We start from the raw sequence: 71,138 nt of genomic DNA, 5'->3' as shown, positions 1-71,138 counted from the left end.
CCCGACTGGAGACACCCAGCACACACTCCGACTGGCCCAGCAGAGCCACGCCGACTTTCTGCGCCGCCGAGTGCGGGACAATATGTCCGCAACAGCGAGCAGGATATACGACATAGGCGACAAGGCGGGGAAGCTTTTGGCGTGGTTGGAGAGGGCGCGAGGTGGCCAGCGGGCGGTATTACAACTGAGAGACCCTCAAGGTGAGATACACACCAGTCCGGCGCAAATAGTGGAACTTCTAGCTGACCATTTCCACTCCGTGTACTCCCCTGAATATGGGGTCACACGGGACATGGTAGAAAACTCCCTTGTGGGAGTGCCGACCCGCACTCTCTCCCCAGACCAACGGGACGAGCTCGACTCCGATCTGACGGAGGAGGAACTACAGGCAGCCATAGCAGCAATACACCCCGGGAAAGCACTGGGCCCCAATGGTGTGCCGATAGAATGGTACAAACTCATGTCCGAGACACTGTCCGCACCATTGCTCGATATGTTTCAGGAGTGCCGGGAACGGGGACGGCTCCCCCCTGATCAGCGCACGGCCACGATAGTCGCAATACCTAAGCCCGGCAAACCCCCAGAGGAGTGCGAATCATATCGCCCGATCTCCCTCCTTAACGCCGAGAGTAAAATCCTGGCGAAACTGTTGGCCACCAGGCTACTGCCCCATCTGGCGCACCTTATACACCCGGACCAATCGGGCTTTATGCCACACCGCAGCACGGCGCTGAACCTGCGACGGCTGCATGGAGTATTGGCCCGAGCCCCGCAGCTGGAGGAAGCGGCAGCGGTACTGTCGCTTGATGCCAAAATGGCATTTGATATGGTGGAGTGGCGCTATCTCTTTGCTGTCTTGGAACACATTGGTATCGGCCCAACGTTCATATCGTGGGTCAGACTGCTGTACACCGAACCTATGGCTAGAGTAACCGCAAACGGATACATATCGAGAGAGTTCCCGTTGGCAAGGGGTACGAGACAGGGGTGCCCACTCTCGCCACTACTGTTTGCCTTAGTGCTAGAACCCTTGGCCACGATCCTTAGGACCACCCAGCTGCTGAAAGGTATACACTGGGAAGGTGGTGGCGAGGATAGGGTTTCCCTATACGCCGACGACATGCTCGTCTACCTCACGGACCTCACGACCGGTATCCCGGTCTTGCTGGCACTATGTGAAAGCCACGGCACGGCCTCGGGTTATAAACTCAATTGGTCCAAATCAGTGATATATATGGTAAAAGGCGACCTTCCAATACTACCCACAGATTGCCAACTACTCGTAGAACGCGTCACCTTTAAATACCTGGGGATATGGATTACAAGGGAGCACTCGACCTTCCTTGACCGGAATCTTAAGCCCCAACTGGACAAATTGAAGACTGATGTGCGCCTTTGGAAAAATCTCCCCCTAACACTGCTAGGTAGAGCGGCACTCTTTAAGATGCTGGCGCTCCCTCGCTTCCTCTATGTTCTGGAAAACACGCCGGCGGTGGTTCCCGTATCGTTCTTCCGTCAAGTCTCGGCCCAACTGTCCACTCTCCTGTGGGGGGACAAACCGGCCCGGGTCGCACAGTTGAAATTGACCAGGGACTGGTATAGCGGTGGGATAGCCCTCCCCAGCCTTGAACTGTACTACTGGGCGGCTCATCTCAAGGTGATTAACCAGTGGATCCACGCACCGCAAGACGACCCAGCGTTCAGGGCGGATAGACACCAACTAGGCTTGTCCACTCTGCTGGCCCCGCTCTATAATAAAGGGATGGTGAGGAAACTAGAGGGGCCTACCAAACACACTGTGGCCCTATGGCACAGGGCTCAGAGACGGCTGGGGTGGGAGGGAGTGATCACCAGGCTCACGCCACTATGGGACGCCAAGGCCCTCGGTAACCTGCGCAGCTCCAAGGGGTTCGACCAGTGGGACACCATTGGGATCTCCACGGTGGGCGACCTATGGACCAGGGAGGGTGTGCTCTCCTTCACGACACTAAAAGAACAATACAACCTTGCAGAGACCGAAACATATAGATACATACAAATCAGGCACGCACTCCTGTCGGTGCTAGAACCTGGCACGGCGCCTCCAGAGTCGGCTCCGTTGGAGGACCGACTGCTTACAGACTACATGGAGGCCGGGGCAACCTCCCTCACTTATCGGAAACTCATGAATAACCTGCCGGACCCCCTGGGGAAACTAAAGGGGTATTGGGAGGACGAGGTGGGGGACCTAGATGAGGCAGACTGGAACGCAGCACTGGCTTCGCCCAGGGAGGCGGGTATTTCCACTCGATTCAGACTGATCCAGTTTAAAGTGCTACACAGGGTCTACTACACCCGCACGACGCTGCATAAAATACATAGAGCAGAACACCCACACTGCCTGAGAAGATGCGGGGAGGAGGGCACACTATACCACACTATATGGACGTGTCCACATATACAGGATTACTGGCGGCGAGTCACGCGCACGATTGGTCAGACACTACAGAACCCATTTACACCAGATCCCAGGATCTGTCTCCTGAATGTCTGGGGCCCTACGGACCTTTCGTTGCAGGCAAAGAGATGGGTGGTCATAGGGGTAATGCTAGCGAAACGTGACATCGCAAAGAACTGGGGGGCACAGGAAGCACCGACACTGGCGCAATGGTGCAGAAATATGGATGTGCTTATGCTAACTGAGCGGGCTGTGTATCAGCAGAGACATAATCCTCGGAAATGGAACGGGATTTGGTCACCCTGGAACAAATTTAGGGGAGACCTCTGTGAGCCCCTGCCCGAGGAAGGAGAAGGGGACAGCTCGGAGGATGACGAAGGCCTGGATTGAAGAGGGGGAGGGGGGAATGGACTGTGGGGATAATAGAGGGTACGGGACCATGGGCACTTGCCCGCAGATGACCATACTGAATTGTGTACTTGAACCGAGACCTGATAGTTGCATTTAGACATTCTACTGTTGGTATAGAACATTGCTAATTATTGACTTAACCCTGAAAGTAGCTAGTTTAAGTTGGGGGGGTAAAATATTAAAAAGTTGCTCTACTGATTATGGCAGCGGAATGTTGACGCTGCATTGAAGATCTAATGTAAGTTACTGTATACCATGAGACGGCAACAACAAAAATAAAACTTTAAAAAAAAAAAAAAAGATAATCCCTGCTCACCCCCTTGGTAGCTTGGCAGAGCAGACAGGATTATCTCCAGGGCAATGTGTAAAGTATTTGCACCAACACCTTCAGTAATTATAATGGAGACCACAAACGGACACCACACGGGTCTGATATAAAAAATAATATTTTTTATATACTGTTAGGCAGACTTAAAACAGACATAAACCACCATAATATAGGCTTCTTGAAACAAAAGTATTCTTCTTATGGAAAGTATTCTTAAAACGTAAAATGAGTCTGTTGCAAAAGATTGGGCAACTCAGAATGCACCCCGAGCTGTCTTTGGATGAAAAGGACTGCCCCGCTTTTCATGGGGACCCTGGGCGCGGGGGTGCGTAGGCATACAATGCCCCCATGAAATGTACCTCGTGACGGTTACCCTGGTGATGGTCCAAACAATGACTTCCTCTTAGCCCGGTACCGCACTTCACCCTGATGCCGGTACGGGCTTCCCAGGAGGGCTCGGCTATCGATTCCTTCAGTGCCGGCCGGCGCCAGCCATCCACGCACTACTCGTACCCCTCTCCTCCCAGGTGGACAAGCGCTCGTCCAAAGCCCGCCCTTGAGCGTTAACCTTGGGGGGGGGGGGGGGGGGGGGGGGGAAGAGCAGGCAGGTCGTCTCCCGGCATTCTGGTGACACGCAGCTCGGGCCAGACGCGCTGGGCCAATCCCAGCACGTCTCTCGGATGACGTGGCGGGCCGCCAGCCAACCGCAGCGCGGCTTTCTGATGACGCGGCGGGTCGCCAGCCAACCGCAGCGCGGCTCCAGGGAATCCCCGTGGTGAGGTCAGAGTCCGCCGTCCAATCCCAGCGCGGCGCTTTGGGCGAGCCTCCCCTCTTCTTCTCAGCTCCCGGTGCCTCGCCGATCTCGGTGCCCCGGGGGGTGCTGGGTTTTCTCAGGCAGAGTCAGGGGCCCACGGCACTCCTGTTTAGTGGCAGGAAGGCGGCCTCCTGGGCTCTGGCGATGCTTTCAGAAGTTTGAGCTTGGAGAGAGGATACAAGCCCGCGAGCTCCCGCAACACCCACTCTCAGCAATGCAAGTCACCAACAAGTCGTTCCCCCGCACACAGCAAGGAGGGGGGGGGGGAAGGCGATGACCACGGCAGAGTTTCTTTGTCCCTGGACTCTGGGGCCAGGAGGCTAGCTCTTCTTCTAGCCCTTGGAGAGTTCTTCTTAGCAGGAGGGGGACAAAGCACACAGCACAGTCCCAACGGTCCCTCTTAGGCAGGACAAGACAGCAGGTCAGCTTCCAGACACAGCAATGGCAGCACTGTTCCTGGGGTCTTCTTACGGTGTCCTCTTCAGCAGGGATTCTCCTCTTCAGTCAGAAGTAGTCTGCGTCTAATGTACACAGGTCTTTCCTTTATACAGAAAATTGTCTTTGATGCCTTTGAGGTTTTTGTGATTTAAGCACGGGTCGCCCTTGTCCAGACTCTGGCGGCAAGAGTCTCTCGGTCCTGGGGAATCTTTCTCTTTGAAGCAGGGAGGCAGGGACATCCGTCATCCAGCAGACAGGGGAGCCGGTATCGTAAAGGCAGGGCACAGCCCAGCACCACTCCTCCCCCTAACCTTCCGGGGCAGCCAGCTATCATCCCACTGCTGGAGCTTTCCCAGACCCTGTCACACTCCCTCTAACTCGCACACCCAGGCAGGCCCACAGGCAGACTGGACAAGAAATTAGCCACTTTCTAAAAGTACTATTTTCAGACACAACATTTAAAAACCACCTATGCTAAAAGATGTATTATGGATTTCTGAATCCTGAGAAACCAGGTTTGGATTTTCGATCTGGTTCCTGGGGGAAGATAGGCAGGTACCCATGGGCCCCCACCCCCCCTCATTCTGACCTATGGGCAGGGTAGCCTTGCTACAGTGAAAAACGAATTTGGCAGTAATCCACTACTGCAGCATGTCCCTTACATCTGTACAGGCCCTACTAGGCACTTGCCCGTTGGCACTGATCAGCAGTGGCAAAGTGCACAAAGCATCTAAACCAGCAAAACGTAATCCAGCATAGAGTCAAATACATAGGAGGTAGAGATCAAAAAGTCAGGGGAAACCACGCCAAGGATGCCAGGTCTAACACGTGTCCCCTCCAGCTGAAAGTGAGGGGAACTACCCAACCCCTTGGGAGTTCTCATCACTAAGGCGGAAAAATCTGGACAGACCGTCAGCATTGGCGTGTTCTGTGCCAGGGCGGTGTTCCACCGTAAAGTCCATTCCCTGTAGGGAGATTGACCACCTCAACAGTTTTGGGTTTTCTCCCCTCATCTGCATTAACCATCTGAGGGGCCTGTGGTCTGTCTGAACCCGGAAGTGAGTCCCAAATAAATAGGTTCTTCGCTTCTTCAGTGCCCAAACCACGGCAAAAGCTTCCCTTTCAATTGCACTCCACTTCTGTTCCCGGGGGAGTAGCCTCCTACTAATGAAGACTACAGGTTGGTCCCAACCCTCTTCATTCAACTGGGAGAGCACTGCTCCCACCCCATGCTCTGAAGCGTCTGTCTGCACCACAAATTCCTTGGAGAAATCAGGGGCTCTGAGCACGGCTGCGGTGCACATGGCAGCTTTCAGGGTTTCAAATGCTGTCTGACAGGCCTCAGTCCAGATCACCTTTTTGGGCTGTTTGTTGATCGTCAGCCCTGTCAAGGTGGCCACAATGGTGCCATACCCTTTGACAAACCTCCTGTAATACCCGGTGAGGCCCAAGAAGGCTCTCACCTCTGTATGGTTTTGGGGGGGCTCCCAATCCAGAATGGTATCAATCTTGGCCTGTAGGGGCGCCACCTGGCCGCTACCTACCTGGTGTCCCAAGTACACCACAGGTCCCTGCCCTATCTGGCACTTACTGGCCTTGATAGTGAGGCCTGCATTCTACAGAGCTTTCAACACTTCCCAGAGGTGTTGCAGGTGTTCCTCCCAAAGGGAACTGAACACAGCAATGTCATCCAGGTACGCGGCGCTGAATTGCTCCAATCCGGACAGTACCCGGTTGACCAGTCGCTGGAAGGTGGCAGGGGAGTTTTTCAAACCAAAGGGTATGACTCTGAACTGGAAGTGTCCCTCGGGGGTTGAAAAACGCCGACCTCTCCTTTGTCCCCTCAGTTAAGGCAATATGCCAGTACCCTGAAGTCAAATCAAACGTACTAAGATACTTGGCAGCCCCCAGCCGATCCACAAGCTCATCAGCTCGGGGGATGGGGTGTGCGTCAGTCTTGGTGACCGCATTGAGCCCGCGGTAGTCCACACAAAACCTGAGTTCTGGGGTGGCACCGTGCGCAGCCTTTGGTACTAAGCCCACCGGACTAGCCCACGGGCTGCTGGATGGCTCAATCACCCCTAGCGCCAACATCTTGGAAACCTCTTCCTTGATGCGGACCATGACTTTGTCAGCAACCCTATAACATTTTTGTTTCACAGGGGGGCTATCTCCAGTGTCCACATCATGGACGCACCAATTGGTGATTCCTGGGGTCAGGGAAAACAGGGATGCAAACTGACCCAACACATGGCGACAGTCTCTCTGCTGCTCTGGGGTCAGGGTGGGGGAGAGAACCACTCCATCCACTGACCCATCCTGTTCCTTGGCTGCCAGGAGGTCAGGAAGAGGATCACTCTCCTGCTCCATCCCATCATCTGCAGCAAGGAGCATGGTGATATCCGACCTCTCAAAGTGTGGTTTGAGGCGGTTCACATGCAGGACCCTCAAAGGGTTCCTGGGAGACTGAAAGCGAGCGAGTTTCCTGAAGCGTTGAGTCTGGTTGCGGAAGGCCAGCACATAGCTAAACACATCCTGAGGGGTCTTCCCATGGGATTTCTCCCACCCCTCCTTCACCAGACTCAGAGGTCCTCTCACAGGGTGACTGTACAGAAGCTCAAAGGGGCTGAACCCTAAAGACTTCTGGGGCACCTCTCTGTAGGCAAACAACAGGCAGGGTAGGAAGACGTCCCACTTCCGCCTCATGGGCTCTGTGAGGCCCATTATCATGCCTTTGAGGGTCCAGTTGAATCTCTCCACCAGACCATTCCCTTGAGGGTGGTAAGGGGTGGTGAACTTATAAGTCACCCCACACCAACTTCATGTACTTAGAGATGAAGTTGGTCCCCCTGTCGGATACCACCTCCCTGGGAAATCCCACCCGGGAGAAGATCCCCATCAATGCACGGCCCACCACAGGGGCTGTGATTGTCCGGAGAGGGACAGCTTCCGGGTACCGGGTGGCATGGTCCACCAAGACCAGGATGAACCTGTTGCCTAGGGCTGTCTTGGGTTCCAGAGGCCCCACAATGTCTATGCCCACCCGCTCAAAAGGGGTGCTAACCACGGGAAAGGGTTGGAGGGGTGCCTTGCACCTTCCTCCACTCTTGCCACTGGCCTGGCAAGTCTGACAAGTCCTACAAAAAGTTCCCACGTGCTTCTTCATCTGGGGCCAGTAAAAGTGGGTGACAAGCCGTTGAAAGGTCTCGTCTTGCCCCAGATGTCCTGCGAGAGGCACGTCATGAGCCAGACCCAGTAAGAAGGTCCTGAAGCGCTCGGGTACCACCAGCACCCGGGCTCAATGACCTTAGGCTCACTATACAACAACCCATCTTCCCAGTAAATGAGATGGTGTTGACTCTCCACATGCAGCCTGTTGCCGCATACCAATAAGAGAAGGGCACTCTCTGCGCCTGGCAGAACTCCTCCCTGGAGGGACCCCCTTCTTGCTGCCAATGGGTCAGCTCAGGCAAGTCTCCCAGTTCGGCTACCTGTTCCCCTGTAGGTACCAGAGCATCCCCCTCCGGGTCTGCTTCCTCCTGGACCGTGGGAACGGCCGGGGCGGGTTTCTCACGCCCCCTGCCCTTCCTCCTCTGGGCAGGTACCTGGGCCACTGTTTCAGGCTCCAGGTCTGCTTTGCCACCCTTGCTGGTGGCCATGGACCGAGTGGTCGCACAGGCCCACTCAGGCCAACCCAACATCTCCAGATGCAACTGGCGTTCCACCTCCCTCCAGGGTGAACTCTCCAGGTCATTGCCTAGCAGACAGTCTACCGGCATGGAAGGCCTCACAACTCTCAAGGGACCCGAGACCCCCCCTTCAAAGGGAACTTGCGCCACTTTGCCGTGGCGCACAGAGTTGTCAGCTGACACTACTGGGTGTAACATCTGGGATAACCTGCTCCTCAGAGACCCACTGACACCTGACAGATGTCACACTGGCTCCCGTATCTCTGAGAGCCTCCACCCTCCTCCCGTTGGTCACCCACTGCCTGTACTTTTTAGTGTTTTCAGGCAGGTAGGTTTCCTGGACCATCTCTTGGTGTCCTAAAGAGACCAGGGCCATCACTGCCAGCTCCTCCTCCCCACTAGTTACTAACTCCTCCCCCAAGGTTACACTCATCAACCTCGGTTAGGGAGCAACAGGGGGTGCTGGGGACTTCTTGGGGCACCTAAGGGCAATGTGACCATTCCCATTGCAGTTGTAACACCTAATAGGACCTTGAAAGGTACGCCCACCCTTAGGGGGTGGTGGTGCCTGCAACTGGGGGGCTGAGGACTCCTTTCCAACCAAACTGTTTTGGGGCCCCTTAGGGAACTCCTTGTTACCTGTGTCCCCCCCACTCTTCTGCTGGGGACCCTGTCAAACTTTGGCTGTGGTACTCACGATCCCCTTGTGGACCCGGGTGCTGGTCCAGCGGTCCACCTCCTTAGCAAGCTCCCTGGGATCAGTTAACTTACTATCCAAAAGATGCTGGCGCAGCTCTGAAACACAGACTGCTCAAGTGCTCCCAACTAATTAAATGGAACAACCCCTCATAATCAGTTGCCTTGCTGCCCTTTATCCAACCTTCCAATGCACGCGTATACAGGTTCACACACTCCACCCATGTACTGGACTCTAACTTTTTAAAGTTCCTAAACTTCTGTCTATACTGCATTGGGGTAAGCTCATACCTGAGGCATAGGGCCTCCTTCATATGGGGGTAGGTCATTTTTCCTGCTAATTCTAAGGGTGAGAGGGCATCCCTCCCAGAAGCCTCAAAATGTTTCCACATGCCCGCCCCCCCAATCCTCCACAGGCACCTTACCCATCTTAAGAGCAATCTCATAGGCTGTGAACCATGCATAGATATCCTCCCCCCTCTGAAAATTCTGGACTACGTCCTTGGGGAGGTATACCCTAGGCCCCTGCACTGGCTGTACGCTGCCACCATTCGAACCGGACTCGTACTGCTTAGCTTTTAGTTCCAGTTCGCTCACCTCATGGGCCAGAAGTAACTTCCTTTCTTCCATCTGGACCTTGAGCCTCAGGACTTCTAGCTCGTGTTCCCGCACTCTGGTTCTCTTGAATTTCCTCCAGGGAGAGACCCCTGCTGGAATGGTTGCTGCCCGTCTTTGCGGTTGATCTGTTCAGCGGTAGATCATTTGATCCAAAGCCATTCTTTTGTGGATTCTCAGTCTCTTCCTCACCTGTCCCCGCGGCCTCCTTGGCCTCCCACCAGACCCTTAAGGCTTCCTGCAGCTTGTCCTTTCTAGAGCCGCTTTTAATGGAGCACCCAAAGTCTCTGCAGTACTTCCTGAGAGCATCCTTGTGATAGGAAAACAGATCTCCAATGTCAAAATCAATTTCTCCCTTTGTACTGGTTTCCTTCTTACTTGGCGCCTTTTCACTGGGCGGTGACATGGTGCTTCATGGAGATTCAAAAATAGAACCATGATGATTCGGTATGTGGTTATGTAGGTCTGCACTAAACTACTGGTGCTCACCAATCACTGTAGGTTCAGGCGCTAACACGTCCTCATCCCACCGCTGCCACCAATGTTAGAATTGGGGGTCCATACTTGGTAGCGCGCCGGGCCGCCAGCCAACCGCAGCGCGGCTCCAGGGAATCCCCGTGGTGAGGTCAGAGCCCGCCGTCCAATCCCAGCGCGGCGATTTGGGCGAGCCTCCCCCTCTTCTCAGCTCCCGGTGCCTCGCCGATCTCGGTGCCCCGGGGGGTCCGGGTTTTCTCGGGCAGAGTCAGGGGCCCACGGCGCTCCTGTTTAGTGGCAGGAGGGCGGCCTCCTGGGCTCAGACGATGCTTTCAGAAGTTTGAGCTTGAGGAGAGAGGATACGAGCCCGTGAGCTCCCGCAGCACCCTCTCTCTCTCGGCAATGCAAGTCACCAACAAGTCGTTCCCCCGCACACAGCAAGGAGGGGGGGGGAAGGCGATGACCACGGCAGAGTTTCTTTGTCCCTGGACTCTGGGGCCAGGAGGCTAGCTCTTCTAGCCCTTGGAGAGTTCTTAGCAGGAGGGTGACAAAGCACACAGCACAGTCCCAACGGTCCCTCTTAGGCAGGACAAGACAAGACAGCAGGTCAGCTTCCAGACACACAGCAATGGCAGCACTGTTCCTGGGGTCTTCTTACGGTGTCCTCTTCAGCAGGGATTCTCCTCTTCAGTCAGAAGTAGTCTGCGTCTAATGTACACAGGTCTTTCCTTTATACAGAAAATGGTCTTTGATGCCTTTGAGGTTTTTGTGATTTAAGCACGGGTCGCCCTTGTCCAGACTCTGGGGGCAAGAGTCTCTCGGTCCTAGGGAATCTCTCTCTTTGAAGCAGGGAGGCAGGGACATCCGTCATCCAGGAGACAGGGGAGCCGGTATCGTAAAGGCAGGGCACAGCCCAGCACCACTCCTCCCCCTAACCTTCCGGGGCAGCCAGCTATCATCCCACTGCTGGAGCTTTCCCAGACCCTGTCACACTCCCTCTAACTCGCACACCCAGGCAGGCCCACAGGCAGACTGGACAAGAAATTAGCCACTTTCTAAAAGTACTATTTTCAGACACAACATTTAAAAACCACCTATGCTAAAAGATGTATTATGGATTTCCGAATCCTGAGAAACCAGGTTTGGATTTTCTACCTTGTTCCTGGGGGAAGATATGCAGGTACCCATGGGCCCCCACCCCCCTTCATTCTGTCCTATGGGTAGGGTAGCCTTGCTACAGTGAAAAACGAATTTGGCAGTAATCCACTACTGCAGCATGTCCCTTACATCTGTACAGGCCCTACTAGGAGCACTTGCCCTTTGGCACTGATCAGCAGTGGCAAAGTGCCCAAAGCATCTAAACCAGCAAAATGTAATCCAGCATAGAGTCAAAAACATAGGAGGTAGAGATCAAAAAGTCAGGGGAAACCACGTCAAGGATGCCAGGTCTAACACATACTCTGGATTTTTTTTTATTTATTAACCTGGGATCTAACCCACCTATAGTCTTACAGGACAGTTTGTTGCAAACAACCATCTTCCAGGCAGGTGTGGATTTCAGTCAGATTTTTTTTTCTGGTAACTAATTTTGACAAAGCCTGCCTCCTTTAGAGGGCAAGATTAGCTAAGCTTGAAGTGGTTACACTAAACAAAAACACACCAATTCCCTTCTAATGTCTTTGTCAATTTAAAAACTCATTGTCAGCCCAATAAAGCTCTAGAATATACCCCTGAAGAGGCCGGGCAGGACCAGCAGAGAGAGTGTGTGTGTGTATTATATATATATATATACATATATACACACACCTCCATACACACACCTCCATACACACACACACACACACCTCCTCCAAAGAAAGAGCAGAGGGGAAAAACCGCGGGGGGAGTCTTTATTCAAATGCAACTACATGGCGAACGCATTTCGGCTTAGTTAGCCGAAACTGTGCCCAGAGTTTTCAGGAGGTATGAACGCCAATGTGATTTTTAATGTCCTGCCACAAGCTGATAGGTTTCGGTCCGCTACGCCCTGAAGCCTTTGTCTAAGCTCACCTGCTGCAGATCACATAATGTGAGTGAACTGCAAGTCCCAGGGTGCTTTGTTTCATCCAGGTAGGTAATGCAGGAGGTGAGTAATGCATGTGCTGAATACAGGGCACCACAATGTCATATATATATATATATATATAGCGACACAAAGACTCCTAGCCAGAGTGACTGGGTTGTCTAGATTGAAGCAAGCCAGCTCTTCATTCATGCGCTTTAATGATGGGATTAACCAGCCCAAAATAACTTCAAATCAAACTTTATTTTACAGCATTTTTTACTCAAGTGACAAGTGAGTAAATAAGCCCCCTCCTTCCAGGACGGATAATGCTTCTAAAGGTACAGCATCATTGGGCTCAGGCAGGATGTCTCGATTAATCCCACCAAATGCTGCACTGAAGGGCAGGTCCTTCACTCCTCTGTGGCATCAGCTTGTTAAAAGTTAAAGATAAAAAAAAGCAATACAGTCCCCACTGCAGTCCAGATAGAAACGTTTTAAAAGCTGAACTGCAATTTCAGGTACTCAATTCATAAACAAAATATATCTTTTGTAGGGAGCAGCCCAATCGTCAGCGTTTTGGAACAAACCCTTGATTGAGCTTATACATTCTACATATTCAATATGAACAAAAATTACCACAAACAAGAATATACAATGCAAATGGTTCTTCTGCCATGTCCATTGTCCAGCATGCCACTGCACCGAAGCCAGCCCTCAGCCTTGGACGAGCACCAAGACGTGTACACGTGGCACAGCTGCTTACAAGTGATACAACTCTGATCACACACGAGCCTCAAAGGCTAGTTGACACGAAACCAAGCTGTCCTTGGTTTTTCTGCTCATGGTGTTACTCCTCAGTCAGTCCACTTTCAGATGCTCAGGATCTCTTCTGATGGTTGGAATCGCCCTCTGCTGCCCTGGCTAATCCGAGGCAGTCTCCACTTCTCTCTGCTTCTTTTTCTTCTTTTTTTTCTTGCTTTCAGTAACCTGTGGAAGACAGAGGCGTCAACTCCGCTCACCAAGAAATCACCACTTGACCAGGCTATATAGCAGTAAAGCAGGGCCAACTTAACCAACACCTTCAGCATTTTTCACTTATATTGTAATTTTGTGAAGCTTTGCGATTTTAATCACAGTAGAAATAAATTGGAGACAAAACCTGGAAAAAGCAGATCATGTGGGTCAACCTGCGTGGTGGCTTAGTGTTCCCTACTCTTAAAATCTGGACAGATCATTGTAGCTAAGAGTCAAGGACCACTGGAAGGGGGTGGAACAAGTGTTCACTTGTACTGACTAATCAAACTGTTCCAGAAATGCCATCTAAAGAAAAGCTGTGGAACTTCTAATGGAAACAAGCATTGGAAAAGCCAATAGGGCTGCCTTTGGAACCTTTTGGTGGTTATGCAGCATCAGTCAAAAGAATAAAAAGCAGTATGATGCAGCCTGGCCACTTCTTGAGCATGTATGAGAGATCACATTTATTGATTCAAGTTGGATCGTGAAAGAAAAAGATTGAGCAGTGAAGTAGCTTTAACTCCCCCCAGTCTATGGGGGTTGGTAAAGTGTGCAGCCTACACAGCCCCCTCCACACAAGGAGGACCTTGGGGTGAGGCATAGGTGTGGGTCATGGGTGCTATAAATAAGCCCGGGGGAGTAAAACCAACACAGGGGTAGGAGAAGCAGCACTCGAGGGACAGCAATGCAGAGCACAATAGTCTGAGGAAAAGCTGATCACGCTCTTCAGACCGTGCCAACCAAACAGCAGTTGCCCTTAGTGAGGCAACAAGTCAGCCAATCAGAAGGGGAGCTAGGCCTGCAGTGCAGGTGAGCAACAAACAAGGAGCAAGGCAGGTGAATTAAGCAAACCAGTGTGAAAAGCAAACAGATGGTAGGCTCCAAACCCAGTGGGAAGGACACAGCTGAGTTTAATGCCTGGTTCCTAGGCCAGTCACTGCTCTGCAGGCAAGCTCTTACCTCTTCAGCTTGCTCCCCTGGACTCTCAGCGCAGCTCTCTTCTCTCAAGCTCTTACCTCTTCAGCTCGCTCCCCTGGACTCAGCGCGGCTCTCTTCTCTCAAGCTCTTACCTCTTCAGCTTGCTCCCCTGGACTCTCAGCGCAGCTCTCTTCTCTCAAGCTCTTACCTCTTCAGCTCGCTCCCCTGGACTCAGCGCGGCTCTCTTCTCTCAAGCTCTTACCTCTTCAGCTTGCTCCCCTGGACTCTCCGCGCGGCTCTCTTCTCTCAAGCTCTTCTCTGGCGTACTCTCCTCCTCAGCTCTTCGCTCCTTTTTCTTTTTCTTCTTTTTCTTCTCCTTCTTAATGTCATGTTCAGATTTCACTTTGACTGTAGGGGGTTGTTCGGCCTCATCACTTTCACTCTCGTTCTCCCTCTTCCTCTGTTAGGAGAAGACAAGATGTCAAAACCTAGCCCACAACTGGGAGCCCAATACTGTAGCAGCCAATCCTCCCCCCTCCAGAAAGAATGCATGCATTTATTGGCCAGCTGAGCACATTCTGCACAAGCCAGGAAATAAAGCGTAGCTGGGGCAGGATACAGTTCTGCAACGAAAACAGCAACAAACGGCAAAAAAAAAAAAAAAAGAACTTAAGTAGGATTGGAAAGGCAATAAATATACAACAAACTGCTGACACCATTCTTCTCCCATGGAGAGTTGGTAAAAGCAGCAAACATTGTATTCTACCAACCACTTTTCACAAGATTGCTCTATCCCTAAAGCCTTCTGCTACAGGGCAGCTCAACTCTCCAAGAGTCCAATAGGAGCAACTTCAAATTAGAATATTAAATAAAATAAATAAATAAATCCACATTTGTAAAGCGCACAATCACCCATAAGGGTCTCTAGGCGCTGGGGGCCGTCGGGAAGATTAAGCAAGCTATTGCCCAGAGTCACATGGTGCTGGGCTAACCTGCCGCCGGGGATCGAACCGTGATCCCCAGATGCCGGAGTCAGTCACCCTGGCCGCGGCGCCACACCTCTTCCACTTGAATTTATGCGGGAAGAGCTTCCTTTAATGGTAAATAGGAGACTGCTGTCCCACCAGACTTTTGCCATTAATATTTAATTTTAAATGCATGTTGCTCATTGCTCCCTCGTGCCTGCACTCTTTACTAAGTTCTGAATGCAGCAGTCTTCCGCCTAGACTAAGGTTGGAAGACAAGAAGCTCATCTTAAAAGACTGTAAGAGAGCCTGAAGTCAGCCACAGACAACACTGCGCTAGATTGTCAGACCCCCTGTTCTTCTTGCAGACTGACTCCCTCTGAAGCCACAAAGCAGGCAGAAAGGGATAACTGTCTGCGTAGCGAGATGGAACCCACAGCTGCCCTCCAGCAGACACCAATGATGTTCAAGCACAGGGTTTCCACTAAAGTGACTGGACAGTCAGAGTGCCTGGGGTGTCTCACCTAGAAACCCAAACATACCTTGGACGTTTGAGGAGTTTCTTCAGGAACTGCTGGTTTTTTGCTGCCGCTGCAAAAGAAACCAAAGTTTTGTTCAAGCAAACACCAACCCATGCCATATGTACAGACTTGTTCAAATGTGAGAATATTAATGGGGCAATTCTCAAAATAGACCCCGTTATCAAACTAAGCAGATACATCCCACAGCAATACAAATTAAAAACATGTACTACTCAAAGACTAACACTGGACGGATGAAGGTGCCCTATGACTCGAGAACCCAACAGCTTGCATAGTACACATTTCCACTACTGCAACAAACCCACACACCTCCAAAACAGGCTGCAGCCCTGTGTGCCGATACTCAATGGTGGCTTCCGGGAGAGACACCCATGCGCCCAAAACAAGCTCAGCAGCTCACCTTGGATGTCCTGTCTAGCCTGGAGACTCCACATTTTAAGAGTCTGTGAGAAGGTCTGAAACCAACATCAGAATGAACTGTGCATCAGTATCAGACCATCTATTGCTCTTGCAGACTGACTCCCTCTAAAGCCACAACAAAGCAGGAAAGGGATAACTGTCTGCGACATTTCTGTCACAAATTCACTGCGTCACACCAGCAAACACACAAGTTCTTTGGAGTCGGTGATCCCCAAACATACACAACATTCAGGTCCTGATTCTGAACCACTGAAAACAAGAAACCTATAGAGAACCATGTGTAAGCTGTTGCAAGCAAGCCCGTCCAGACTCAGCACTACAAGTAGGGGCCCAGCTGCAATTTATGCCAACCCCAACCAGACAGTCAGTCTGTCAGCCTACTAGGCTGTACAGTTCCCTGAAGCCTGCCCTTACTTTCCACTGGTTGGCGTGATCACTGATCTGCTTGTTTCTTATTTGCTGGAGAGTCTTGCTTATTGTGTCACTTCCTCCCGTAAGCATAAATGCTCTCTTTGAGAGCTACTTATTGTATACGAGCACTTAGAATGCATGCATGTAAGCACGTGCCATCTATAGGCCATTTGAACTATAAAGAGCTCATTAGTTACCCCTTTGTGTGCTGCTTCTCTCATCGTTCACGTTTAATTTGAAACAGGTTTCTACACTTAAGTGGAGTCTGCAGTCCTGGTCCAATAATCTAAAAAGGTGCTGCCGGCTCGCGTGTCGGTGGAACGACTGCAGCGGCACTTCATTCTGAAAGCATACAGCTCCTGCCAAAAGCAACTGTAAAAGTCAATAGGTCCTAAAGAGACGTACTGTCTTGCCAAAGTAACAGACAATCCGTCACGCTTTCTATTTGAGAACAGAATATAAAGTTATTCTTTTTTAGCAACTCTGCCAATCAAGTCTGCCAGCCAACAGCCTTACAGACCGATCGCACAGGGAGGAATCGTGAGGAACATTTCAAAGTTGAGCCTGCAGAACTGCACGCGGCTGTACTGCAATGTTTGTTTTCAGGTCCTTCCTGTCGCAGTGGGTCTTCCTCTGGCTATTCTTCAGTCTACAGGATTAGTGAGGTTATCCTGGCCACAGGGGTGGACACCTCTCAAAGCCCTCTCAAACTAGGAAGAGGTCCACTCTCCTCTGGGCCCCGTCGCTCAGTGGTTTTATTTTGGCAGTAATTTGCCATATGGGAACCCTAGCGGCACTCCAACTCAACCATGCCCAGCAGACACGGGTACTTTTGAACTTCGGGTCCTGGTCCCTGCTGCTGCACAGCAGCAACCAGGCAATCTGGGCTACCAACTCGCCCCAGCAGGCTTTAAGCTGGTGTGGCCGTGTGCTGCCAACATGGTGTCATCCAACTGACACTGAGCCCACTGCTTTGCTGGGCTCTGGAGTGGCCTTCTCCATGAGCTGGTGACAGCACACAGCCCCTTCTTTGCTCGCCACCAGGCGCAGGCTGTCAGTGCGGCCTCTAGCCATGGCCCAGCACAGAAGTCTTTCGGCATATATTTTAGGAGAGGAGTTTTGGGGCCACTTTATCCCCAGAAAATGGCCTCAGGATATGACATGGTAAGTAGCCTATGGGCTTGTTACTAGGTTGCCTCGTTTTGGAGGGCCACTTACTGCGAAGTATTGTAAACAGCCATCCAAGTGTGTTCTTCTATGCCCACTTGCCAGAACCAATCTTTCAGTGTGTTGATCCCCAGCCCTAACGAGACAAGTGGCTACCTATTTGGCAACTGCTTTCTTCTATGACCCCAGTGCAGGCCTGTCTACCTAAGAAAGACCAGTACCTGTCCAAAGTGTTCACTATTTGCCCTCCAAATATGGCGGCTTCTTTGAAGCTCACCTTTTGGCCCAACATGTGTGGCTTCCTGCTAAGGATGGGCAGCATCTACCCCTTGCATGATTCTTCCCCCCGGATTAATGCAACTAGTTGTTAGATACCTTACAGTATTAACATAGCGGGCTAAAACTGCCCCGTGGCAAACTGGGAGCCCTGTTAACATTTGCAAGGTCCAATGACACAACCAGTGTTGCGACCCCTGGTATGACCCTTTAACTCGCAGCTTTCCAAATTGTGTGGCGCGACACATTACTGTCGCGCCCCAACCGTAGGTGTCGCGCAATGAGATGACCTCTGCCGGGAATCGGCAGAGTCGAGCTGCAGGGGCTCTTAGAAGGGGTGAAACAAAGCCCTATTATAGGGCTTTGTTGTTGTTTCACCCCTTCTAAGAGCCCCTGCAGCTCGATCGACTCTGCCGAGCACTTCACAGGTCTTTAAAGACATTGTGCATGTTAATAGGGCCTATTAACATGCACATGGTCTTCAAAGATCTGTGAAGTGCTCGGGTGCGGCTGTGAGCGGTCACGGGCTGCCACACGACAGGGGGGGATGAGGGGGTGCTGAAGTCCTCTGATGCCAATGGGGGTGGGGGATGAAACCCTTGGATGACTACATCAACCTCTTCTCAGCGAGTCCCCTAAATGAAGCTGTTCTAGAGTTCCTGATTTCGCCCCTTCCCATGGGCTTGGTCAGCAGTTTGTCCATATGAACCCGGGCCCAGTGCAGAGCGCGGCACATACTTTCTCCGATATTAAATCTGTGGTGGGAGACTCGCAAGGGGGGGCTTTGCGAGAGCAGGAAATGACATGCAGTTTTAATTTCTGCAAGCATTGCGGAGCCGAACACGAAAACAACCCCCCAGACTGCACCTGCAAGGCAGGCCGCACCCCAAGGCGAGCAGCCGTCCCTGGTGGCTGAAAGGCTGGGGCTTCTGGTAAAATGCGGCGCTTTCATGGACCTGAGCCAGTTTTAAAATTTTTAGTGTGAACTTGTCGCTGTTGCTAAATAAAGTCGGTGATTAAAGCGCATCTTTGCGCCTCCAGTCTCAGGTTCTGACGTTCATTTAGTTCAGTCTCCAGTTCTGTGATTGGTCAGTTCTGGAGTCCCCCACGGATCCTGTGTCTGTTTTGACTACATTATGTGTCACTTTTAGCTTCCTCGCGGTGTGACAGTCCTCTCCCAGGCCCTTCCAATGCTTGTTTGTCAAGAGTTGAAGTGCCTCACAGCTGGGGGGGGGGGGGGGGGGGGGGGGGGGGTATACGGTTGGGGTGTGTGTTTGGGGGGGTTGTGTGGGGCCTGAACCCACCATAGGTGGTTCGGGCTCGCTCGCGGCGCCTCCTCACGTTATCGTGTCCCTGAATTTTTTTTTCACAAAAAAGGTGTCACCAACATGAAGTTTGGAAAGCTGTGCTCTTATAGGCTCTGGGTGCCATATACTAGGGACTTACAAGTAGGTTGTTAGCTTATACCAATTGGGTACATACCAATGCGAGTACCCAGATGTTAGGGCCAGGGCACGGAGTACTGGGTAGCAGGACTCTGGCACTGCAGCCCAAAACAGGAGGGTGGGAGATGAGGAACCAATCAAAAAGAGGCATTTTCTGGCCCAGAACTATAACAACTGCTGTACACCACAGTAAAGCAAATATATTGATGAAACGTCAGGCGGGGCCAGAGTAAGTAGAATTTTAATGTGACCTATAGAAAGCCAAGTTGGTGACTCGCAAATTAAGCAGCAATTTGTTTTCCGCTTTTACTTGAGACATACCAGTAAAGCAATTTAAGGTGGAAAATCAAGTGGCTACAGGACATGTCTAATGCTAATCTCAAACTCCTGATGTACATCTGGGATCACAAAAATGCAATAAGCGTAAAGTAAAGTCCACATTTGTAAAGCGCACAATCACCCGTAAGGGTCTCTAGGCGCTGGGGGCCGTCGGGAAGATTAAGCGAGCTATTGCCCAGAGTCACATGGTGCTGGGCTAATCTGCCGCCGGTGCCGGGGATCGAACCGTGATCCCCAGATTCCGTAGTCAGCCGCCCTAGAGGCGGCGCCAGCTATTGCCCAGAGTCACATGGTGCTGGGCTAACCTGCTGCCGGAGCCGGGGATCGAACCGTGGTCCCCAGATTCCAGCGTCAGTCGCCCTGGCCGCGGCGCCACACCTCTAAGCGTATGCATTTATTTATTTTATTTTCAAAGTTTTATATAGCGCGAACAAGATCTTCACAGATAGAGCGCTTTACATAGAGGGGTACATATGGGAACATAGTCAAACAATAAATCAATAAATCACATAGTACAAATAGGTGGCTGCAAGCCATCACGTGAGTAATAAAACAACTCATACAAATAAGTAAATGAGTCAAGCATGCAAAACAGATCGGTGCAAGGTGTTGACAGAGTTCGAGATGATAGATCAAGTGTATTTAGCCATGAGGATAGCTTTTACTTCTTTTTTGAAGAGTGTAGTGGAGGAGATAAGCCTGGTTTCGGCATGCATGCATGAATGTTACACTCTGGACTCAACCACTAAGCGTCACAAACCTGCTACTATTTGCTACTGTCAACTTAAGCCTCATGGCTCAAAGGTTTGCTCCCGAGCCCATCAATGTTCGGCCAGTGGAGCATGTAAATACTTTACACCCAGCCGCCAATAAAAAAACATAAATCCCTCCATCTTCCCCATTGACCAAGGACACCATTTGGTGAATTCAATACAAGCATCTGACAGCACCAGCTGAGCCTTAAAATGGTGCCGCAGACCACGCTTGAACATGGTATGGATGCCATGGATATAAACCCAAGGTGCCCAGGTGAGCTGTGTACATACCCATAGTCCACGTACTCGTCCAGCCACTTCTTGGGCGTGCTCTCGTTCGGTTTGCCGCGGGCATCTAGAAGGCCCTTCGTGATCATCATTTTCTTCTGACTCGCCTGGAGGAGCAACAAAAGCAGTGTATAATGGATGCACCCTTGGGTTCCAATCACTGAAGGTAAAAAAACCCTGCCTGGCAGAAAGTCATCTTTAGCATTGCAAGTCAACAGGATAGTCAGCACACAGCTCCTTCAGAAGCCTTACCTTTGGGCCAAGGCCCCATTTCCGAGGGTAGGTATCGCGCTCCATGATAACTCGTTTGATCTTGGCCACAATGCCATGGTCGCAGGTGGACAGCACTGCAGTGGTCATGAGCGCAATGGCTGTGGACAGTGGAGAAGCAGGTTAGAGTTTAGAGCACAGGCTGAGACAGCAAGTGTGTACCCTAGCCCACCATCCTGCTAACCCCGGATGTGCCTACAGTTCAGTCTCCTCAACGGCAACGGTGTTTGCATACCACAACATAGACGCCAACAAGGATAGCCTTCATAGCAGCAAGTTCACAACCTCGCACCACCCAATGCCCGGAACTTCACCAATGTGAAAGTTCCAGGTCAAATGCACAGGATCAGAGTAGTTTATTCGTCTTTGGAAAGGTGCTCTCCATCACTGGAGACCACCCACGCCAGGCCCATGCGCTCCCACAAACAGCACCACCAGTGGCGTCTGCCTTCAGTAGGTCACTGAGGCAGACGGGCACTGGCAGGCCAAGGACACAAGGACACCTAGAACAGGAACCTGTGCTGCAGGAGGCGAGGACAGAGGCGCTCAGAGAATGGATAAACTGAATCATCATATCACAGTGCAGACCCCCTAACTGTGCACTAGGTAGGTAGGATACAGACTCCTAGCAACAGCACTACTCGCAGCAGAGGGTTCCAGCCGAGCCCTCACCCCACAGAATACAAAAGCTCCCAGCAGCAGGGGCACCCACAGTGCACAAGATACACAAGGCCCCATGCCTCACCCAGTGCACAGGATTCCCAGCAGCGCCCTCACCCACAGCAGAGGGTTCCAGCAGCGCCCTCACCCACAGGATACAGAAGTTCCCAGCAGCAGGGTCACCCTAAGTGCACAGGATACACAGGCCCCACCCCACGCCTCACCCAGTGCACAGGATACACAGGCTCCAACCCCTCGCCCTTACTCGTGCCTGGCACAGCTCCCTGCAGCTCTTACCCATGCAGATTGCTTCTCCTTTGGTGGTGATCACCACAATGTCTTGGTTCATCTCGATGCCATCCTCATACCGCAGGACTCCTGGGAGCATGATCTTGGCACCGTAGCAGATGGCGTTCACCTGGAGAAGAGGACGAGAAGTCAGACAAAAGCCAGACTCCGCCGCGCCAGAGCCCTGCAGTATGAGCTGGATAACAGCGATACCCGGCATTGCACACTATCAGGGCGTCAAACCAGTCAGTATGTATGGGGTTAGGCCCGGTATTTACTGGAAAGAGCAGTAGACTTAAAAATCTAAATTATTGGTCCCATTTACGGTTCTAAATGAAATGGTAATTTATTGCGCATGTATTAGGACTTCAATCCACTATTGAAGGCATACTTCAAGTGGAAAAATATATATAATGAGTGACTCGTTTATCACTTAAACTGGCAGTGGCAAAGCCAATAAGTTTGATTGGATGTGCCAAGGCATGATGGACAGTCGCGAGCCAATGGTTAAAGAGCCAGACTCCATATTTGGGATTAGTTAGGTCTGTTTGCATAACCTACTGTCAAATTGCAGATCTTAAACAAAATGCCAACAGAAGGCTACAATGGACACATTTAGACCACGGACGCCGCTCGCATGACGGCATCCTACTCCAGCAGTTTGGATTTTACGAGGTGTTAAGGACCCCCCTTTCGAGCACATCTTTAGGGTATGTTAATTTAAGGTTGTATTTTCAAGATTGGCAAACCTGGTTGACGCACTCGCACACAAGCCACCTATGGGGGCGGAGGACACGCAGGCAGAGCCATCAGCCATGGGTGATAGATTCACGTCATCCTCACACGAGTGTTCATGGAATCTGCTTCTCATCATGTGGCTCTGCGCGCCGCCAGCGCCCACCCCGGCCTTCGAGGCACTCACCGCACTGTCCTTCATGACCAGCCGCTTGTAGGAGACCATCAGCTTCTCCAGGGGGTAGATGACGCGGCGGAGGTAGGTCTCGTCCTTGGTATTGTCATACTGCCACTGCGCGTCCAGCACGTCATGCATGGTCACCATGTTGTCCTATGCAAAGAACAATGACTGTTACTTCCTTAGACAAGGGCACCGCTCCAAAGCTGCACTCCATCTGCCATCGACGCCCCACAAACTACCCCCAAAGTGACCAGGCATGCTTGCTATGGAACAGAAATGAGTGCCGAGATTTACAACATCCAGTAATTAGATTATAAAATTCACACCCATATTTGGTGGCGCAATCAAATAATCTGCATGTTATTTCAGATATATTTTAATTCAAACAAGGGAACAGTTATTCCTAAGTTAAGGCTAGAGCCCCACGTTTAGACTCTGTCCCAGCAGATTTATTTATGCATTACAACGAGCTCTGAGCTACTTACATTCTTTCGTTAGCAAACGACATCGCTATGGGCTCGCCCATACTGGAGTCTTGGAAGGGTGCCGAGATTATCCCGGTTTTTAAGAAGGGGGAGCACTCGGACCCAGGAAATTACAGGCCAATCAGCCTCATTGCCTGTATACAAAAGGTTGTGGCAAGGCTATTGCAGCAAATCCAGGGGTGGATTGAGGCCAATTATGGCTTATCGCCTCTTCAGGCAGGGTTTCGCAGCCACACAAGCACAGTTGACCACGTTTTTAGATTTGTTTTAATTTATTGGCAGGTGGTGTTTTTAAGGGGGGGGGGGGGGCAGGGGCACATGCTTTGAGGCTTTCATTGACTTTAAATCAGCGTTCGACTTGGTGCCACGTGCAAAAATGTGGGCTGCCATTCAAGATCAGGGCAGGCCCTCGGATATTTTGTCCCTTTTAATTAGATTGCATGAGGACAATTATGCCCAAGTCCGTTGGAATCAACAGGGGAGTGTAACTGACATATTGCCAATCGCCAGGGGGAGTTCGCCACGGGTGCGTTCGGGCACCGACCCTTTTTTCTACAACAGGGTGATCAGCTATTTTGTACATCAACCAACCAATGCTCCCAAGTTGGATGGTAAGCTGATTCCCCCCCTGTTGATGTTTGCAGATGACATGCTATTAATCTCAAAGACTCAACGGGGCCTCCAGAAGACCATTGATGTTTTTGAAGCCTTCTGCAATGACCATGGACTTGTCATTAATACAACCAAGACTAAGTTCATGGTCTTACATAAATCTAAGCATGTTAGAGGGAAGGTGGTAATGAACGGGGTACAACTTGAACACCAAAGTTTTTACTTATTTCGGTATTACCCTATCAACTATGTTAGATTGGAAACATCACTCAAACCAGCTGGTTACGAAGCACGTCCAATTGGCGGGAGCCCTCAAAGAATTTTATCGGTCACATACTAGGCCTATTACTCCGGTCCTAAAGATCTATGATGCTAAAGTCAGAGCAGCTGTCCTTTATGGTGCAGAACTGTGGGGACTTAGCGATTTAAAGAAGTTGAAGGGCGCACAAAATAAATTTTGGCGTACTATCACAGGTCTTCCAGTATCAACCCCCTTGATTCCCCTCTTATACGATTTGGGATCTCAAATCCTCGAAGATATGGCTCGTTAGAGAACAGGTGCGTACTGGAGGAGATTATGGGTTACCCCAGAACTCTCCCAGTACGCTTGGGCCTTTCGAGGTTAGAAATGCCGATAGGGCACATAAAATATTATGGTTGAGGGAGGTGAGGGCCATCTATATGGCCATGGGCCTATCCCCTCTGTGGGATGCCCCATTAGGGAACTCCTTTCCCCCTGGAAAAGCATTCAGAGATTTGTACTGGAACATGCTTGCCCTAAAAAGATTTGGCCGTTGCATCGGGCCATCACTAACGGTGGAATTCCTAGAACTTAAACACGCTCCAGTCCTTGAGGGATATTGGGATTGGATTACCATCCCAGGGGACAGGAAGAGATACCATCAGTTACGGTGGGGACATTACCTCTGAATACTCTTACTGCGAAATGGCGCGGGGGACAATGTTCCACCTGCCCCTTTTGTCCTACCCAACAGGAAGGTATTGGGCACGTACGTTTTGCCTGTACTGAATATAAAGTTCCTAGGCTAACATGGCTAAAACCTATTTGTTTGCGGTTAGGATTGAAAACAGCTTGTGAGTCCGTTAGGGTTCTTCAAGCTGATAATTCTCAGGCCATGGTTATAGCTGTGGCTAAGTTTCTCCACTGGATGTGGATTACTCTAGCTCGTAAAAGGAGCCTACAGTGATGGTCTTAAAGTTTTTTCTTAATGGGTTTACGTCAACTGGTATTAAACATCTTGCTAAATGATGATTTTAGTTTATCGGTTTGTTTGATTGCTTTTAAATGTATTTTGCACAATGAACTGAATTTGCTCATTTATGATTCTAACACTGTTAACATTCGTCCATATGTACGTAATTTATTGTTTCAACTAATTTATGGATTGATGTGGTATCTAGTAACATGTGGTACTGTGAAAATCTGACTTCCGATTAACAGTGGGTAATTTCAAATTTGTAAGTGTCCAACTGTTGCAATGTCTTATGATTCTTATATCGAAATAAAGACTTATGAATTGATTGACTAGAATCAGTACTATATTAGTAATGTCCAACAGGACAACAGATTTAATCAAAACAATTTATTAAGATCAACCGCACAGTGATAAGAGTGGGACAGTCCTGCGTCCTACAAAAACACAAATCAATTACAGGTGGACAGACACATTTCAGGTCAAACACACAAGTAGCTTATGGCCAATACAGATAAGAGCAATCTTTCAAATAAACAGTTGGTGCACTTGTTTTAACAGTTTAATGTGCACATTGTTTAACCCCTATTGCGCTGATGACGAGCTCAGCTTGTCATGTTTTACCTGCCGTGGGCTCATGACGAGCTGAGCTCGCCATGAACCGGGTTTTTTTTAAAACTTCAGCGCGCAGCGGGGAAAACCCGCCGCGCGCATGTGGTTAATCAAGTTGACGTTTCTAGGATCATCATCAGGACGGGTAATCTACAAGCCTGAAGCTCCCAGCCATTGAGCTTCCGATCATATGGACACATCTCCACGCACCCGGCTGCATGTGTGATTGACTCAGCCCACAATCGAGGCCTCTAAACAGAGGAGTAACCTCTTATCTAAGGACATCTGTAAAAGCTTTTACCCTAAGACTGCTTATTACAGCGTTTGTAGCTCCTTGTGAGCTCCCTCAGCAGTTACCGTATCCATTTTATTTATTTTTATGCTTATATAGCGCAGGAATTCGACCGCGCTTTTGTTCATACCAAAGCTATGTCCAGAAAAAAGATCATACAATACAGGGTGTCTACATGGTCAAGAACAGAGGAGTCTTTAAACATTTCCTAAAGGTAGCTAAGTTGGGATTTTGCCTAAGGGTAAGGGGCAGGGAGTTCCAAAGAGTGGGGCCTCGATACGAGAGGGCTCGGCCTCCCTGTCTTTCCTTCTTAATCCGTGGTACTTGTAACAAGGATTGGGTCTGAGAACGCAGAGAGCGACCAGGCTCATAGGGTCTGAAAATTTCTGATAAATACTTGGGGCCAGTGCCCGACAGGCATTTATGGATTATACAACATATCTTGAACTTCACCCTCTGGCGAATTGGAAGCCAGTGAAGTTTGTTCAATAAAGGGCGTAAAGGGTTCTGGATGGGACATTCAAGATTAGTCTGGCCGCTGTATTTTGGGTTACCTGTAGTCTGCTTAGTTCTTCATTGATGAGCAGCCCATTACAGTAGTCCAGTCTACTGATTAACAGTGCCTGGACTAAAGTTTTCCTTATGACAGTCTGCTAAATAGGGGAAGACCCTTCTCAAAAGTCCAATGACCCCAAAGCAGGATCCAGTCATTGGATTAACCTGGTCTTTAAGAGTCAGGGACTGGTCAAGTCGGACCCTGAGGTTTTTTACTACCACTTTGGGGATGGGGACAGGGCCTAATTCGGGGGGGGGGGGGGCACCACTCAGGTGACCATAAGAGTGGGGCCTCTCCGAAAAGCATGACCTCTGTCTTGCCTACATTGCATTGTAGGCAGTTAGAGGTCATCCAATGGGATATAGCTCTCATCCCAGCAGCAAAGGTATTTTTAACTGCTGGTGTTAGTGTCTGAAAGGGGAACAGCAGTGGATCATCATCTGCGTATGATATTGGTGTGAACCCAAATTCCCTCACAATTTCTGCCAAAGGGGCCACATACACATTGAACAATGTGGGGCTTAGGCATGAGCCTTGTGGGACCCCCTTGGTGAGCTCCATGGAGATGGAAAGATGGGAGCCAAATTGAACCCTTTGTGAGCGGCCAGTGATAAAGCTTTCTAGCCAAGCTAATGCAGTGCCTCCTATCCCTACCCTCTTCAGACGACTGATAAGAATGTCATGAGACACCGTGTCGAAGGCAGCAGACAAATCCAACAGCACCAGAATCATGGATCCTCCTCTATCCTGTGACATCCGGATGGTATCAGTCACAGAGAGGAGGGGCCGATTTGGTGCTGTGGTTTGGTCTGAACCCAGATTGAGAAGGGTCCAGACCACCTGCTGTCTCGATGTATTTAGCATGGTGAGTATTTTCATGTTTCTCAGTCATCTTACTCAGATGGGGTAGGAGGGAGATTTTTCAGGTCTGACCATGGCATTGCAGCTTTTTTACGGATGGGGTTCACTATCGCCTTTTTCCAGACACTGGGCACTCGTCCTTCCTTGAGGGAAAGAGTGATTTGTATACAAAAGCTTTGTTTAAGCTGGCTCCCTAATGTAACTATCATCTTCACGGGCAGGAAATCATCCAGTGATCCTGATTTAATATTACTATGCAGAGCTGGGACCTCAAGCAGACTGATTTCCGGAATGATTGTGAATCCACTGCTTTCTCACTCTGGATTCCTGAGGGAGGGGAAGTCAGTGTCAATTATGTGGTTTGAAGTTTGAGTGATTTTCACACTGAGCCCCTACGTGCCGCTTCTCGGCTCCAAGGTAGCGTATTACGGATGTCCTTTGATAAGGGAGGGGATACTCCTCGGTTTAGAGGGCAGGATGGCGGGCTGAGTGTCAATCACACATGCAGCCGTTTGGGTGGAGATGAGTCCATAGGATCGCGAGCTCAATGGCTGGGAGCTTCAGGCTTGTATATCACCCGTCCTGATGATGGGCCTAGTATTTAGTCGTGGGCCTAGTATTTAGTCGTGGGTCGAAATGACTTGTTTAAACAGTGCACGTTAAATGAACGTGTTAACACAAGGGCAATAACTATCTGTAAGCTTGCCCTTATCTGTATTGGCCATAAGCTACTTGTGCGTTGCCTGAAATGTCAGTCAACTGTTAAGGTTTTGTAGGACGCAGGACTGTGTCCCACTATCACGGTGCCGTTGATCTTTATAAATTGTTTGGATTCATTAAATCAGGTGTCCGGCTGGACATCACTAATATAGCACTGATTCTAGTCTATATTTACTAGTATTTAATTGTTCGTTTGAGGGACAGTTTGTTATTTCACTGAGTCAGAATGGGAGATAATTCTCCAGCGCAATAATTTAAACACTTTGGGCGGCTGGGGATCGTCACAACTACCCCACGTAAATGATCACACTTAACAGCCCAAGTCACCATTCACGGCGTGTAGGCCGCGGAGCAGCGGAACACACTGCAACCCGCCCGCTGCCCTGCAGCCGGTCACTCTGCCAAGGCTTAATTACCAGCAGAGGGGGGCAGCCCTGAGCTGAACTCAACGCCTTGGGTGGAGTCTGTGCACCCCCTAGACACCTGCATTACCCCCCCCCCTCACAAACACACCCAACAGCAGCCCCATGGTGGGGTCTGTGCACCCCCAGACACGAGCATACATACCTTCTCTCCCAGGACCCCCGAGCGGACCCGCCGCAGCTCCTGCATTTGGCCCCCCACGCCCAGCAGCAACCCCATGTGCACACACAGGGTCCGGATGTAGGTGCCGGCCTCGCAGCTCACCCAGAAGACACCTAGAAACACAAGCGTTTGCAAGATCGTTAACAAGAAACTTTGGAGGGGAGGTGCCAAGGAGGCCCACCTCAAGATGCACACGCCCCCCCATAAGCCACTCGATTACTTCACCAAGGATGAGCATTTTTTTGGCAAAATGTAAGGAACTACACCGCTCTAATCACAGAAAGCATCCTGAACTAAGCACAAAATTAAATTAGGGAAGGGTGCCGAGTTCTAAAAACGACTTTCGCAAAACACAGGGGCGCTAAAAGATGCACTTTCAAATTCTGGCATCCATCGCAGCCACGCCGGCTGCAGGGTTCCATGCAGAGGTACCCGGAAGGAGCCATCAGCCATGGGTGATAGATACAAGTCATCCTCGCACTGAGTGCTGATGAAATCTGGCTCTCATCATGTGGCTCACTTCCGGTTCCGAGGCCCCCCACAGTGCACTCACCCAGTCTCCTCTCGGGGTCGTACTCGAGCAGTTTGCTCTCATAGATGGTCCGCACTCTCAGCTGCCTCTTGACCGCAGCCACCACCGGGGGGCGCTGGAATAGAGCCCCCGTCAGGGTTTCAATCGTCTGAAGAAAGAAGAGGAACAAGATCAAGTCAAATCACCTCCGGGGCCGAGCACAGAGCTCCTGCAGCGCAGAGTGGATTTGGAACAGACAGACCCCTGGACATAAACGGTATAACATAACCCAACCCCACGTTATTCAAGACTGTAGAAGGCGCGTGCACACGTTCCAGTAGTGATCAGAGAAGTTTACTCGTCTTTGCAAGATGGCCTCCCGGTGACAGGAGCCCACCACGGGCCAGGGGCCCCACCCCAGACAGCACCGCCAGCGCCCACGGCATGCAGCAGAACACTGCACCACCAGGGGGCGCTGGCAGGCTGCAAGGCACAGACCTAGAACAGGCACGTGCAGCGGTGGGGCATGGCCACTCGGAGAATGGATAAACTGATTCATCACAGCACATGTGGGACGTGGCGCAGCGCCCAGAGGCAAAGCATGCTGACGAGCCCCCCCCTGCAAAGCACGTACCTTCGACAGCTGCATCTCACTCTCGATCGCACTGTGCAGCCGAACGATTCCCACATACTCTTTGCCTGCAAGTGACGACATAAGAGTAGTAAGGAGAGGCCACTTAACTTTACTGTGCACAGCAGCGTGCATACTAACGGGCCCCGCACCGCCCCATCCCACGAGCTGCCCCCATCCCTGCACCCCACAGGCCTCCCTCCATTCTACCCCTGCACCCCACGAGCCTCCCCGCACCCATCCCTGCACCCCACGAGCCGCCCCCAGACCCTGCACCCCACGAACCGCCCCCACCCCTGCACCCCACGAGCAGCCCCTGCACCCCACGAGCCCCCCCGCACCCCAGGGCTCCCCCAGACTCACCGGCGCTCTGCTGGGACTTGACCAGCCGGGTGGCCCTCTCGATGCAGACGATGAGGCAGCCCGTCACCTTGGGGTCCAGGGTCCCGCTGTGGCCCGTCTTCTCCACGCGGAGGATGCGCCGCACCCAGGCCACCACCTCATGGGACGAGGGGTTGGCGGGCTTGTCCAGGTTGATGAACCCGGTCCTGCGGGGAGAAAGGAAGCACAGGTCAGGGGGGGCACGGACCGGCTGAGCCACAAACCAGACAAGAGCGGCGACTCGGCCATCAGTAGCAAAAAATAAAGACACCGTCACATCCATTTTATTTTCTCGAGTTTATAGAGCGGCCTTCAAACTGTACAGCTGTCAGAGGCCCGTCTGCCGCATCCAACCAGTGGCCACGCCGCTGGCGACACCGCGAGCACCCAGGCTCGGTTTAGTTAACCTCACCGGGCCTCAACAACAAGAGTCCTGGGCACTACTTTGGCCGAACTCCTTCCATGTTTGTCTTCCTCGGCAGAGACTTACTTGTCTAACAACATTTCTACTATCAACTGTGAGGGGCTAAATGTCCGTTAACCTTTCCAGTGTTTGCTGATAATTAAATGGCTAGAGAGATAGTATATTTTGTTAAGCGCAGTGTAATACTGTTGGTATTTCCATTCCAATATCCTCAATTATCTAACGTGCTTGCTGTGGTAGTACGCCTCTTATGGATCTCATTTCAAGTGCTTTCCTGGCTCTCGGCCCCTCTGTAGGAGGCCAGACGGTGCCCCCGCACCCATGACCCCCCTGCTCACCTCACATACTCGGCGATCTCCCTCTTGAGGGGGTTGGCGCCGAAGGGCAGCGGGGTGTAATGCGAGGTCCGCACATTCAGCTTGTCAAAGTTCTGAAAAGAGAAAAGGAGGCTTCTGATTAGTAACTACACGGTGCAAATCAGCACTTACAGCATGACCGATGCATGCACCAGTGTCCTCGGTGCACATGCATGAAGCCAGGGCCTCACCTTGAGCAGCAGCGGCCACTGGGACGTGTCCAGCTGGGCCACCCGGTCCGCCGGCTTGATGAGGAAGTCCCCCGAGTGCTGGATCTCCTGGAGGGGGTAAGAGAGTGCATTAGTGCCCGGGTGGAGGGGCGTTTATTGGGGGCACTGGGTCAGCACTGGGGGCCACTCACCGCCACGTCCTCGTCGCCCAGGGCCAGGCTCTGCCGCTGCTTCTTCTTGTGCTTCTTGGACATGGAGTCTGGAACGAGACAGGACCGGTGAGCATGGGGTGAGGAGGCAGAGCCCCCCGCGGTACCAGCGCGTGCCCAGGCACGGGAGAGCCCCCCCCCCCCCGAGCTGGGCCACTGAGCGGCTCGAAGGTCCCTGAAACCCACCCAGCAGCGCATGAGCCTCAGGGGCAGGACCCTGCAGGGCCCTTCTCAGCTGCACGTGGCCCCGTGTTGAGGACCTTCAGTCCCCCGTCACTCAGCAGAACGTGGCCCCCTCCGCTGCACGTGGCAGGGTCCTGCAGGGCCCCTCCCAGCTGCACGTGGCTCTCGGTGCCGGACCCTTGCCCCCTCCTCGTGGCCGGGCCTCCGAGAGCCGGACTCGCACGTGCGCCTCTGCGCGGCCCCGCCGCCTCCATCTTGTCCTCCACGTGGCCGCGAGCAGCGCCGGGTAAGGGGGGCCTGGGGGCGAACACAGCCTCACGCATAACCCCCCACAGCGCTTCACTAGCACCCCCTCCCCCCGGGGGCCTGTGCGCCCACCCCCTCCCCCCGGGGGCCTGTGCGCCCACCCCCTCCCCCCGGGGGCCTGTGCGCCCACCCCCTGCTGGACACTGGGACCCGCCAAGAGGAGAGAAGGGGGGGGGACACGTGGCCTGTGCCGAGGATGCCCCAGCACCGCCGAACCCACGCGGCCACTCACCGTCCGCCATGGCGCAGCCTCGGTCTCTGCAGCCGCTCCTCACGGCGCCCGGGGAAGAAATGAGAGACGAGGCAGGCCCCGCCCGACCTGCTCCCAGGGTGCACCGCGCCTCAACCAGGCCCCGCCCACACGGCTCCCAGACTGCACCGCGCTAGGGGCAGGCCCCGCCCACACGGCTCCCAGACTGCGCTGCCCCCAAGCCAGAACCCGCCCGATGGGCTCCCAGAGTGCATAGCGCCGCCCACACGGCTCCCAGCCTGCACCGCGTCAGAACTAAGCCCCGCCCACACGGCTCCCAGACTGCACCGCGCTAGAGCCAGGCCCCGCTCCTAACTGCAATAGTAGCCAGTGAGGCCCCGCCCCAAGACTTCAAGAGGAGCCAATGAAGCCCCGCCCGCGCCCCTCTGCACCGTGAGGCCCCGCCCCTAGACTTCAATGGGAGACTGGGAGGCTTCTTTCCTGTAAAGTTTCAAACACCATGAGTACATGATGGAGGAGACCTTGCAGAGTTTGTTATTTTCATAATTTCAGTGCAATTATGAGTGACATTTCAAGGACTATGAGTGACACTTTCTTGTGATCAAAATCAAGCAATAAAGACAACAGAAACATATAAATATCAGAAATTACACCCACTGGAGTAACAACAAACCTCAAGAAGATCCTAACATTTTTTCAAAGCACCATAAATAGAACTGCAGTTAGATGGCAATGAGCAAGCTGTGGTGTTGTGGACTCTAGGCCCACATGCTGCTAAAGGACTGACTTAGACACGGTGGTTATGGTTAATCAACTGGCCGCAAGCACATGCACCCATGCCCTTTTATTAGCAGGCTTGTGTCACTCGTGACACCTGTGAGGGATGCATGTGGGGGTGCAAGTGTGCCCACACCCCCAGGGGAGTGGTTACCAATTCTATTACAAGACCGGAGGCTTCAGATTATGCTTCTCAATCTTTACTGCAATGAACACAGCAGCCAATGAAAATGTATATTTTCATAAATAACAGTAAAACAAACTACATTTCCCATGAGTACACATGAGTATAGGCACGCCCCCATAGTCCATAAGAACCCCTTGCGTGCTCCCATCACCCTCTTTCTTTGCTGCTCACAGCAAGAGTTAAGTGCACCTTTTTTACTGGTCCCCTCACTGTGCTGTAGCATGGGGATATTTTGTTTATATTGAAAGTTTTATTATTTATTTATTTTATTTAGGAAATTTATAGAGCGCAACTATCACCTTGCAGGTATCCTGGCGCTGAGGCTTCACAGAGTGGCAGACAATGGATGTAATAGAGAAAGAAATCCAGCAGGTTAGACCTTCGTAAACAGCCAAGTTTTAACACGTTTCCTAAAGAGGAGAAGTTCCTCCGTTTGACGGATCTCCGAGGGCAGACTATTCCAAAGTTTGGCAGCAGCAACTCCGAAAGATCTGCCCCCAGCCCTGACCCTCTTAAATCTGGGTACTTTCACCAAATAAGCAGTTCCTGAGTGTTGGACAGGCCACATGAAGGGCCGCTCTCCCCCGGCCCAACCAGGCCCGAACCAGCCACGCAAGTACCACACACCACCATTGCACGTCCACCGTCCCCGCAGGGACCCCTACACTCGAACCTGTTGACCACGTAGGCCGACCCACTACCGGCCTGCGCGCCCATCCTGGGCGCCATCTTGGACACTCCACCACGAGGCCGCCTGGCCCCCGATCGACCTCAACCCTGGGCCTGGCCAGGCCTCAGACATTCCGGCACCAACATCCACCCAGGAGGTGAGCGGGCTACTTGGTCAGTCAATGGGAGCAAGAGGTGTCGATGGCTCTCCCCCGCCAAGTACCGCTCGCCCATCGCCTCCCCGGGCGCTGGCTCCACCCCCCTGCTGGGTGTCTGAACCCCCTCATCCCGGACCTCCCGACCTCCAAGTGCGAGGGTCCGGACATCAAAGCACACCAGCCCTATAACTGGGGCAGCTCCAGAGCAGGACGGGAGTTGTATCTTGGAGTCGAGAGACGCAAAGAAGAACTCATCCTTGACGGACTACTGGCGCTGCCGTAGCTCTGTCTTGTGCACCTTCGTCTTGCCTGCTGGCGCTGCCGCGGCTTTTGGAACTACCCTATCCTTCATCGTCGTCGGGACCTGCTGGCGTGGCCGCGGACCGTTTGTAACCACCACCTTCATCGGGACCTGCTGGCTCTGCCGCGGACCGTCGTCTTCCTTCATCCATCTCGGGCCCTGCTGGCTCCGCCGCGGCCCGTTCATCTACACCACCGAGCTCGAGGATTGAGAGCTATTTCCATCTCTTTGGTAACAAGACTGTCCCGCTACCCTTTTCCCAAACAGAGACCAGAATAGAGGGGACCCCTGAGTCCAGACCTCCTTGTACCATTCTACCGTACTTGAAGAATTGCCTATAAAGTATCGTGGAACTTTATCATTGTGTGGTGTCCGTCTGTGGGGGGGGAAGTTACTTGTCTGTACGATTCACTGGAGACGGCTCTCCCCGGAGACCTCTCCCCTTATCCTCGGCCGACCCTCCCGGTCCGTCTAACATTGGTGGCCAGCGACGGGATCCGAATCACCGCATAAACCGTACAGAGAGTAGCTCACCCCACGGCGAATCACGATGTCAACTAAAGACAGCGGATCAACGGAGAAATTCCAGATGGAGAAATTGGACGAGTACAGCCATCGTGAACTTAAACAGTTCTGTATCGAATTAGGTATCGCTACCACCGGACTAAATACCAAAGATGACTTTAAGCAGGCCCTGGAATCTTGGGCAGAAACCGGGGCTGCCGGAACCCCCGATCAAGACATCGCAGCACAAACCCCCATGGCCCCTGAAGAACGAAGAACGGGTCTCTCGCCAGACGAGATCCAGGAACGAGAAAGAACCCGACTACACGAGCTGGAAATGGCCCGGCTCAAAATGGACGTTGAACTAAGGTTGGCCGAACAGAAAATCAACTTAGAGCACCTGCGTCTCCGAGAAGAAAGAGAGGAGAAACAGAGACAAAGGGAGCTCGAGGAAAAGAAACTGGCATATGAACATGAGCGGAAATTAGCTGAAATCGACCTACGCAAACAGAATAAAGAAGCAGGGGTGCCCGAGCAACCCCACACTCCAGGGGCAACAGAGAAGAAGGTACACATCCCCAAGGATGTCGTTCGAGAATACTTCCGAGAGGACGACATCCAGCAATGGTTTAAGGCCTATGAAATCGCTATGACTGCACACCGGATCGATAGGAGCGATTGGGGGGCCGGTCTGTGGGGGAGATTCCTCAATGAGGGCCGCGACGCCCTGCTGCAACTCCCGGACCACCAGATGACCTCCTATGACCATATGAAAGCTGCACTCCTCACCCGCTATGGCCTCACACCCGAGATGTACCGTCAGAGGTTCCGAGACTGCACCCGTATCCCAGGTACAACTTGGGTGGACTATGTCAATTACTTTAGCCGAGCCTTCGAGGGCTGGATCAAAGGAAGCAAGGTCACAACCTACGAACAACTGTTCAATCTTATGGTATGGGAGCATCTGTCGAACAATTGCTTCATTGAACTTCGCCAGCACCTCCTCGACAGCAAGTTAACGGATCCCCGGCAGCTCGCAGCCGAAGCAGACCGGTGGGAGATCACCAGAGTGAGTCGAAATGGGTCCTCCGAACAGAACCGGAACCACAATGGTCAGCACCGTCCCCGAGGAGGTGGAGGCCAAGGACGCGGAAGAAGCAACGCTCCGGTCACCCCCACTACCAGCCCCACCCCCCCGGCCAACCGGGGCAGCACCCCAGCGCGACCGGGACATCGAGCCAATGTTACCTGCCATCGATGCCAACGAGTCGGACACTATGCAAACGACCCAAACTGCCCCCAGTACCAGAGCCCAAGACCCCGCCAAGTAGCCGCTGCTGCTCTGGGGGAGGAACAGATCTCAGAGGAACAAGAAGAATATGAACAGGAACACCAAGAATGGGAGCCAGCCGCCATGGCTCTCGCCTGCCTAGGGGGGAGAGACATGGTCCCGCGGGTCCCCCTACCCGCTAATACCCAGAAGTACAGCCAATGGGTGGGCATCAATGGACGCCGGGCTGAAGCCCTTCGTGACACTGGGGCCAGTGTAACAGCCGTCCGCTGTCACCTGGTGACCCCCGAACAATACTTACCAAACATTCTCTGCCCTGTACGTTCAGCCGATAACTCAGAAAGTCTGTGTCGGATGGCCTGCGTCCCCTTCGACTGGGGAGGGGTCTCCGGCATGTTGAAGGTGACGGTCCGAGATGATGCCCCCGTAGACTGCCTCCTGGGTAATGACCTGGAAAGCTCTCCTTGGGCAGCAGTCGAACGAAAAGAGCACCTGGGGATGCTGGGCGTCCCGGACTGGGCGTGCGTCACCACCCGGTCCATGACCGCCCGTGCCAACACCCGCCCAGAGGAACTCGAATGGCCGGCGCCACCGCCTCCGGTCGCCCCCGCCGAAACCACCGACCGTGACGTCCCCCCCGAACCAGCTCAACCTCCAGACCTCGCTAACCTCGACCAGTGGCCTCAAGAGGGGGGGCCCACGCAAGAACAATTTCGCCAAGAACAAAAGACCTGTCCCTCCCTCGAGGGACTCCGCCAGCAAGCGCTAGCCCAAAGCGCAGGGGATACCTCCGGAACTCACTGGGTCTACTGGGACAATGATCTGCTGTACAGTGAGCAAAGAATCGCGGAGCTGGGGGCCAGCCGAGTCCTAGTGGTACCCCTCCGTTTTAGAGACTTTCTGCTAAACCTGGCCCACGATGTCCCCCTGGCAGGACACTTGGGTCAAGACAAAACCTATAGCCGCCTGGTGACCCACTTCTTCTGGCCCAAAATGAGGGACAATGTACACCAGCATTGCCGATCTTGCCCCACGTGCCAAGCCAGTGGGAAGAGCGGCCGCAAACTGAAAGCCCCCCTGCAACCTTTTCCCGTGGTCACCACCCCGTTCGAGAGGGTCGGAATCGATATCGTAGGGCCCCTGGACCCGCGCACAAAACAAGGCCATCGATTCATCCTGGTGCTAGTGGACCACGCCACCCGCTACCCGGAGGCTGTTCCCCTGCGGACTGTGACAGCCCCGGTAGTCGGCCGGGCTCTGATGGGGATCTTCTCCCGGGTAGGCTTCCCCCGGGAGGTCGTCAGTGACAGAGGCACGAACTTTATTTCGAAATATATGAAATCTCTCTGGCAACAGTGCGGGGTTACCTACCGGTTCACGACCCCCTATCACCCTCAAGGAAACGGCCTCGTTGAGCGGTTCAACCGCACGCTCAAAGGGATGATCGGGGGGTTGGAAGAGCCCCTCCGTCGCCAGTGGGATGTGCTGCTGCCGTGCCTCCTCTTCGCATATCGAGAGGTTCCCCAGAAGTCCCTGGGCTTCAGCCCATTTGAACTGCTATATGGACACCCCGTGCGCGGGCCGCTCAGCCTAGTTAAGGAAGGCTGGGAGATGCCCCCTCTAAAGAACCCACCAGATGTTTTCCGCTACCTCCTAACACTCCGCAACCAGACCCGGCGATTCCGAGAACTAGCAAAAGCCAACCTAGAGGCCAGTCAAGAGGACATGAAAAGGTGGTATGACCGGAATGCCTCCTCCATCGAATTTGAGCCTGGGCAACAGGTATGGGTGATGTCCCCCACCGAACCTTGCGCCCTACAAGACAAGTGGACAGGGCCCTTCAAAGTGGTCGAGCGCAAGGGTCCGGCTACCTATCTCATCGACTTGGAATCTTCCCGGAACCCCCTCCGGGTCCTCCACGCTAACAGACTGAAACCGCACTTTGTACGGACCGAACTCAGCCTCCTGATGGCCACAGACAATGGGGCTGAAGAGGACTCCGAGCCCCTCCCGGACCTCCTACGAACGCGGGAGAAAGACGGTTCCGTAGAGGGGGTCCGACTCTCAGAGGCCCTCACCCGAGAGCAACACCAGGAGTGCCAAGTTCTCCTGTCACAATTCGCCAGCCTGTTCTCCCTCACCCCAGGTGTCACTTCCTGGTGTACGCACGATGTGGACACGGGGGACAGCCCCCCTATCCGCCACCGGGCCTACCGCGTGCCAGATCGGGTACGGGCCTGCATCCAGGAGGAAGTAGCCAAAATGCTCACGCTCGGGGTCATCGAGCCCTCAGACAGCCCCTGGGCCAGCCCGGTAGTACTGGTCCCCAAAGCAGCCGCCCCCGGCACCACACCAGAACTCCGGTTCTGCGTCGACTACCGGGGCTTGAATGCGGTCACCAGGACAGACGCACATCCCATCCCCCGGGCAGATGAACTAATCGACCGCATGGGAGCTGCCCGCTACCTCAGTATCTTCGACCTGACGGCGGGCTACTGGCAAATCGGCCTCACACCCCGGGCACAAGAACGTTCTGCCTTTTCCACTCCCGATGGCCATTACCATTTCACAGTCATGCCCTTCGGCATGAAGAATGCCCCAGCAACCTTCCAACGGCTCGTCAATCAGGTCCTGGCGGGGCTCGAAGGATTCAGCGCCGCCTACCTAGACGACATCGCTGTATACAGCAACCAGTGGTCCGAGCACCTCCACCACCTCCGAGCAGTGCTGCACGCCCTTCAGCAAGCTGGCCTCACGATCAAGGCCAGCAAATGTCAAATCGGGCAAGGGTCTGTAACCTACCTCGGGCACCAGGTGGGAAGCGGCCTGGTGGCCCCTCTGCAGCTAAAAATTGCCGCCATCCAGTCCTGGCAGCCCCCCATTACCCAGACCGAGGTACGAGCCTTCCTGGGCCTCACGGGCTATTACCGAAGGTTCGTGAAAGACTATGGTACTATCGTGAGGCCCCTCACAGAGCTCACGTCAAAAAATCAGCCCCAGAAAGTCAACTGGACCCCAGAGTGTCAAGCTGCATTTGAACAATTGAAAGCCGCCATGTGCTCCGCCCCTGTGCTCCAGGCCCCCGACTACAGCCGGGAGTTCATCGTCCAGACGGATGCCTCCGACCATGGCATTGGGGCAGTCCTGTCTCAAGTGAACACCGAAGGCCGTGATCAGCCGGTGGCCTTCATCAGCCGGCGACTCCTACCACGGGAACAACGCTGGAGCACCATAGAGAGGGAGGCCTTCGCGGTGGTATGGGCCCTCAAGAAGCTCCGGCCCTACCTTTTTGGCACACCCTTTCGGGTACAGACCGACCACCGACCCCTGCAGTGGCTGATGCAGATGCGGGGGGAAAACCCGAAGTTACTACGCTGGTCCATCTCCCTACAAGGGATGGACTTCACAGTTGAACATCGGCCTGGGCCAGATCACGCCAACGCAGATGGCCTGTCCCGGTTCTTCCGCCTCGACGAGAAGAGTCCCCAAGAGAATGGGTAACTCTCCCCGCCTTCAGCTGGGGGGGACGCATGTTGGACAGGCCACATGAAGGGCCGCTCTCCCCCGGCCCAACCAGGCCCGAACCAGCCACGCAAGTACCACACACCACCATTGCACGTCCACCGTCCCCGCAGGGACCCCTACACTCGAACCTGTTGACCACGTAGGCCGACCCACTACCGGCCTGCGCGCCCATCCTGGGCGCCATCTTGGACACTCCACCACGAGGCCGCCTGGCCCCCGATCGACCTCAACCCTGGGCCTGGCCAGGCCTCAGACATTCCGGCACCAACATCCACCCAGGAGGTGAGCGGGCTACTTGGTCAGTCAATGGGAGCAAGAGGTGTCGATGGCTCTCCCCCGCCAAGTACCGCTCGCCCATCGCCTCCCCGGGCGCTGGCTCCACCCCCCTGCTGGGTGTCTGAACCCCCTCATCCCGGACCTCCCGACCTCCAAGTGCGAGGGTCCGGACATCAAAGCACACCAGCCCTATAACTGGGGCAGCTCCAGAGCAGGACGGGAGTTGTATCTTGGAGTCGAGAGACGCAAAGAAGAACTCATCCTTGACGGACTACTGGCGCTGCCGTAGCTCTGTCTTGTGCACCTTCGTCTTGCCTGCTGGCGCTGCCGCGGCTTTTGGAACTACCCTATCCTTCATCGTCGTCGGGACCTGCTGGCGTGGCCGCGGACCGTTTGTAACCACCACCTTCATCGGGACCTGCTGGCTCTGCCGCGGACCGTCGTCTTCCTTCATCCATCTCGGGCCCTGCTGGCTCCGCCGCGGCCCGTTCATCTACACCACCGAGCTCGAGGATTGAGAGCTATTTCCATCTCTTTGGTAACAAGACTGTCCCGCTACCCTTTTCCCAAACAGAGACCAGAATAGAGGGGACCCCTGAGTCCAGACCTCCTTGTACCATTCTACCGTACTTGAAGAATTGCCTATAAAGTATCGTGGAACTTTATCATTGTGTGGTGTCCGTCTGTGGGGGGGGAAGTTACTTGTCTGTACGATTCACTGGAGACGGCTCTCCCCGGAGACCTCTCCCCTTATCCTCGGCCGACCCTCCCGGTCCGTCTAACACTGAGCGAAGTGCTCTGTTTGGAGTGTACCAAACAAATTTGGCTTGCAGAGCGCTAGGCCCGAGTCCATGCAGGGCCTTGAAAACAAGGCAGAGGGATTTGAAGAATATTCTCTGCTTCAGCGGGAGCCAATGAAGCTCAGCCAACGCCGCCGATGCAGAGGATCTTCTAGGCCAGCCAAGAGCCAGCTTGGCGGCAGCCGACTGCATTCTTTGGAGTCTGTCTAGCAGCTGACCCGGTAACTCAAGCAGAAGGGCATTACAGTAGTCGAGTCTGCTCAATATGGTGCATCTGACTACCATAGCCCGAGCCTGTAAGGGAAGTAACGGCAGGATCTTACGAAGAGACCTGAAAAGGGCCAAACAGCTGGACACCGTTTTCGCCACCTGAGCTTCCATGCTCAACTTATTGTCCAGCATAACGCCCAGATTGCGAGCAGTAGTAACTGGTTGAGTTTTTATCAATGTTTCTGGAGGCCAGAAGTTATCCGGAAAAGGGCGGGGGATCCGACTTTCAGCTCAAAACAACACCTCAGTCTTGCTGGCGTTGAACTGCAGAGAGTTATTATGTAGCCAGCTCGCCGTATCTCGCATTCAGTCATGAAATGTCTCCAGCAAGATTGATTCCCCACCCTCCCACGACAAAATGGTGTGGGTATCATCTGTGTAATTAATAGCATTAATCCGATAAGATTTTATCAGCGTAATCAGGGGTTTCAGATAAACGTTGAATAAAATCGGACTAACTGCCGAACCCTGAGGCACCCCATAGGACACCGGGGAAAAACAGATTTAAAAGGGGGGAGGGACACCGCCTGTTTCCTATTAAGTAGGAAAGAGCGAAACCATCGCAGGGCAACACCCCCTACCCCGGCCTCGCTCAGTCTTTCCAGGAGGTTCGCATGATTTACCGTATCGAATGCGGCAGACAGGTCAAGCAGGATCAGAGCCGCTGCTTGACCTCTGTCTGCACGCATTCGAAGATCCTCCATGGTAGAGAGCAAAGCCGTTTCGGTCCCATGGGCTGGGCGAAAGCCAAATTGGATTTCATCCAAGAATTGATGTTGCTCCAGATGTTTAGAAAGGAGCGAGCTCACGCAACGTTCAGCAATTTTTGCAGGGAACGGTAGCAAAGAGATTGGTCTATAGTTTTGTAGACATTCTGGGTTAAGGGAGGTTTTTTTTTAACAGCGGGGATACAAGAGCCTGGTTCCAGGATGCCGGAACAGTATCACTAGCCAATGATTGATTGCAGATCCTACAGAGGGTGGGAAATAGTTCATCCCCATACTCTTTCCAGATTTTATGAGGAATGGGGTCCAGAGGTGATCCTGATGAAATACCCCGAGCCAGCCTGCCGAGGTCCTCCTCCGTAATGGGAGGAAAATCCAAGAGACGATCAGCAGGCTGCCAACCAGGGTTCCCGTCCCCGTCCCCTGCACCCCCATCCCCTAGACTAATAGAGCAAGTCAGAGTGGGAGAAGTGCTGAGATTGTGAATAATAGTATCAATTTTATCTTTAAAAAATAGAGCAAGGTTATCGCAGAGAGCCTGCGTGGGGGGGGGTCGACATTTTAGTGCATTCAGGATTCGTAAGACCGTTCAGAATCTGAATTGAAGGTTATAGTGCTATTTATACTGTATTTAAGTAACTGATTGCTTATATATTGGTAGCGTTTCTATTCTACCTTACCAATTCAGATTGTTAATTGGTGCATTTCGTAGGGGCTTGTAGCGCGCCTCCGAGGCGCTCAGGGACTCCGGTTTTGGCGTCACTGGCTTTCCGCCGGTTTCAGACGCTCTTCTGCCCTCGCTCTTCAAGCGCGCCTTGGTTTACAGTCTCTGACCGGCAGGGAGCCAGTCGCAATACTCAGGAGAGCCCGTTCGCCGGCAGCGCTTCAGCGCGCGTTGGGCTCCCCTAGTATGCCCTTCACGCAGAGACCGGGTGGCTCACGGTCGACGCGCGTGCCCAAAGGCGACCAGTTTTGGGCTTGTTTTTAGTTGGATTTGGTCGCGTTTGGGCTGCGCTCCTCGGCACGGTTCCCAGGCTTACGCGGGACGCATTGCTAGGCGTCCTACACACCGGCAGGCTCCCTGTTCGATCGCCTTAAGTGAAAAGTGGACATGGTTGTAAAATAAGAGGCCTTTAGAGTGAGCACACGCTCTGGGAATATTTGGGCCAGGTCACTGACCATATTGAGTACAGCTTTGCTGAGGGGGTTTGGGTAACGTTTCGTTTTGACCGTGTGCTGTGGGCTGACCCCCCCATTATCCCTCCTGTGTGTGGACAGTGGGGTACTATCCCAGTGAACCTTATTCCATACATTAGCATCATGGAAGAGTGGGCTCAGGACCCTGAAGAGTATTATGGAGGAGAGGAGGAAGTTGGAGAAGGACAGCAGGAGGCTGTGCTAGAGGACAACATTGTTGAGGCTTTAGATACCTCAGTCCAGGCTTCAGTGAACAAAGCCATGGAGACTAAGGTTCCTCAAACGGTGCAGCAGGCACTAGCTGTGGCCCTTCGCCCTATCAGGAAGCAACTAGAAGGGTTTGCTAAGCGTCATGGATATGACAAACCGAAGAAGCAGAAGAAGGAGCAGGCCCCTTCCCCCGCCACTACTTCGAACTCCCTAGATCAGTGGCCGCATTCTCAACCACTGGCATCTCTGCCAGCGTCAGGTACGGCGGAACACAGTTACGCGGGCGGGAAGGCGAAAGCTAAGCGCCCGGCTCCGGTGGATACAGACACTACTACCACCAACACAGACACAGACACTGATACTTCAGAGGAACCTCCTCCTCCGAAGAAGGCCAAAGTGGCCCCGTAGGCTGCGGCACACAAGGTCAGCACTCCTTTCACCTTTGACTCATCAGATATTATGCATCCCCGGTCCTCAGACTGGGTCCCACCCCCTGCGGTGTCTGAATATCTTCATGACAACCTGCGAAACAGCTTCTCTAGAGAAGTTCGCAATCGTTTGAAATCCGAGTGTCCCCGCCCGGACCTGCCTGACAGCGTGGCGGAAACTCCAGAAATCGATGCCAGTATGCTGACCTTCCTGAAAAAATTCTCGAAGGACCCCAAACGTGGGCTCGACCGTGCTTGGCGGGGCTGCCAAGATAAAATGCTCAACGTTGTGGGTCCCCTAGCAAAGATACTAGAGATGGCTCTGGCTGCCAAGGAAGGTGCCACACCAGTTGATCCGGACATTTTGGCAGGCTGGACTCAGCGCGCTATCTGCCTCATCGGCAATGCGAACTGTGCGATATCCGCGGAGAGGCGTAAATCCTTACTACTTAGAATGGACAGCAACCTGGCGGAACTAGCAGAGGCAGAACCAGGCCCCCTGGCTGATGGTCACTTGTTCGGAGACCGATTCGTCAAGGATGTGTCCAAATACATGGGGACATTTACTGCTTTGGATAAAGTTCAGAGCGGTATTAAACGAGCCCTTACCCAGGGTGTTTTCAACAGGGCCGGGCGAGGCGGGGGGCGCTCGTCAGGCCGGGGCTATCAGCAAGGCTCCCAGAGAGGTGACTATGGCCGCGGAAGAGGAGAGTGGGATTCCACCCACGGTGGTACTTTTTACCCGTCCCGCAGAGGCTTCAACGGAGGCCGTTTCCAATCGGGAAACAACAGGGCGAATTTCAAGTCCCAGCAAAAGACAGGTGAGTGTAACAGATCTCTCTCTGCTTCCACTGGGGGGTCGCACACGCCATTGTCTTCCACAGTGGCAAACCTTGACTCAGGACGCTTGGGTTCTGCAGACTGTACAAGGGTTTCAGTTGGATTTTTATTCTCATCCGACACAAGTGTCCCCTCCCCGTCCTCTCCATTTTTCCCAACAAGATCGCAGTTTCATAGACAAAGAAATTGCAGACTTGCTGCAGAAACACGCGATTGTACAATGCCAGGGCAACGTCTTTATTGTTCAGAAGAAAGGAGGTGGCAACAGGTTAGTGCTCAACCTCAAGTATTTCAACCAGTACCTTACGTACAACCATTTCAAAATGGAAGGTATTCACCTGTTAGCGGATTTGTTACAAGACGGAGATTGGTTAGTCCGTCTGGACCTCAAAGACGCGTATCTGTCCATACCAATTTTTCCTCCACACCGCAGGTTCCTGCAGTTTCTTTGGAACGGCCAGTGTTACGAATATTTGGCTCTTCCTTTCGGGCTCTCCTCAGCTCCCTGGTGCTTCACCAAGGTGATGAAGCCAGTGGTGGCTCATCTCAGGGAGAGGGGGATCAGGCTTATAATTTATCTAGGCGACATACTGATCATGGCGCAGAGCCAGTCCACGCTCAAGCAGCACTTAGACATGACAACGTCGCTGCTGCAGAGCTTAGGTTTTGTTATCAATCAGAAGAAGTCGGTGATGGTTCCGACACTGGTGATAGACTTTCTAGGGTTCACAATAGACTCCCAGACAGCGCAACTGTGCCTTCCTCAGGCGAAGTTGAGGGACTTGAAGAAGAAAATTCTGAAGTTACTGGACAGCCAGACGGTTACACTCAGGGCGATTGCCAGAGTGGTGGGAATATTGGCCTCATCCATTCAAGCAATATTCCCGGGCCCTCTTCATTAAAGGGCACTTCAGCGCCTGAAGATCAAACATCTTCAGAGAGGTCTGTCGTACATGGACTCCATTCCACTGTCGGAGGAGGTCCGAACTGAGTTACAGTGGTGGCTCGGACATGTAGAGGCCTGGAACGGCAGGGCGATCTTCGGATCACAACCAGAGGTGGTAATCGAGTCAGACGCCAGCAGATGGGGCTGGGGCGCGCGCTGCGGAGATATCTCCACATGTGGCAGATGGTCCACGCAAGAGCTAGATCTACACATAAACTGCTTAGAGCTGCTCGCAGGATCGTTTGCGATCCGCACGTTATCCCCGAGGCAGACATCTTGTTGTATCCTACTGCGTTTGGACAATGTGTCCGCAGTGAGATATATCAACAAGTTGGGCGGCACGAGATCGTCGCTTCTTGTTCAAATGGCCAAGGACTTTTGGCATTATTGCCTCGAGAATCAGATCTCTGTGATAGCGGAGTACATTCCGGGTCAATCCAACCAGGTAGCGGACTGGAATTCCAGGTACCTCCGGGACTACAGCGACTGGAAGCTGCTTCCTCAGGTGTTTCAGTGGTTACAGACAATTTGGGGTCCTTTTCAGACAGACCTATTCGCCTCCAGGCTGACCTATCAGATTCCCAGGTTCTTCAGCTGGAGGCCAGATCCGAAGGCGACTGCAACCGATGCCTTTCTCCAGGATTGGTCGCAAGGGATTCAGTATGCCTTTCCCCTGTTCTTGTTGATCCCCAGGGTAATGACACAGGTGATCAGACAACAGGCGGAAGTGGTCATGGTAACACCGTGGTGGACGTCTCAAGCTTGGTTTCCCAAGTTGTTGCAGTAGAGCTGCGATCGCCCACGGTTGCTGCCGGACTCGGAGTGGCTATTGCAGGGCCCTCGTCAGGAGCAGCACCCTCTGCTGTTGGAGGGCAGACTAACCCTGATGGCATGGTGGCTTTCAGGGAACAGTGGCACCTGCCAGGAGTTTCGGGCGAAACTTCGTAATTCATTAAGCAAGCATGGGCACCATCTACCAGGAAGCGTTACTCCGCGGCCTGGAAGAACTGGGTGGATTGGTGCATGGGAAGACAGGTGGATCCCGTGGGGGCAGAGCTACCCCACGTGTTAAACTTTTTGGCGGATAAGGCAGCTGGTGGCCAAGCCTATCGCTCGGTAAACAATTTCCGTTCGGCCATTTCTGCGGGGCATGCCCAGATAGACGGGAAACCAGTAGGCATGCACCCGATGGTTTGTAAGCTACTGAAGGGGATAAGGATAGCTAATCCCCCTAAACCCAAATATACGGGGTTGTGGGACATTTCGTTAGTTTTTTTTTGTTCAACAGATGGCCTGATAATACACTCTTGTCCAGGAAACAATTATCAGCAAAGTTGGCCATGTTGCTTTGCCTATCAGCATACAGAAGATCCTCGGACGTGAGAGCACTCGACGTTACAGGTAGAGTGTTTACCCCGGAAGGGGTTTCTTTTACTATTACAGGTCGTACCAAAACGATGTCAAGACACATTGATTATAATGCATTTCCTGACAATGACAAAGTATGTGTAGTCAAATGTTTAAAAGCATATGAAGAATGTACAAAGGCCTTGAGGCCTCAGGGTTGTTCACAATTATTGATTGCTTTGCAAAAGCCATTTAAACCTGAGGCGGCGGCCACAATTGCCACATGGCTTCGCTTCATAATGAAGGAAGCAGGTATTGATACGCAGATCTTTGGTGCTCATTCGGTGAGAGGCGCTATGGCGTCAAAGTCGTATGGTTTAGGATCTAGTCTTCAAGACATTATGAGATGTGCAGATTGGTCTTCTGAATCGACGTTTAAGACGTTTTATTATAAGCCGGTGGGAGATATTACTTCTGTGGTTTTTAATGAGCGTTAAACTAGCATAATCTGAAGCCTCCGGTCCTGTAATAGAATCAAAAATTTGCTAGCCTTCGCGCCAAGAATTTTCAATTCTATTAAGGACACGGAGGCGAGGATTATCCCACCCGGCTTAATTTACAGTAATAAGCTTGCCCACCCAATTATGCAGTGATTACGGTGGTGTTATTTCCTTTCTTTCAGGATCAGATAAGAAGTCTGATTGATCGACGACGGACGACAGGATGTTTGGCCTGAAACCTTGTTTCTTCCATGTTGGAGGAGTTATTCATTATTCAAGTTATTGTTCGACTTGGTTCGCCTCAAAGAAAGAGGATGATGGGAGCACGCAAGGCGTTCTTATGGACTATGGGGGTGTGCCTATACTCATGTGTACTCATGGGAAATGTAGTTTGTTTTACTGTTGTTTATGAAAATATACATTTTTATTGGCTGCTGTGTTCATTGCAGTAAAGATTGAGAAGCATAATCCTCGCCTCCGTGTCCTTAATAGAATTGAAAATTCTTGGCGCGAATGCTAGCAAATTTTTGATTCTGTGTCTGTCGAGACACTAGAACGTATCTCACAGGACACAATATTCCTCTAAAATTTTAATGAAAAAACAAAAAGAATCATAGTCCAACCTGTAAGCATAAACAACAGTTAACTGTATACCACAGGGTCCATCAGCTTCTCGTGTCAGGCAGCAGGCAGAGGCTAGTGACTCTGACTGCAGCTGGACGACCTTGGTGGGCACTCATAATGTAACCTGAGCGATTCAGGACACAAATGCTGCCTTGTAGACGTCAGCGGTGTAATGTAGTGAACGGCTAAAGGCCAGATGCCTGGCTACAGCGCGGATGCCCAGCGCAGGGGCAGGCCGCAGAGCCGCAGCGGGAAGAACAGACTCAGCCCACGCTCAGACGGTTAGCCGGAAGTGACGCCTCGAGCGGTCACCACCCCATTTATTAGATCCCCGCAGGCCACGCCTGGCCTGCGGATGTAGGGATGTGTGGGGACGTGCAAACACTAAAATGCCAACATTGCATCCCTATCCAACTCAGTTCTTTTGAATATCTTTACATTTCAAATAAAGAGATGCCCACGGGCCACGGGGTCCTGGGGTCTCATGAACAAACATAGTCCTTCAGTTTCTGGTTCGGGCGTGGATTTGGTCTCAGGTGGTATCGCTGTGAGACACTCCGCCCTTCTTGGGTGGACGGACCCGGACTCCCCGGGTCAGCCTCACCAGGTGGAGACCGGGAGGTGTCTAGAGCTTCCCTGGATGGGCTGTGGGCAGGTGCCACAGCATCCTCTTCAGCTACGTCCTCGGTTCGCGAGATCGGGTGTAGGATGACGGTCTCTGAGCGGTGGTCTGGCGAGACTTCTTTGAACCACGATACGTTCCGGGACACTTCCTCCGTCCCCCTGCGAGCTGTTATCATCGAGCCATGTGTCGCTGTTACTGTCCAGGCGCCAGGTTCATATCGTGTCGCTCCGGGCCTGAGCCTTCTGTGGGTGGCCCGACGGCGTCTACTCGCCTCTTGGTTTTGCCGCCTTCTCCGTTCTTGCGTTCCCTCTGCGTCCAGGGGAAGGGGCGACCATTCCGGTGTGGCGGGAAGTAGGTCTCGCCGTGGTCCTTGTAGCATCAGGGCCCACGGGCTCCGTTAGGTCGTGCAATGCGGGGTGCTCCGGTATTCACTCAGGAATTTGCACAGCCGGTGTTCCGGGTCTGCTTGTTCGACTGTGGATATTCGGAACATCTTGTTTAACGTTCGCATGAACCTTTCGACGTTCCCGTTTGCCTGGGGCCATTGAGGGGTGATGCGTCGATGGGTGATCCCCCGTTGCTGGAGAAACGTGGCGAATTCGGCCCTTTGGAATGGGGGTCCGTTGTCGCAGCGGACTTCTTGCGGGAATCCAAACATCGCAAACGTTTTCTCTAGGACAGGCATGAAACCCCAGAGCGTTATTGCTGCAGATGGAGTGAAGCCCAGAAATAAGCACATTACTAAGGTCAATTAAGTAATGGTCACCAGCTTGGAAGCTCTGTTAATTCTTCAGTATTTGTCATTGATCTCCACGTGAAGCTGGTTTGGGTCTGCCCCTGCATCGTTCCCGATAACTCGCACAGAGAGCAGCAGAGAGTCGTCAGAACGTGCGGAGAGCAGTCACAGCAGAAGCAGGCAAGCGGGCGGGCAGGACGACGCGCAAACGCCATCACCTTCGCCAAACCCAGCAGCACGGGGTTCAAGGTCCTGCTCAAAGCCCTGCTCAAGCCGATTGTCCCGTTACTGACAGAGGGGCCTGTCAGCCAGCCACAGAAGAGCCACGGCGAGTGCAAGGAGGACGCCGCTTCGAACCTGCCGTATCGCCGCTGAATCGCTGCACAAGTCTGCTGTAAGGCTCCCACTCCACTACGCAGGACTGTAACCCCCCCACAAGCCATCTCGCGGCACCTGCGCCCCCAGCAACCCGGAGAAATTGGTTAGTGGCAGCACAGCGGTCGGAGCATTGCTACGCTCCCGTAGACTGCAGCTTGCTGTGCTTGCTTGCCTCTCATCTGTAGTCCCTGTGGTGCCTACGTTGTGTGCCTGTCTAAGGGGGGGTCTAAATAGGAAGAGAGCCGAGCTGAGGAGCCATGGAGACGGCGAGGTCACAGCAGCTGTCATAAGTGACTGTGTAAATCCATTCTTGTTTTTGGAGAGAGCTGAGTGCTGAGAGAGCGGAGCCACGGACGGAGCTGCTGCAGTAGCTGAGTGGGGAGAAAGCCTGACGGCCCTGCCCCTGCCATTCCCCTCGCCCTTACCACCAGTTCGCCGGTACTGCTTCAGCCACCATAGTCCCGGTTGCCAGACGGGGGTCAGCGTACGGTTCTTGCTGAATCGCTGCTGAATCGCCCGGGCCCCGGGTGAGGTGGTGTGAGGGGTGAAGTGGATGTGAACTGGCACACTACGAGGCGGTGGCATCGAGGGAGGACCAAGCAGATCCAAGTAGGCCTCTTTCGCCCTCATACCCCCTGTACATCCAGTGGCTGACTGAGTCATTTTTGGCTAAAAATAATATTGTGGAAAATCTTGGAGAAGAAGGGTGGTTTCGGTTCTGGGCTGCATCCTATGCCAGTGGCGAAAGAGTTCCTATTTCAAAGGGAGGCTGCGTTGAGATTTGGATGCCTGGAACCTGAGACTTGAAGTAATCAGACATATTTTCCTTCTTAAGCCCTCTATGGTTGCTATATGAACTGTGTGAGTTTTATATTACCGCACTATATTTTTATAATTTCTACATTTTTGATTACTACTTGATTTTTTGTTACATTTTATTGCATACACGCTTGCCCTAGTCTTTAGTGTATCTTTTTATATAATCCTTAAATATAATGACAGCAAAAAAACTAAGGTCTGGGCGACTACTGGTAGGTAGGACTTGCACAAAGATTAAATCAAATCCTTTACGAAACAATGATGTTTCTGGTATGCTGTCGAAAGGAAAATGTCAACTATTTAGTTTATGGGAAAGGGGAAAGGATAGAAATCCCCAAGTTGGATCTAATATCGGAGACAGAGATGGAGATGGAGGAGTAACTGTGAGTTGGAACTGTGAGCGTGGAGAAGTGTGGCTCAATGGTTAGAGCAGGCAGACCTTGATGCAGAGCTCTGGCCAGGGACCAAGGTTCGATTCCCGCCTCGGCAGGTCTCCAGCTCATTAATTCCCCTGACTGGATATTCTCGCCTCAGTGCCTGTTCTGATCATGGGTCCCACGCTGCAACTCTGGGCAATAGCTTGCTTAGTCTCCACAACGGCCCCAAAAGCGCTGGGATGCCTGGCTGCACCTGGGGGGTGCCCAGGAGTGGACAATTCCCAGGAAAGCCAGGAAGGGTTCCTAAGCGGTATACGGACAGCGCCGGGACACCTCCGGTGGAGGTAGCTGTGCGCTTTACAAATTCCGACATTTACATTTACATTTGGAACAGTAATTATGTTGAAACGGTTGAAATGGTAAATACGGTAGAGGCTGCAGAACCACATACTATCGGGGAGGGTGGATCCCGAGAATCCCTGGAACCCCAGAGGCATTCGGCACAAACTCCTGGGGATCAAAATAGTTCACCATAGCCGCCCTTTGCCCCTGCTTGATATTGAGGAGGCTGTGAACACTTTTAATAGCTGGCTGCAAGAGGGTGTGAGTGCTTCTACTAAGGATGGTGGTATCCGTAGGATGCGGTCTTCTCCCTCCCAACCATGGTTTACCCATACCCTCCGGGAAATGAAGGGGTGCTGTAAGAAATTAGAACGAGCATGGCGAACCGCATATCTCCCAGAGGCCAAAAAAGCTTTACGAGTATCGCAAAAAAACGACTATGCCGCGATTCGCTCAGCCAAGAGCCAATATTTTGCTGGGAGAATCGCCATGGCCCAAAATAATAGCAAAGACATTTTCACTATTGTACAAAGCTTCCTCTCGCCATGTGCGGAGCAACCGAGGCTGCCTTCCTCCTCTGAGTGGTGCGAGGAGCTTTTCTCGTATTTTGTGGGAAAAATTGATAGGATACAGTTAGACCTCCAGGCTGTGTGCAACAGTTTTAATTCCCCCTGTCACTCCCTCTGTTTTCAGGGGTTGGATCTACTGCTCAGTTCACGGCCTTTTCCCCTTCCGGCTGAATTGGACATCCGGGAGATACTTGAGACATTGAAGTCAGGCTCCCCCGCTGACCCTTGTCCGGCTAGAGTCCTGGGCGGGGTGGCTGCTGTGATCTATAAAGAGGTCACCCAGATTGTCAACCTTTCACTGTCTTCCGCATGCGTTCCGGCGTGCTGGAAACAGGCTAAACTGTTGCCCCTTTTGAAGAAGTCTGGGGCTGACCCTTTGGCCCCTTCCAGCTACTGACCCATTTCACTACTTCCAGCTTTGGCCAAAGTATGTGAGAAGGTGGTCTTAAAACAGCTGGGTCATTTAATCGAGTTCTCCCAGCTTCTCCACCTGTCTCAGTCGGGGTTCCGCGCTGCCTACAGCACAGAGACGGCGCTGGTTGAGGTGTCTGAGGCTATCCACGAGTGCCTGGACGGAGGTGGCAGAGCGGTCCTGATACTACTTGACCTCTCTGCCGCCTTCGATACGGTGCCACACGCCCAGCTCCTTACCCGACTGTCTGCTGTGGGCATCGCGGGGCCAGCTCTGGACTGGTTATCGTCCTTTCTGCAGGATAGATCGCAGGAGGTCTGGATGCCTCCCTTTTCATCTACCCGAAAGAGGCTTACGACTGGCGTCCCGCAGGGGTCCACGTTAAGTCCCCTTCTTTTTAATGTTTACCTGACCCCTTTGATCTACCTTGCTGAACAACTAGGGGCCAAGACAATGGCCTACGCTGACGATACTCAGCTCCTGTTTACTTGGCCTAAGGTCAATCTTGACACATCATCAGTCCACCATTGTCTATCTTCCATTTTTCGCTGGTTAGCCCTTGCCCAGCTAAAATGTAATGAAGAAAAATCTGAGGTCCTCTTTTACGGATCATTTCCTGACAATTTTAGGGACCTCCTATGGCCTCCAGACTTGCCCTCTCCTAAAAACATGGGCCGCCCTGCAAAAAATCTTGGGGTCTGGTTTGGGAGTAACCTAAAATTTGAAGAGCACATAAAAAAACTAACGGGCATTTGCTTTGGTACTCTCAGGGCTTTACGCAGGTTTTTTCCTCTCCTTCTGAGAGAAGCAAAGGAAACTGTTTCGCGAGCCTTGATTTTGTCAAGACTCGATTATGCGAATGCCCTCTATAGTGGCCTTCCTACCTACCTAATTCAGAGGCTCCAGGTGATCCAGAATTCTGCTGCACGCCTTTTGTTGCAACTTCCCAGGAGATCCAGCGTTCGGCCTCACTTGCTGAGTCTCCACTGGCTACCCGTGGCGCACAGGATTCTGTTTAAAACGCTAGTACTTGCGTTCAGAGCAATTCATCAGACAGGCCCTAGTTATTTGAGGAAAAGATTTGCCCTATATATCCCATCCCGTTCCCTTCGGTCAGAGAAGCAATGCCTAATGGCTGTCCCAAAATTCTAATATGCCAGAATAGGAGGCCAATCGATCTCAGTTAGGGCGGCAAGGGCCTGGAACGCCCTTCCTCTCACACTTGGATCGGTTCAGTCAATCGAGATTTTTAAGAAAAGACTCAAAACCCATCTGTTCAAACTCGGGTAGTAGGCACCTGACTCTGATATCTTTATCTTTTTCCTCCCCTAACAGTCTGCTTGTATTTTACTTCCCGCGCCAGGATAGTATTTCAGTAATTGAGCACGCTACAAAAGCCTTTATTAATAATAATAATAATAATAATAATACCAGTACAAACGAGTCTTTAGGTCCGGTGTTGCTTCACTCTACTGGCGTTAAGAAAGGTCTGTGGTGGGGTATGACAGTTCATAAAACAGGGTGCATCAGAACATGTTTGATGTCCCTGGTAACAGTTCACAAAACTGTTGCAGGATTGACTGAAGTCTTTGAGGGACTACTTTGCTGTCCCCAGTAACCTGTAGGTGAGGCTATGACTCTTCCAACTCTCCCACCTGGGGAGGCCCTTTGTAGGGTTTGCCACGCATGGACTGCTTGTGAGCTGCGCTAGGACTGCATATGTGCTGATTGGGGGAAGCTGCTAAACCACAGAGGAGCCAGTAGCCAGTCGCTCGCACAAACCTCAGGGGTGGATGAGTCTGGGTTAAGACATTCCATCGCTACCGCAGTTCAGGTGTAGGCCAGGTTAGCAGGTAGCCTCTGAGTCTTCTTGTTGGCTGGTTTAACAACAGGGTAGACTCCAGTCCATTGGTACTCTTGAGATGGTATAGTTTGACGCATTTGACGAGGACTGGCGTGATAGCATTGCTAGCCTTGTGGTAAATCTGTACAACAGTTAGTGATGGTTGCCTTGATGGTTGCAGGCCTTCCGTCTTGAGTCGATCACCTGAGGCAGGGAGTGGCCAGGTACCTCCATTTCCTTTGGGGAGGCAATTACATCCGTCTTCTTGGACTTCGTGTGCGACTAGGACGTTGGTGACAGTGGCGTGATGGGCACGCTGAGAAACGTGAGGCATGAGACTTGGTTCGCGCAGGCTGGCAGCTTACTCTTGGTCTCCCGCGGTCACCAGTTCACTCTCTGGAACGTGAGGCATGAGACTCTGTTCGCGCAGGCGCGCGGCTTACTCTCCGTCTCCTGCTGTGCGGTCTCCAGTTCATTCTCTGGTTGTCACCCCTTCCCTTGCTGTTCGGATGTATGTATTCGCTCCTGTTGTCGTTCGGGTGTTCGGGTTCTCTTCATCGTTCGGTCCAGCCACTCACGACTTCTCCTTCTGAACTTGGCCGTTTGTCCAGTGAAGAAGATGTGTAAGTGTTGTAAATTACACAGACACAAAGTGTGAAGCGAGAGTCACATATGATATGAGCTATAAACACTAACAAAGCGCTCCAACACCTTTCGCTCTGTGGTTACATTGTCGGGGCTCAGGAGGAAGAGCGGGGGGGGCTATTTCCAGACCTTTCCGTGATTTGAGTGTGCACTGTGGCATTGCATAATGTAATTGCTATCTTTGGCCTAATAAAAAAACACTCCACCACCACCCCCTTTTGTACCGCTTTGTTCGCCATCAGTTGGCAGGGTATGCTCAGACGTGAGTCCCTTGCTCACTTTGCCACTGGATTCAAGCAAGCCGGGCTGAAGACGGCTGTAATGCCAGAAACCGGTCCCAGGATGCTTGTTTCCGGTCCAGGGAAGACATGGCTTGGCAGTTCGGGCTGGACTGTTCCCATGAGGCACAGGGTCAGACTGATTTGCATATGGCCATGTCTGAACTGGGGTGGCAGAGTGGGCTAAAGAACGGTGATGGATCAAACCCAGATCTATTGACTGGGTGTGAGTGTTTGATTGGTTCAGATGCTCCGTCCATCACCACCCCCTTTTGTACCGTCAGTAAAAAGAGGTCAGGAGTGCGCATGATCTCCAAGATACAGTGCATTCCTGTCCTTTCCCAATTGCACCGAAGCAATGTGCGCCAGCGCAGACACCCTTGCTTCATGGTGCAAGGGAGCCTGTGTTGTAGGCAGGATTGTTTTTGTGCAGGAAGGGACAACTTCCTGCACAAAAACAACCATTGATGGCATTTTCCTTGTTCTACGCATACTACAGAATTCAGCACGAATATAAAGAGGAAAATATTAGGAGGAATAAAAGTATTTCTCCTCGTTGGGCAACTCCTAGGACTCTCCTGGGGAGGCGTAGGATTCTAACACATTCCCAGCTTTACAAAACATTGTAAATCTGGGAATGTGTCGGGTTCCATGGATGTTACATGGGAACACCCAGAGCAACACCCATGGATCACCCCTTTCACGCAGAGTGATGCATGAAAGGGGCCCATATTTACAAGGCCATGAGAAGTCGCGCAGGGTGACTTTACGTAGCCTTTTAATATGGGCAAGCCCATTGCGCTGCAGGTGCGTCAAAACAAGTGACGCACCTGCGGCACAAGGGCTTGTAAAGGAGGCCCCTAATGTCTGTGGCAGCTGTTGCAGGAACAATTTACAGATTCAGTCATGTGCCTGGGGAAATGTAAAAGGCGACATCCTGCAGCGGTTCTAGGAAAATGTTCTGCTGTAGCTCCTGAGGATGGTCTGGGAAAGCGTCCTCCTTGGGGATTCGAAAGTAGATGCCGCACTCTTGACGTTCTTTGAGCACCCTATGATGTCTTTATGTAGGAGAGTGTGCACTTCTTCCTGCAGGAAGTGTTGATAAGGGCATGTTACAGCGCTGTGAGTGGTTTTAGGCAAAAAAAATTTGGGACTACAGCTAGAACTCACCTGTCAGGCACGTTTCTGCCCAGTAAGAGGGAAATCATATATCCTGCCCCCAAGAACTGACACGCGATGAGGAGAGGTGGGGCAAGTCGCTGTTTGGGGTTGGCAGTTCCTTTACTTGAGCCACCTTGGCCCCTGCCTCTGTTGTTACATTCTTGTTACATTTGTAGGAACCCATTTTTTATTCCCTCCAAAATTGCTGGTGGAAGGACGGCTGATGCCATCGATTGGTGTGCATTTGCTCGTATGAGGTAATCTTTGCTCCTCCTCGGGCTTGCTGCTTGCCAAAAAAGTCCCTAAATGGAGTGGTCTGGATCGCCACCATTGTGTTGCACCGCGGACCTCGATTCGGTTCCCTTCTTCCTCGTGTGCTCCTTCGGGCACAGAGCGGTGCTGCATGGCAGCCCGATGTTGCTGTTTTGGCGTCGCTGTTGCGTCCTGTGGTGCCTGCTCTCTTTTTGTGTCGCGGCGGCCCGCTATGTAACAATTTGCATGACAGGCATGCCGCAGCTCCGGTTTTGGAGCTTCTTATTTTCACATGTTGGGGAACAATATTCTTCCCTTCCCTTCACTGGATATATATTTCTTTCTTCATGTCTTCTTGGGGCCATCTTGCCTTCCCATGATTCCATAGTCTTCTTCCTAGACAGCCATAGGAAGTATCTGCTCTACCAATTCAAGATAGTGACCTTTCTGTTCTGTCCACTACTCTTTTCCTTATCCAAGATGGTGGTCACTTTCTTCCTGTTTGGTCACTTCCTGTTCATGGGCATTTAAAGGGGTATAAATCCTTAATTTCCTTGCGTAGCAACACTCTTCGCTGCTGCTGGTGTGTCTTCCCTCCTGTTGGTATCATGTGCTCCTGCATGGTGTATCTGTGATTCCAGTGGCCTACTTGTTCCGGATTCCTTCTATTCAGGTGCAGATTCCTGGCCTTCTTTTTTTCCTTCTGGAGGTTTCTTTCCTTCCTCTTTATTCCTGGAGTTCCCCACTTCCACCCAAGGTTTTCCCTATGAGGTTTTTTCCTCTTGGGCCTCCTTTTGGAGGGCACGGTCTGCTTTGGCCATTTCATTGTCAGCGGCACTGAGGCTACCAGAAGGGGTCTTCCTTATCACGGGCAGACCAGAACCCTCAAGAACCGAAGTCGAGAATCTCTCTAACACGCCAGTGCCGGTAAGAACATCACAAGTCTTGACACATGGACCTTGCTGTCTCCGAATCTTTCTTGATTTTTTCTCAGTCTCTCATCAACCTGAGGGATAGAAAGGTGTTGCCTCGTCAAAAGGAAGGTTAAAGAGATGCTGCTGGACCTCGTGCTTGAACACAGGGATACAGAGCCAAGCGTGGTGCCTACAAAATGGCACTGGTATTGAAGTCCCCGGATGTTGTGGCAGCAGCATCTAATACACAGCAAATGCTGGCACTAGAGATAAGTTTGCCCTCGGACACTATCTTCTCTTACCCGTTTACTGTAGTGTAATGGGAGTGTTTATAGAGCTTTTACATCTCTTCTTACTGTGCCCTCTCACTGCGTATCAGAAGTGCTTCTGAATTGGCGATCGGCCAATGGGTTACTGCTCTGACTGCCAACTTTTCGCCATCTGCATCAATCATTTTGCTCTTGTTATCTGGAGAAGCATCGCCGGTGCCCTGAGCAGAGGCGTGCTAACTGGCAGTGTTGATTACCAGAGAGTCGGAAGGTATCTTCCCCTTGATGTATGTTTGGTTGCTAGAAAAGAGTTTGAACTTTTTCTCGACCCTCGGGGTCACTACTCTTTAACATTGCCAGGGGCAGACTTTAGCGTGACCTTTAACATAGGTAGTAATTGCAAGGTTTCCTCAGATTTTGATAGCCCACCACAAGTAAGTAAGTAAAAATGTTATTGTCTTTGATTAATTAAAACCATTACAAAAATACATTCAAATAAAATGTTTTGATAAAATGACTTTTCGATCAATGCTCTGTTAAAAGGTTTTTTAAGTATCCATGCACACATGCGTAAGGTAAAGGTACAGAGTGTTCAGGGTCTTTTTGCTGGGAGTCTGTGAAGAATTATACGCTAGTTGTAGTAACAAGCATCTTTTGCTTAGATGCCACCAAAAATAAGAACTTGACAAGCTTCTCATTCAGTTGTGGATCCAGTGGGTTGAAGCATGCGAGGACTGCTAGCCTACCACAAGGAAGTCATCCTCATCCTAGGCAACACGAGTATACACCTTCTGATATGCTGCAGCCCAAGGAATCACCCACGATATGCTGTGGGGTCAGTAGGGGTGAGTCCCTCATTGGGTAGGGGGTTAGATCCGGGTCACCCTGGGGAATCCACTGTACTGCCACCCCAGGAGCCATCAGTGGGACCTTGGCCTGAGGGCTGGTAGTAAGTGTCAAAGGGACATACTGGTTCTCAATATGAAAGTGGGGACCCCTCCAGCAGTGGGTGTGGTGGGAGAGGCAGAGGTGGTGGAGGCAGGGGTGGACTATGGACAGAGGAAGAACTCACTCACAGATACGGTCTCTGTACTCGGTGACGGTTGCGCAACTTGGATACCAGACCAGCTGCCGTCTTCTGTTTTTCGATCCTGAAGGGGTTTCTTCCCCGAAGATATCAAGAGTTTCAGATCTGCTCTTCTGGTAGATCTCTCTGTGTGCCCAGCACTGTCCATTCAATACTGGATGGCCTTTCTGATCTAAAGGTGAGGCACAACCTGCAGGAGGATTCGTTGGAGTTGGGAAACAGGCACAATTTTACACCTCCCGTTGGTCTGCCCATTGATTATTTCCAATGGCAGCACCTGCAATTTTGAAAGGGTGTCAACTTTATCGTCAATGCAGCATTTTCTGGCGAATAAGGACTGGAGGCAGTTCTGGGCACAGGGTCCTCGACGCCCCAGAAAGCAGTCTTTGATGCTGCCAATGGGGTTCATACATTGCATAGGTGAAGTACCAGGGCTCAAATCAGACATGGTGGGATCTTAAATCAAAGGAACAGGGTTGACAAATATGGGGTTCTGGACACAACAAACCCAGAGACCACACGCTCCATGTCTAAACCCCATGTGCATAGTACACCAAGAGGAGAAACACCATATCGTGTGACTTGAGAGACTTCTTTGAAAAAAGCACAACTTGCTAATGTCTGAGCTAAATGGCAGGAGTATGTTAAGCAGATGTATCATCCACATATGCAAGGAGAGGATGTGGCCTAATGGTCAGAGCGGTTGACCTTGAAGCTGGGTTACCAGGTTTCGAGTCTCGGCAGGGGTGCTCAACAACCTTTGATTCTGGGCAAATCACTTGATCTCCCCTTTGCCTAACAAAATAAAATGAGTATGTCCATCTGTAATGCAATAGGTTCTTATGTAAAGAGCTATGATACCTTCGGGTCAGGTTCACGCTATATAAAACTCCAGAAAAAAGGCTTATCTGATAAAAGGCACGATGGGCCACCATAGACATAGCATGCACTGATCAATTATCTAGACCTAACTAGGATATATACAGCACTGGGATCAACCTGGCCATGAGCCCTGCTCATGTTCATTGCCCTAATAATGACATATTTCCTGGGGTGTCTACTGATCAGTAGCGGCTGGCAGGGAACAGGAGTGGCGGGGGGACAAAATATTTTTTTAAAACACCTCTTCACGGCCGTTTCTCCTCAGTCGTTGCTTCTCTTTCTGGCGAGTCCCGGAAGCAGAAAGCAAACAGGCTTCCCTAAGCCAACAATGCTGCAGCGTTGTGATTGGTCTGAGCGCCGTGGTTCAGCGCTCAGAGGGGGATTGGGAGCCTGTGCATGTTCTCCACCCAGGATGTATATTACAACCCGATGGAGAACATGCAAACTATGCATGACTGTTTGGCCGGCCCAAGACGGCCAGCCAAAGCGGCATGTGCGCTTATTGTGCACAAACCACTCCACTTCCCAGGCTGTGACACCAGCTCTGCCTCGCTGTAACCAAGCCCCATCCCTACAAAAAATAAAATGATAACGATGCTATTATAATTTTATTTTTTCCCTTTCCACTGCTCTGAGAGCACTGGGGTGACACTCTCCTGCCTTCCTGGAGGAGCCAACCCCGCTATTGACACTTTCAAAATGAAAGGACGTCCTTGGAAGGCTCGTTCTATGAGGTGTATTATTCCTTGACTTATCTCCATTAGCTCTGGTTTCTCCTTGTACAGGCGCATACTGACGTGCATCCCCATGTCTCAAACACAGCATCAAGGACTAATGGGATTATGCTCCTTCCTAGAAATCACTATACTGAGGTCGCATTTCTTATGGACCTTCATCAGGTGTTTGTTTTGGGTTCTACATCAACATTCATTGATGGTGTTTTTCTGGTTGATGCTTTGCGATGGGCACATGAGAGTTCCATTGCCCTGGTCAGTGCTGGGTTCAGGTGTTGCAAGTCACTGTGACCCCTGGGAACAAAAAGATGGTGTTTTTGGCACCAGAGTCTCTCTCTCAGTTAATGGTTATGCCTTCCTGCATATAATATGCTGCAGCCACCCTCTTACAGAAGCTGCTTATCCTTCTCCATCCCCTGAAGCATGGTCTCACCTATATAGACAACATTAGCCGCTGCACCAATGATATCAATTACCGTGCAACGCAACTGTCTATGGCCACAGTTGGAGAATGTGAGAACATGGGGTGGATTATGCTGTGTGGTTGTGCGACCTCACCGTGTAATACACCCCGCTTCCTCACACGGGTGCCTACCAGTGGGATCCAGAACTTGTGTTTAGCACTACCATACAGTTGCTGAAGTTAGACACCACTGGCAATCCGCCAGGAGTGATACCTAGAAAAAGGTTCTTGTGTCTCCCAAACAGCTGAGTTTAGTCATCTCTAGCAGTATTGTTTCCAAAGGATTGCTACACTTTTTAAGGGATTGAGAAAAGTTAATGTTGTGGCAACCCTTCAACAAAGTTTTGAAAATGCTGGAGTCATTTCTACAGGAAAGGAACGTGCGGCTTGAAATGGCAAGCCCGCCCAGCCTCAATAGAGATGAGAGCACTATGCAGAGACAGGAAGATACACATTTGGGACTAGGACCAGGAAGGATGAGCTGATCAAGACCCTTAGGGCTTGGGAGGAGGCCCCCAATCAATCAATAAATCAATCAATCATAGCATTTGTATAGCGCGCTACTCACCCAGGCGGGTCTCAAGGCGCTGGGGGGAGGGGTCCGTTTAATGCTCGAAAAGCCAGGTCTTGAGTTGCTTCCTGAAGGCGGGATGGTCCTGGGTTCGCCGAAGGTGGGTGGGGAGGGAGTTCCATGACTTGGCTGCCAGGTAGGAGAAGGATCTTCCTCTGGTGGTGGCTCTGCGGATGCGCGGAACGGTGGCGAGGGCGAGGTTGGTCGATCGTAGAAGGCGGGTGGGCGTGTAGAAGGTCAGTCGGTTGTTGAGGTACTTGGGGCCCAGGTCGTGTAGAGCTTTGTGTGCGTGGGTGAGGAGTCTGAACGTGATCCTCTTGCTGACAGGGAGCCAGTGCAGGTCTCTCAGGTGGTCGGAGATGTGGCTGCGTCGGGGTGTGGAAAAGTAAATTTTGCCATGTTATATGTGCCTACGTGTTCCCCATACTATGTTATATGTGCATGATCGATATGCATGTATCCCCCTATGATCGATTAAAGACGCAATTATAGTTGTGTCCAACTCTAGTACGCCAGTTTCCAGTTCTCGTGAAAGCAACGAGTATTAGGCATTTTACAGTGTGCACGTTAATTCATTGAGTTGTCCCCGTTCCTAGGCCTCAAAAGGGCCCGGACATCAGATTCAGCTCCAGTCTCCTGAACCGACTCCGAGGAGCGATGCAGCCCCCACCTGCATCCCTGACCCTTCACTTACTTCCTGCCTCGCAGTGCCCGGCCCGGCCTGGCTCTGCCTGCCTGTCTGCCAAGAGTATGTTATGCTTCTAGTTATCAGTTCAGCTTTTCTCCTTTGCATTCCTAAGCTACTGAACCGCATCAACAGTTTCAGCCATGGTCTAGTCTCTCTGTCTCCATGTAAGAGAAATACTGTATTAATATTCATAGAATATTCCTAGCACACGCAATACATGTAGAATTATGCATGCACCAGTCTTAGTGTCAAGTAGCCTTTGCCCTGATAACTTTTGGATTCTATCAACATGTACTCCAAACACCAGATACCAGATATGCTATAGGTACATGTCGTGCTGACACCGCAGACTTTAGTCTCCTCTTCTAGCGCAGAAGTCATAGCCCCCAGTTCTTCCTGGTAACACGTCATTGCCCGTTTGCGCGCACCACTAGGTTAAAGGTCCCAGCTGCTCAGGTAGCCCCCTCCATGTTTCCACCCCATTTATGACACTTCTGTGACGTCTACATCACATGTCTATGTATACGCCCTGTACGCGCCTTCTTGTTACACCCATTTTGTTCTTATCTTTCGCGACTGCTACGAGTTACGCCTACTGCTACGCCTATTGTATGCAATGTAATGTAATGTATTATACTATATATATGCTGCACTGTCGGTGAGGCATTGCAGCTGCCATCCATTCTATTTCCGTGCAGGCTATCCCGTTCCTGTCCCTTCCCTTATGCCTGATTAAAGCCTGTTAGACTCAGATACCTCGAATCCTGTCTCTTATTTATTGAGCTATCTGTTTTATTCACTGTATTCAAAAATAGTACCGGTAATTAATTATTTATTTACCACATAATGGCGCCCGAACAGGCACTTGCCCTTTCCCCACGCGCCGACGAAGCCACGCAGGCCCCCTGACCCTCTGCAGCCGTGACGGAACCATACCGTGCACGTGCAGATATTTCTGCTTCAAGTATCCCTCAGGCCCACGGAGGAGACGGAGGTTGCGGTCCAGCATCCAGACGAGGCGGTGAGGAACGCGGCGAGTCCCGACCAGAGCCCAAGCCGAGAGTACAAGGTCCGAGGTATCCGGAGGCCCACCTGTAACTGAAGTCCGAAGTTCGTAGTCCGACGTCGTAGCAGTCCAGTCCAGTCCAAGGCCTTCCGTTCTTGCTGCCCGGTGAGCACCGTTGCTGGGATAGTATCTAGACAGGGTCAATTAATTTGTCTCTGGTCCAGTGGGTTTGGGTACACAGATCCAGTCCGAAGTGTTCACCTAGGTGGACACGGGTCCTGACGTGTCTCTTTATGGGACCGGTATGTTTCGTACTGTTTTAGCAGTGCATCTAGTAATTCTAGTAAGTTCCGTTCTCGAGAAATTCATGTGTTCTGTTTTCAGTATACCAGGTAATATTCTGTCCGAACTGTTATTCTAAATGTTATTTAATGTGTTTTCAATGTCGTGGTATGAGTGATTTGTTTTTCTATTCATTACTGTGTTTATCGTGTATTGTATTGTGTTCGGATTCAAGTCTAGAATGCCTCTGTTTTCCAAGTTACGTCAGTTAAAGACCAGAAAAGGGTTACTCGAGGAAGCAGTTCCTGTCCCGCCTAGGGACAGTCCCGGACATTTTATGTATCATAAGCATGGCTTAGGTGCCATATTATATCTAGACTTATGGGTGGACTATACCAAGGAGTTGGAAGAGAAATATAGATGGCCCATATCAGGTACATGGGATGCCGAGTGCATCATGCGAGTAGAAGAAGCATTATGGAAAAAGAAAGCCAGACAGTCCCAGAAAGATGCCATCGAGTTATGGCACAAAGAATCTCATAAAAGAACCGAAAAAGAAATCAGAAAAACAGAATTAAGTAGGGAATCCTCAGAAAGAGCCCAAGAAAGGGAATTAATCGAAGTAGGTGAACGAGTTAAAGCAGAACAGTCAGACAGACAGAGAAATGCCCTTATTAAGGGTTTGTATCCTCTTCTTGCCGAGGGCTTGCCAAAAGCAACCCCGGAAGCACCATGTAATTTTCCGCCGCCATTGGTCCCGATTAAGCTACGTCACAAACCGACCGCAGCTGATATTTTTCTCTCGTCCTATTTGGACGATACAGTCCCAGAATATACAAATCCTGGTCCGCCTGCTCCCGTAAATAATGTAATTCCTGCTCCTCCAGCCACCGGGGCCGTGGGTACAGTTCACGTTACAGCACCTGTTGCAGCATCTGTTACAGCACCCCCGGCCCAGCCCACAGTACATGTACCCGCTACATCAGTCACTCTCCCAGCACGTACAGTACACACCGACGATTCTAGTTTAGGAGCCGCGGGGGGAGATTCTCCTGGTACCCCGCCTCAACACAAACGTATGACGCTACATGAACTAGCGTTACAGCGTACGCCAAAAGTGAATACATACGTAGATATCAAGTGAGCACTTACCGAATGTCGTTATGATCCAGTTCCAGGCGATGGTACCATGGTCATATATTCATTACGTTTAAGACGGGTGACCGACTATTTGGACACCCTGCCCGATATGAGAGAACATCTAGACAGAATATATCGCTTTATCCGTACAGGAGTGAATCCAGAAAGTGTTCACGAAGCCATGGCTCAAAGAAAAGTCGAGACCCAGCTCATGCTTTTAAAGTTTTTAATTAACTGTTTAATAAGAGAACAAGATTGTCCGGAAAAAGATCAAGAAGAAATGAAAGTCCTGACCAGGTGGAGTGACAATATAGCAGAGGGAAAACACAAGACACAAAATTGTATAGATAGTATGTACAAGAAAATTCGTAGGGAAATAATAAAGTTACACGAGAAACGAGAAGCAACACAAGCAACCAAGAAAGAAGACGACTCTTCTACTGAAGAGGTAGACGACGAGAATCCCTCCAGAATAGCGTATGTAGGTAGAACTAGACTTTCCGACCGACATTCACGCCTAGATCACAAGAAAGTTTTCCCTCCTCCAGCACCAGAACAGGGTTCTCTTGAGCAAGTATTCCAGGCTACCTATCACATTCTGAAATCACGAATAGGCTATAGTGAGCTCAGTACAATGCATGAACAAGAACTAGCCCGATCAGCAGTCCGGTGGACTACTGATTCTACCACTTTTCCAGACGAAATAGTGGCTCAAATGTTTCTGAAACTGCCCCCAGCCGAGCAGCGACTGGTGGGTATGTATATGATCCAGCACCTCATTACACTGTATGAGGAACAGCATTCTGATCCAGGTCCGCTACATGATGTCTTGAACGAGTTACTCCAGTACAGATGGAGAGGTCTAGGTACTGATTTAATTAGTGTCATTCTAGAACAGCGCCACAAATATCGAACGTTTCTGAATCCACATTTTGTTCACGTCTCATCTCCAGAAAGTAAATCATTTTACATAGATAGACAGAATCCGTTACGAGAAGTACACCCAGTTAGGACAGCGGGTGGTGATCTAGAACGAGTATTTGTTTACACCCCCATCACAAAAATGGAACTCTTAGAGATGAAGAAGCTAATTCCCTGCCACGATAAAGATCCAGCAGGGTTCCACCGTGAATTAAAAGACATGCTCCGTATGGGAGAATACACGTGTCCTGATATCATTAAAATGTTAAAGGTCCTGTTGCCCGCGGGCATATATGAAAAACTCAAGGAAAAAGAATGGGAGGTGGGAGAGAAAAAGATAGATTGGACAGCTCTAGAAGCTGAAGATAATTCACGAGTACCAGGTACCGGTCTTGGGGGGAAAGCTAAAGAATTGCCCGAGTTATTGATACAAGTTTTGCCAAGATTACTAGCCACGAAAAAGGAAGATTGGGCTGCCATCTCAGCTTGTAAACAGAAACAAGATGAAGACACTAGTGATTTTTATTCTAGATTTGAAAAATGTTTTATTATTAACAGTGGTCTGAAAACAAGTAGTGAATCGTACCCTCATCTTTTTGTTACCAAACTAGTCGAGAATTCAAGTCCACAAGTTAAAAATCGAGTCTTGAAAGTAGAAAGCACCTGGCAAGCTAATACTCCGTCACAGATGCTTCAAATGCTCCAGTATCACCAGAACAGAATCAGGGAAGAGCAGGAACACGAAAGGAGACGTATGAAAGACACGAAAATGAAAGTATTAGTTGCACAATCTGTTCCACAAGACAGTCAGAAGAGGGGTCCGAATCAAGCCAGTCATCCTGCAGCTCCCGTTAAAGGGACCTGCAATTACTGTAAACAGCCAGGTCATTTTATAAACGAGTGTGCAGTTCTGAAACACAACATAGCTACTGGTAAAACTAAAGAGAGACCACGTCCGCCTAGACAAGAACAAGTTTCACAGACTTCTCAGCCACCACAGAATGCACAACAGACAGTTACAGCACCGCAGCCTATCGCTGCAACACAACATGTTACACAGCAGATGTACCAGTATGCCCAGACAGAGTATCCAGATTATCAGCCGTATTCATGAAACAGCCTAGAGAGGGAGGTAGGCTTGCCTCTCATCGAGATACCTGTAGATCAAGAGGGTCCCTATGTACACAGTCAAGTATTAGGGAAAGACAGAAAGTTTCTGATTGATACAGGGGCAAGTAGGACTACCATCAGTCATGACGAGGTTCCAGGGGCTCCGCTCTCAGGCTCTAGAAATGTTTCCCTTGGATTTTCAGGAAAGCCTATTGTTAATGAAATATCGAAACCAGTTACTCTAGAAGTCGGTCCATTGTCCCGAACTACTGATTTGTTACTCACGAAATCTTGTCCAGAAAATTTGTTAGGCATTAAGACATTGAAAGAATTAGGAGCAGTCATTTGTTGCTCCCCAGAAGGGGTCCGCCTGTTCTTGCGAGATTTTAAAGGTCATTATGTATTACGTGATTTTGATCCAAGATTATTGAATGTACCACAGCATTTATGGGCGCAAGGTCCAACTGATGTTGGTTGTATGCATATCACACCCCATCGTGTGACTCTAAAGAAAGGTGTTGTTTTACCACGAATCAGACAGTACAAATTGCCACCTGAGGCTGTAGCAGCCTTATCCAAAATTATTGACAAACTTATTGTTCAAGGAGTGGTTGTAGAAACTGACTCCAACGTATGTAATTCTCCTGTCATTCCAGTCCTGAAACGTACTGATCCAAATGCACCTCCAGTATATCGATTAGTGATTGACCTTCGAGAACTTAATAAATGTATCATACCCCAGTACCCAGTAGTCCCAGATATTTCATCCCTCTTGACAGCCATTGATTCTGAAGCTACGTTCTTCACAGTTATCGATCTCAAGAACGCATTCTTCAGTGTCCCCATTCATCCAGACAGCCAGTTCCTTTTCGGTTTCTGTTTAAATGGAAGAAGCTATAAATTCACACGAGCACCTCAAGGTTTTACAGAAAGCCCTAGTATCTACAGTCAAGCACTTAAGAGACAACTAGACAATATTCACATGCCAACTGACACTGCCCTGCTCCAGTATGTCGATGATCTACTGATCACAGCCCGTTCTGAACGTGACTGCGAGCGTGCGTCACTTACAGTTTTGTATTTTCTGGCCGAGATGGGGCACAAGGTGTCCCCTTCCAAATTGCAATTCTGTGTCCAGCAAGTGGTCTACTTGGGACACTTACTGTCCAAGAGGGGTAGGCAGTTGACACCTGACCGTATCCAGTTAATAGCACGTCTTCCACAGCCCAAGACACAGAAGGAGGTGCGAGCTTTTATCTGCCTCACTTCTTACTGCAGACAATGGATTCCTCAATATGCATTTCTAGCCAAGCCACTGATACAGTTAACGACACAGGAGGCAGCCACATCGACTGTCCTCCCTTGGACCCAGGAACATACACTTGTTTTTAATGAGTTAAAGAAAGCCTTATGCCAAGCACCTGTTCTAGCAACACCGAACTACAGTAAGCTTTTTACACTTTTTGTCACTGAACGTGATGGTACTGCATTATCTGTTCTTACACAAGATCAAGCAGGACAATACAAGCCCTGTGCTTATTTTTCGAGCACATTGGATCCAGTGGCCCAGGCTCTGCCTGCGTGCCTCAAGTCAGTTGCAGCCACAGCTCTAGCTATCAGACAAAGTGATTCCATAGTGTTAGGACACTCCCTGACAGTACAAGTTCCACACTCCGTGGAAGTTCTTTTAAACCGAACACAGACTCAGCACTTGACAATTGCACGTTTAACAGGTTATGAACTGACACTGTTTCAGCCACACATAGAAATCAGACGCTGCAACATTCTAAATCCTGCTACACTGTTACCATCAGTTACTTCAAATCCTGCCACACATGACTGTGTGGAAGTTGTTAACACTATGACAAAGCCAAGACAAGATCTGACAGATATTGCATTACCTGATCCCGACCTGACACTTTATGTGGATGGTTCATGTATGAGAACAAGTACAGGAGAACTAGTAGCCGCGTATGCAGTGACTACTGACACTGAAGTTATAGAAACACATCGTATTGACACCCTGTCTGCTCAAGCAGCAGAGCTAATCGCTCTGACCCAAGCCTGCATACGTGCCGAGAACCTGAAAGTAAACATATACACAGATTCACGTTATGCATTCGGAGTCGTACACGACTTTGGAGTGCTCTGGCAGGAACGAGGTTTCATGACTTCTCATGGAACCAAGATCCAGCATGGTCTCCTCATCCAAGCTCTGTTAGATGCAATACATTTACTGACAGCTATCGCTATCATGCAGTGCAAGGCACATACGAAAGTCACTGATATCATTTCCCAAGGTAACGATCTAGCAGATCGAACAGCCAAGCTCACAGCTCAGACTCCAGACATTCCAGTTAACACGACACTGACACACATTCCAGAACAGACTACTTGTATGACAGTTAAGGACCCTACACAAGATGTAATAGATATACAGTTACATGCTACTCCTGATGAAATCAAGAAATGGTCCGAACAAGGAGGGGTCCAGACAGATCAAGGATGGTTGACGAAGGGAAAAGCCATATGGTTTCTCCCCGACTCTATGGTTCAAGTCATTATTAATACCGCACATAGTCCAGCACATCTAGGAGAAAAAGCTATGTTAGACAGTATTCAGAACCTTTGGTTCAACAAGCATTTACGAGCAGCAGCCAAGCAGAAAGTACGTACCTGTATGATATGTTGTCAGTTCAATCCAGGTAAAAGTGTCCCGGTGGAACAAGGTGGATTCCAACCTCCTGACCACCCTTTTGAAGTCCTCCAGATGGATTATATTCAGATGGAGCGATGTCGAGGTTTCAAGTATGTCCTCGTAGTCGTATGCGCTTTGTCCAGGTGGACAGAAGCATATCCAGTTCCAGATTACACAGCTGCGACCACTGCCAGGTAGTTGGTTCGTGAGTATTTTCCCCGCTATGGATTACCTAGGGTCGTGTATTCAGATAACGGCCAGCCATTCTCATCCGAGCTCATGAAACAAGTTTCCCTTCTGTTAGGGTACCAGTGGAAGTTCCATTGTGTACGCCATCCTGAAGCAGCCGGTCTCGTAGAGAGACATAACCAGACTTTGAAAATCCGCATTGCTAAAGTGTGTACAGAAAAAGGTGTAGATTGGTTAGTAGCCCTGCCAGTTGCTCTTTTTTATATGAGAATGGTTGCACATTCCAGATCAGGTCTGTCCCCTTACGAGGTCGTATTCGGCCGCCCTCCAAACATGTGGGGTACACCTAGACCCCGTAGCATTACAGACGTTTCCAGTAATATGCTGACAGATTACCTAGCTTCCTTGATGTCTGCCCTACACTCTTGTCGTTCACAGGTTGCCGCTGCATTTCCAGACAACACTGAGGTGAAACCGCATGAAGTCGTTCCGGGAGAATTCGTCCTGGTGCGCAATTTTGATCGTTCAAGTCCGTTGGAGCCCCGTTGGAAGGAGCCCCAGCTGGTGTTATTGACAACAAGGACTGCCGTCAAGCTCGAGGGTCGTAAAGGCTGGGTGCATACCAGCCATATCAAGAAATTCCATGGATTGCGACAAAAGACATTTATCAAAGACTGCCCTATTCTTAAGGACTGCCCAAAGACAGACTCTGAATTCAAACTTCCCCTGTTAGAGAAAACTCCGCAGCAGGAGTATAAAGCAAAACTCCGGTCTAGTAAAGTAAGTCAGCCAGTTTAATTGTCTAAGTCCCTCTCGGGTGAAACGGTTAGACAGGTTCCTGACATGTATGAGACAGACCCACACAGTGAGAGAGTTAGTCAAAACTCTAAAAGATGTATTATCGTTCTATTCTTTTTATTATTCTTGAGTCTTATGATTACATGCACAAGTTATGCTTTACATTTATGTTTTCCAATTTCACATGTACATATGTTTTCTAATGTTACAGTAGAGCACACATTTAGTGATCTGCCTCCTCACGAGCTATCCTATCGTCTTGCTATGCGTAACAACACATTTATCCGAATGTTGCATTATTCACACCAGACCAGCAATGCCACTAATTGTTGGGTGTGTGGTCGACTCCCCCCTTTCCAGACACCGAAGGGAGTTCTGCCACTTTTTCCCTATCCGTTTTCACATAATGGTTCGTGTGGAGCATGGTCCACGTTAACATCATCCTCCACTGATATGTCCCTTCTGAATCGAACATGTTTCCCAGACAAGCAAGGTCTTTCCCATAGAACAGGGTTAGATCTAGAAAATGAAGTATATGATTTAGGTAATTATTCCTCGAATTTCATGGTCCTGAATGTTCAGTCCGATACTACTCCAGATTTGCCTGCTATTTCAGTACTACCAGTCAAAGGCGAATTATGTGTCAGAAAGAATGGTTCCGCACATGTAGGACATAGTGATTGTACTACTATTGTCGAGTATAGTGACAGTGGGAAATCTATTTTCAAAGCCTCACGTCATTCTTATTTGTTTGTGGTCAGACCGCATATGTTCGTCTGCCCCTCGATTGGGATGGAACATGTTATATTGCCTTCCTACTGCCACCAGTTTTTCTAGCCCCATCCGATTATCACAGAAACACACATCTAGTACACGTTAGACCTAGAAGGGAGACTGAGTCCCCAATTGTCGATCAAACTGAAACTGCTCTAGGACAATATCAAGACTTCAATAAAGGTTTCTTTTTCTTTATAGGTCCTGTCCAGAATAGTAAGTTAATACGTAGGTTAACCAGAACCCTTGAAGCAGTAGTGAATGAGACTACTTCCGCTCTAGGTAATTTAACCGAAGAACAATCTGCTATGCGTTTTGTTGTGCTCCAAAATCGTCTCGTTCTTGACGTCATACTGGCCGATAGAGGAGGAGCATGTAGAGTCATCGGATCCAGTTGCTGCATTTTCATTCCTAATAACGCACCGTCTGTTTATTCAGCTATAACCAGACTTCATAAAATTGCCCATCAGTTACACCAGAATCCAGGCACCTGGACATGGTCCGGTTGGCTCTGGAGTATCATATCTGCCTGGGGATGGAAAGTATTGTCATTCCTAGGTATAGCAGTAATGATCGTATTCAGTTGCTGCCTCTGTTTACAATGTGGCCCTGCGATTTGCGGTATGTGTGCTACCTCTTGTATTCCTAGTCCTAAATCCCG

General features: G+C 51.1%; 1 protein-coding gene and 5 non-coding genes across 6 annotated transcripts; all 6 read right to left on the bottom strand.

The window, feature by feature from the left end:
* Positions 1–12,188: 12,188 nt before the first annotated feature.
* Positions 12,189–32,264, bottom strand: DKC1 (dyskerin pseudouridine synthase 1). The gene is made up of 15 exons (XM_078664064.1): positions 31,961–32,264; positions 31,222–31,289; positions 31,052–31,138; positions 30,843–30,934; positions 30,063–30,247; positions 29,703–29,767; positions 29,111–29,237; positions 28,540–28,670; positions 22,627–22,770; positions 21,714–21,834; positions 20,739–20,857; positions 20,490–20,593; positions 15,386–15,434; positions 14,141–14,338; positions 12,189–12,933 (listed from the first exon to the last, which is right to left on the bottom strand). The coding sequence occupies exons 1-15, from the start codon at positions 31,968–31,970 to the stop codon at positions 12,868–12,870; spliced, it is 1,566 nt and encodes a 521-aa protein (XP_078520190.1). The 5' UTR covers positions 31,971–32,264; the 3' UTR covers positions 12,189–12,867.
* LOC144786362 (small nucleolar RNA SNORD17) lies at positions 21,099–21,335 on the bottom strand. The gene has a single exon (XR_013602162.1). It is a non-coding gene; the product is annotated as a small nucleolar RNA SNORD17 (small nucleolar RNA).
* Positions 22,509–22,583, bottom strand: LOC144786325 (small nucleolar RNA SNORD83). The gene has a single exon (XR_013602131.1). It is a non-coding gene; the product is annotated as a small nucleolar RNA SNORD83 (small nucleolar RNA).
* LOC144786346 (small nucleolar RNA SNORA36 family) lies at positions 28,308–28,431 on the bottom strand. The gene has a single exon (XR_013602149.1). It is a non-coding gene; the product is annotated as a small nucleolar RNA SNORA36 family (small nucleolar RNA).
* Positions 28,998–29,073, bottom strand: LOC144786324 (small nucleolar RNA SNORD83). The gene has a single exon (XR_013602130.1). It is a non-coding gene; the product is annotated as a small nucleolar RNA SNORD83 (small nucleolar RNA).
* LOC144786363 (small nucleolar RNA SNORD17) lies at positions 29,409–29,635 on the bottom strand. The gene has a single exon (XR_013602163.1). It is a non-coding gene; the product is annotated as a small nucleolar RNA SNORD17 (small nucleolar RNA).
* Positions 32,265–71,138: the final 38,874 nt, after the last annotated feature.

The sequence above is a fragment of the Lissotriton helveticus genome, chromosome 10 (genome assembly GCF_964261635.1).
Source record: "Lissotriton helveticus chromosome 10, aLisHel1.1, whole genome shotgun sequence".
NCBI lineage: Eukaryota > Metazoa > Chordata > Amphibia > Caudata > Salamandridae > Lissotriton > Lissotriton helveticus.
Note: the sequence above shows the minus strand (reverse complement) of the source record. Positions and strands in the feature narration are given on the sequence as shown.

What these genes read in the sequence shown, in the direction of transcription:
- DKC1 (XM_078664064.1), bottom strand. An exon ending in CAAGTCCCAGCAGAGCGCCG is followed by an intron (nt 29,768 to 30,062) that starts GTGAGTCTGGGG and finishes CGTCACTTGCAG; the next exon opens with GCAAAGAGTATGTGGGAATC. An exon ending in AATGGGGCCTTGGCCCAAAG is followed by an intron (nt 20,594 to 20,738) that starts GTAAGGCTTCTG and finishes TTGCTCCTCCAG; the next exon opens with GCGAGTCAGAAGAAAATGAT.